The 72,089-nt window shown below is 41.7% G+C and overlaps 2 protein-coding genes across 2 annotated transcripts; both read left to right on the top strand.

The window, feature by feature from the left end:
* Nucleotides 1–20,216: 20,216 nt before the first annotated feature.
* LOC131478692 (testis-specific Y-encoded protein 3-like) lies at nucleotides 20,217–21,067 on the top strand. The gene is made up of 4 exons (XM_058659279.1): nucleotides 20,217–20,419; nucleotides 20,542–20,653; nucleotides 20,748–20,893; nucleotides 20,996–21,067. Exons 1-4 carry the CDS (start codon nucleotides 20,405–20,407, stop codon nucleotides 21,065–21,067), a joined length of 345 nt encoding a protein of 114 aa, XP_058515262.1. The 5' UTR covers nucleotides 20,217–20,404.
* Nucleotides 21,068–28,455: 7,388 nt separating this feature from the next.
* LOC131478774 (testis-specific Y-encoded protein 9-like) lies at nucleotides 28,456–30,422 on the top strand. Its single transcript, XM_058659346.1, has 6 exons — nucleotides 28,456–28,617; nucleotides 28,931–29,012; nucleotides 29,130–29,237; nucleotides 29,327–29,472; nucleotides 29,574–29,655; nucleotides 30,238–30,422. The coding sequence occupies exons 1-6, from the start codon at nucleotides 28,480–28,482 to the stop codon at nucleotides 30,258–30,260; spliced, it is 579 nt and encodes a 192-aa protein (XP_058515329.1). The 5' UTR covers nucleotides 28,456–28,479; the 3' UTR covers nucleotides 30,261–30,422.
* Nucleotides 30,423–72,089: the final 41,667 nt, after the last annotated feature.

The following is a 72,089-nucleotide window of genomic DNA, read 5'->3' as shown; positions in this document are numbered from 1 at the left end:
TGTGGTCTAAAATTATGAAGTTTTATTGGAATTGGATGCAGTGTACTCATGACTCACAATTCCAGATTATTCACAGACTTGAAGGTAGCAAAGGGCAGGGTCAATGCAGGATGAATTCAGGTAAATTTTCATGGATTGGTTAGACGGGAAAATGTTTTCTTCCATAATGGGATGATAGAACAGGTGATTTTTTTCAGCAGGAGCTAGTTCCACTGTGTATGGTGAGTCTGCAAACAGGTTTTCATAAATATCAATACACCTGCTTTATTTGCAGGTCTTCCAATGATGAAACAGGCTGACTTGGTTCAATGGAACTATAATCTGTTCTTGGGACAACACTAATTACCTGTCCTTTTTCAATACTTTCATTCTATTCCTTGTGAGTTAAGCACTCCACTGTGATGAGAAAATTGACTGAGTAGAGGTTGGGCTGGCTGACTAAGTTATAACTTCTTTCTGAGTTCAAATCTCACCATTTTCTTTGTTAAGAATAGGTTCATTCCATCAGAGGTGGAGGAACTCTCTCCTTCATGTGTGGGGTTGTTTGGCACCTCCACATATTGTAGGAGTATCTTCTTGAGGCTTCTTTGATGCTGATTGGAAAATGACAACATGTTACTCTTGGGATAAAGTAGGAGGTGGCATCCTATTTCTCTGTTTCTCAAAGTATAGCACATTATGTACATATTGTTTTGTCATGTGAATACTCAAGAAGTTTACTATAGTGGGAGTGAATATGACTTAATGCATGCCACGTGCTCAGACAGAGGTCACCCCAAAATGTATTGCAAATATTCTAACTTTCAGGTTTTTTCAGTGTCTTGACATTGATGAACACAGTAGTTATGTATCACTTGGTGGTTTGCATCTGTTTTGAAGCTATGCTGTCAGGAGATGCAAATTAATTTTCTTTAATTATTTTCTATTTTATTTTATGAATTGAAGAGATTTGTTAACAACTTGGACACAATGGTTGTATGTTTAATACCTGGAGCTTGTGAATGTTACCATGTAGGCCAAGGGAAGATTTGCAAATTGTGTGTCATAAAAAATGTGTAATGGGAAATGGACGTCAATTATATAGGCAGGTATTAAATATGAATTAAAGAAACACACAAAAAGGAGGAAAGAAGGACAAAGGGAGAGAAAGATACATGACATTAGAAGCAATATGTTGGAGCTAAGCATTGAAGGAGCTGAAAACAAGTAGTATCTGAATCCACAGAAGCAGGAGATATTCACTTTAAGAAACTATTCAGATGAATACTTAGTTTCAGAAAATGTATTTTGAATATGTGGACTCCTCTAATGCAATAAGACAATTATTCGTTCACTCATCGTTCCTCTTTTTTCATCTTTGTTCTCTCTCCACCACAATTAGTTACATTCTTCCTCTCTTTCAGATGGTAATAACAGATTACCCTCAGCCAAAGACCTATCCCAGGACATACCTCTTGCAGTCTTTGTAGCTTGTGGGCAGCTTTACCTTTCTAGGTGCTGAGCATATGTCAACTTATGAAGGCAATGTATATCTTTTTTCATCCCTAGCTGATGATATCAATTTCTCCTTCAGTCGGCTTGATTATGGGTATTTCCCTCATTTACCATGACCATTGAATGAAGACATGACATTCATAGAAATATTCTTACCTTTGTTAATTGTCAGGAAAAGCAAACTAAATAGGCTAAGTGTCTGCAATATGTCATGTTGATAAAATTATGGGAACAGAACTTCGAAATTCTTGGAAGGCCTTGATTACACAAGCTTCATAAATTAACATTCACATTGTACCTCCAACAATACTGCAGAGAAATAGGGAAAATATTTAGAAAATTAAGCATGCATAACAGCAAGGCTGTACAATGTCACTTCATAAAGAACCATTTGTAAGAAAGTTATTCATTGTGTGACTTATCATTTCAAGTCTTCTCAATTTCTAGTTTCCAACTAAGATGGAGAAGAGAAATTTATTGGTGATATATACACTCTTGCTCTGTTACCACTATGAAACATGTTTGGAACCACTGTTCATTTTTTCTTCAGTGTTGGACAGGGCTTTACATTTGGGCTGTACTGCCCCACTTGGAAGAATCATTCACAATTAGTTTCTAGCAAGAATAGGAAAGAAAACATGAGCAGTGCATTGTCTTGTAATCTGAGATGGCCACTCTATCCCTGTTCTAGGTATTGCTGGAATCAAGTGTGGGAGCAAGTCTGAGAAGGCAATGGTGTAGTTGCTGCATATTATCACAATGGTTGGATAGTGCTGAGCTGGAGATATGGCCTTTGGAGTCTGTGATGAAAGCTTCACATGATAGACTGGGACAAACTCAATGGAGGGAGTGGCATAATTACAGGAAAAAACGAGGAATGAATGAATCAGTCTCCACCTACCTACACAAGTGTGCCTCTGAATGCCACAGTAATATTCATACTCTCTATCTCTGCTGCTTTCCTATATTGAGGTCTCCAAGTGTCCCTTTGCCTTCATCCTGTCCTTTCTTATTTTCTTGGATTGTATCTGCTCTGCTTCACATTGGATAACCCTCCATGTGATTAAACAATGTCTTTAATGTACAAACCTGTAGAAAACACAGTTTTCAAAACAAACCCAAGGAGAAAAAAATCCTCTGAGTAGATAAAACCAGAAATGAAAGAAGAAACATAGGCACAAAAGATATGGTTATCAGTGCACGTCCAACAAGGGGGGAAAACATTTAGATTAAACTCATATTTTACTGAAGATTACATCAAGATACAGAGCTGGCAGAAAGCTTTTTTTAAGTTATTTAAACTTTCATTAAAAACACTAAGAAATGCATACAGAACTTCAGGAAAATGAACAATATATCACACTGAAACATAAACAAGAGAAACTATTAGAAATGAAGAACATAATACATCCAATTAAAATTCAGTGAAAAACCTAATAGAAAGTATGAGGCAGAAAAAAATCTTCTCATAATTGAAAGACAAATACTGCAATACCGACGAAGCAGACAAAAATCTAAAAGTCAAAATGAGTCAAGCTAAGAACATATTCAGGAATTTAGGGACACCATCAAAAGACAAAAGATAAAAGTTATGGCAGTTTCAGAAGGCAGAAACAGAGACTGGGACTAAAGATGTACTAGTGCTCCTGACTGTGAAACATCATACCCAAGCTCTCTTCAGCTGAACTTATTGAAAATATACTTAAATATTCAAATACAGAGGCATGTTCACTTAGGAGCAACGCTATTAAGACTCACCATATACCATTTAGGAAACTCCACTTGCCAGATGAAAATGGAATGACATACTGAAGATCTTAAAAGAAAAATATTGTCATCTAGGAATCATTTAATCAAATGCTTTCATTGTTTTTTGAAAAAAAAAAGAAAAATAATTCTGCTACATACAAAAGCTCAGTGACTTTATATTTACTAGACCTGCAGTACAAATATAACTTTAAAAAGATGTGCTAATGAATATATATGGATATGTAGGAAAAAAAGGGAGAAAGTCTAAAATAGCAAATAGATACTGGTAAAATGATGAGTAAAATAGTTACCTATCACTATTAACTCTGAATGCAAATGGATTAAACTAGTCCATTAAATGTCATGGATTAATAGGCTGGCTCACAAAGAAAAAGCAATCTATCTGTTAGCTTCAGCCAACTCTTCTCACCACAAAGATTTGTGGAAACTAAAATTAAAAGGATGATAAAAGGTATTCCAAGATAATGGACAGAAAAAATGACCTGGCATAACCATTTCTATATTAGATGCTATAGATGTCAAAAAAAAAAAAAAAAAGGATTGTAATAGTTGAAAAAGGACACCACATAGCCATCACATGACTCATTCAGCAGGACAAAATAATCAAAACAAATGTACATACACCAAATGCAAAGGAGTCTAGCTCTATAAAATCAATATTAATGATCTTTTTAAAAGATTTATTTATTTTATTGCAAAGTCAGATACACAGAGTGGAGGAGAGACAGAGAGGAAGATTTACTACCCAAATAGCCATCATGGCTGGAGTGTTCCAATCTGAAGCCAGGAGCCAGGAACTTTTTTCCGGATTTCCCATGTGGATGCAGGATCCCAAGGCTTTGGGTCATCCTCAACTGCTTTCCCGTTCCACAATCAGTGATTTGGATAGGAAGTGGAGCTGTTGGGATTAGAATGGGCACCCATATGGGATCCCAGTTCACTCAAGGTGAGGCCCTAAACCATTATGGTATTATGTCAGGCCCCAATATTAATGGATTTTAATGGAGTAATATACCACAATTCAATAATAGTGGAGGACTTCAACTACTATTAACATCAATAGGCAGATCAAAGAGATGGAACTCAGCAAGGAAACAACAGAGCTCATTCACACACCATAGTAAAAGGATTTTCAAGGTATCTGTAGAATTTTTTTATCTTATAAATAGAGAATCCACTCTTTCTTTATTAATGCATGTCACTTTTTCCATGCTTTTTTTTATAATACACACAGAACAAGTCTCACACAATTTTAGAAAATATCAAATTTATATCATGCATCATCAAGATTACTCTGGAGAGAAACTGGAGACCATGAAGCAAAAAAAAAAAAAAAAAAAAAAAAAAAATAGCCAAAAGGCACACAATGATTTTGCAACTAAACAGTGTGCTAATAAATGAGCAAAATGGGTTACAGATGAATCAAAGGGGAAAAAATGCTTGAAATTAAAATTGTATCAACACAAATTGGCAAAAGGAGCTCAAATACCAACAGCATAGCATCCCCAGTGTTGGTGAGAAGAAATAAATGAAATAAGGAAGAATATCCAAATAGGAAAATAATACATATAATCAATGAATCAATGTTAGTACTTTGAAGAAAAAAATAATTTTCTAGCTAATCCAATTAATTAAAGAAATGTGAGGGAAGGTTTGAATCTATAGAATCAGGGATAAAAAAGGAAGCATAATAATGGATAATTCAAACACATATAAAATCAGGAATTGTTATAACAAATTAGAAAACATGTCAACAAATTAGAAAACATAACAAGAACTGAGCAGATTTGGGGGCAGACAAAACTTACCAAAATTGAATTATATTGCATTTAATAATGCAAATAGTCCCATACATAAAATTAAGATTGCATCAGCAAATTAAATCATTCCCAAAATGAGAAAACCAAAGGGCCTGGAGCATTTGATTTTTTTGAAAGATTTATTCATTTTATTACAGCCAGATATACACAGAGGAGGAGAGACAGAGAGGAAGATCTTCTGTCCAATGATTCACTCCCCAAGTGAGCCGCAATGGGCCGATGTGCGCCAATCTGATGCCGGGAACCAGGAACCTTCCCCAGGTCTCCCGCGCGGGTGCAGGGTCCCAATGCATAGGGCCGTCCTCAACTGCTTTCCCAGGCCACAAGTAGGGAGCTGGATGGGAAGTGGAGCTGCCGGGATTAGAACCAGCGCCCATATGGGATCCCGGGGCTTTCAAGGGGAGGACTTTTGATGCTAGGCCACGCCGCCAGGCCCTGGAGCATTTGATTTTAAGACTGAGTTCTAATAAATGTCTCAAAAACTATTCCCCATATCTCCATAAGCTATTCCAAGTAATAATAAGGAAGGCATAGGTTCCACACACTCTTTGTGAAGCCAGTATCACCTCAATACCAAAGCCTAATAAAGACAAAGGAGAAAATAAGAAATGTAGACATAGAGCAATATCCCTGATAAACATAGACACAAATATCTCATTAGGTAATAGTCAATAAGATCCAAAATTACATTAGGCAGATCAATCATTCAGACTATGCAGGATTTTTCCCTGGCCTACTGGGGGGTGGGAGGGAAATGGGGAGGTTCAACATTTGCAAATTAATACTTGTAATACATCACATCAACAAATTAAAAAAAAAATACTTATCTCATTGCATGCAGAGAAGGCATTGTTTAAAACCCAACACTATTTCATGCTATAAACCTTAAGCAAGATAAGCAAAAGAGGAACATTCTAGAATAAAGTCAGCACAAGAAAAAAAAAAGCAATATTAGAATCACACTACAAAGGGAAAAGACTGGGAGCTTTTCAACTAAGGACTAGAACTAGACAAGGGTATCCACATTTACCACTCCTACTCCACATAGCACTGGAATCTCTAGATACAGACTTTAATCAAGATAAAGAATTTTTAAAAGTTCAAATTTGGATTAAAGATGTATTAATGATGCTGACATAAATCATCATACTCAAGCTCTCTTCAGTTGAGCTTCATAATTACAGTCCCTTTTAAAACAACACAGAAGCATCATGCATTCTCTTAAATAAACCTAACCAAAAGGTGGAAGTCCTTACAAGAGCATAACAAAGCATCAACAAAATTTAGAGAAGAAAATACTAAAAGCTGGAGAGAAAGCATGGTGCAGGCAAAGACATGGAAACAACTCAGATGCCCACTAAGGAAGAATGGAAAAATCAACTGTGGTACATTTACTGTAAGCAGTACTTCTTAATTATTAAGAAGAATAAAATCTACCATGTTTGACAGAACATTCTCAAGTAGAAACCATTATATTCAATGAATGTTTCGGTTAAAAGTGAAGAAATAGCATAGTGAGACATTTGAGGAGAACATAAGAGATATTAAGAAGCAATTGAAATACCCAAAAAAGTAAACAGGTTTTCTCAAGCAAAGATATTACAAATAACCGAGACAGTGCATAATTGTTTATGGTAGAATGCAAAGATATTTCAAAATTTTCATGACAAATACAATGAAGATACTCGTTTTGGAGTCAAATTGTTTAGAAAGTCACTCATTCCTTGGACATTTCTGTGAAATTTATGAGCCTTAAGTTTGCCAAAATCCAAGCACAGTATGCATTTTCCGTGAAATTTAAAACCTGCACATAATTAAGAATGTCTCTGTTTGTTGCTTAACTACAGATGGCACCCTTGTCTGTTTCACTAGAAAAAAAAATTATCAGTAGTCACGACAATATGCAAGCTGAAACTGTGAGGTGGCATTACAACAGGCGTACTGAATTCCTAAACAAAACAAAAAAAAAAAGTGACTATCAACTGCTGGCTAGGATATTAAGTCCTGGAGACACTCACACTGTTGCTTACTTTATTAAGATATTACATATTTGAAGAGTGGTCTGAACATGGCTAATAATGTGTTTTGTGTGAAGCAGTGTCTTCACCTTTATGTCTGGATCCAAAAAGTGATGGCAGTGCACAGGAGAAATACATAGACTTATAAGAGCAAAGAAATCAAAACAAAAAGTCAGAATCTAACAAAGCCATAGGAAAAGTTTCCTGTTCAACCATACATCCATAAATCAGAATCTTTGTAAATAAATTTTCTTAGATTCTATTTGTAGACAATAAAGTCATAACTCTCTTTTGGAAACGCCAATATTTGAAAGGCTATATTTGGGATGATGATAAATGTTGAATTTAGAGAGTAAAATTGAATTTGCATTTATACATGTTTTATTTATTTGAATAAGACAGGAAGAGGTAGAAAAATCAAGACAGGAAGACCCAGGAATTGCGATGGCATGAGAAAGGAGAGAAGGGGGGCAAGGAAGAAAGTGGAAGAAAGAGGTAGGATGGGGATATAAGTAGACAGGTAGAGAGAGGAAAACAGAGAGGGAGAGAGAATGAGAGAGCGTGAAAAGAAGAGACATAGAGCTAAAGAAAGATGTAAATATATCTATACATGGAGAGTGGGAAGTAGAGTGAGTTAGAGACTGGACAAAAGAGAATCAGAGACAGGGAGGATAGAGAGTTAAAGAGAGAAATAGAGATAGTTTAAAAAAGGAGAGAAAATTGAGAGGAGAGAGGAAGTGAGAGAGTTAGGTAGAGGGAGAGAGAGAGGAGAGAGAAAGAGTGTAATAATGTAGAAAGTTGAAGAGAGAAAGAGAGTTATATAGACAGAGTTTTAGAGAGAGAGAGGAAAGTGGATAGAGAGAAAAGGAAGAACTAGTGAGAGGAGAAATAGAAATTGTGTGGCAGAAACAGAAATGTAAAGAAAAGCATAGAAAGAGAGATAGCAAGAAAGTGAGTGAGAAGTAGAGACACTTCAGGAGAAAATAGTGATAGGAAGAGAGGTGAGGAAAGAGGAGAAAAATGAGAGATGGAAAATGAAAGATGGAAAGTGAGAGGGAATGTAAGAGTGAGAAAGAAATATGTAGAGAGAGGGAGAGAGAGACCAGACAGGTAAAGAATTGGAGATAGAGCAGAAATACAAAGAGGGGAAAGGCAGAAAGGAAAATAGAGAAGGTTACCAGTGGGAAAGAGAGACAGGCAGCAAGAGGGAGAGATATGAGAGTGAGAAAGAAGAGAGAGGTATATACAGCGAGAGAGAAAAGTAGAAAGAGGAAGAGCGGAGAGAGGTTGAAAGATATGTAGAGAAAATAGAGAGGGAGAGAGGCAGAGTGTGTGAGACAGAGTTAGAGTGAGTTAAGCTGAGGAAGTAGAGCAAAAGGAAGAAAGAGAGATAGAGGAAGTGTAAGTGGTAGAGAGATGGGGAGAAATAGAGAAAGAGAGAGATGGAGAGATAAAGAGGATGAAGGAGAGGGAGAAACTGTAAACAGGGCTAGAGACAAAGGTAAGGAGAGAGGTAGACAATGGGAGAATGAGAGAAATAGAGTAGTAGAGAGTTAGATAGACATCTAGAGAGGGAGAAAAAAGGGAAGTAGAGAGAGAAGTAGAAATGGAGATAGCGAGGTGTGTAAACAGAGGTAACAAGAGAGAGATACATATAGAGAGGGATAGGTACAGGAAGAGAGAGTTTTAGAGAGAGTGAGAGAATAGAGAGTGGCAGAGAGTAAAGTAATAGAGAGAGCTAGAGATTGAGAAAGAGGGATGGATGTAGTGTGAGGGAAAGAAAGATAGAAAGAGGGAACAAGAGCAGTAGTAAGAGTAAAATGTGAGAAAGGTGTAGTGAGAGAAATTATAAGATAGAGATAGATAGGGAGAAAAAGTGTGTGAGAGAATGTAGGGTTCAAGGGCAAAGAAATCACTAAGTCAATAAGATGGTGACTAACAGTCCAGATCATTGATGGGCAAGATGGCAGCCTAGGACAGAGCCCTGGGCATGACCCAGGACAGGAGTCACATAGCTCCAAGGAAATACTGATTGACCAGGGCCATCTCGCTCACCTATCCCTGGCCTATGGCAGGTGGCTTCTGCAGTCATTGTCCTAGTAATTGGCTCCTAGTTTCTCCCCTCCTGGAATTCCCTAAATTCCTGTCCTGAGGCTATCCTTTACTCTATATAAGAAATTGAATTTCCCCAATAAATTGGAACTGCTTAGACAGAACCCCTGTCAGTCTATTTGTCTCACGCGGGCCGGGAGTCTACATGGTGGGCAGCAGGCTCATACCCTTTGGCAACAGAGTACTAAAGGAATCTGTAGGGGAGACTCCACAAGGGAGGAATAAAATGAGAATTAGACAGAGTTAAAAAGAGAAAATTAGAGGGAAGGTGAGAAATAAGGAGAAGAGAAATGGAGAGTAATTGCAGTAGATAGGTAGATAGAGAGGGAGAAGGGGTACGAGGAGAGAGTGAGCAAGGACAGTAGAGAGAGAGACAGAGAGAATAAGTAGTAGAAAGGGAGACTGTATTAGAGAGAGGAGAGAGGTAAAGAGAGGAATACAGAGAACAAGAGAATAAGAGAAAGGAAGAGCAAGTGGTAGGTAAAGCAAAGGCAAAAGAAAACTAGAGAGTAGAAGAGTGACAGGTAGAGATGGCAGAGAGAGATGTAGGTAAATTGAGAGAGGGAGAGATAAAGAGAAGGAGATTGAATACAACAATGGTAGCTAAAGTTAGAAGGAGAGAGATCAAGAGAAGGAGAGAGAAAGAGTGAGGGAGAAAGTTACAATGAAATACAGCTACACAGAGAGGAAGAGAGAGAGTAGAGTGGGAGAAAGAAAGCTAGATAAAGAGAAAGAAAGAGGTAGGGCTAGAGAAAGGTAGGCACAGGGAGAGAGGTATTTAGAGTGTGTAGAAAGTGTGAGAAGAAAGAGGAATAAAGAGAGAATGTGAGAAGAGAGAGAAGCATAGATAGAGTATATGTGTGTTAGAGACAGAGGGAAAAAGGAGAGGGAGGGAGGGAGAAGGGTATACATAGGTAAGGAGAGTGAGAGAAATTTAGAAAGAGAGAGAGCGAATGAGAGGGAGATAGAGAGAATATAGTTAAGAAGAGAGAGTGTGTGTTAGAACGAGAGCAGTAGAGAGAGCAAGAAGGGGTGTAGAGGGAGAGATAGAAAGGTACAGAGAGGATAGAAAGGTACAGAGAGGAAGAAAGAGACCGAGTTAGAGCGAGGTAGAGAGGCAAAGAGAGGAAAGGGGGACAAAGAGCATGGGACAGAGGAGAGAAGTATAAAAAAGGGACAGAGAGAGAGAGCGAGCGCAACTGAGAGAAGTTGAGAGATAATAAGACAATGATTCAGAGAAGGTAAAAGAGAGATTTCAAGAGAGGGAGAGAGACAAGGAGAGGAAGTTTAGAGATTGAGCATGGACAAGAGGAAAGAAGTATAAAGGATGACAGAGAGAGGGAGGATTAGAGTGGGAGAGTTTGAAAGATACTAAGAGAGTGGTGCAGAGAAGGAAAGAGATTTAAAGACAGTAAGAGAGGTAGTGCGGGCAAGATAGAGGAAGGATGTGAGAAGAGAAAGATAGCAAGATAAGGCAAGCGACAGATGGAGAAAGAGGTAGAGAGTGGAAGAGAGAATAAGGATTTGAGAAGGGGAAGAGAGGTAGAGACAGAATGAAAGGTGGGGAAAAGAAAGAAGATTTAGAGAAGAAGTGCATGAGAGGAAAGAAAGATGCAGAGAGAGTGTGTGTGTGTGTGTGTGTGTTTGAGACAGAGAGAGAATGAGAGATAGGGAGTGGTACAGAGAGGAGGAGACAGGTGAAGTGCTGAGTGCAACAGTGGACAAGCAAGCTATTCACAAGGCAGGAACACTTGGGAGTGTGTCTAACCTTGGAACACCAAGTGGCCAACCAAATTCCACAGTGGTATATTTCCTTTGTTCATGCTCCTGGTTAAAAATAACAGGAGAGAGCATCTCTGGCCTCATTACTATCTCTTCTTGTGCTTTCCATGAGCTGTAAATAACAGACCAAACCATGCCAAGACATTGTGTTAATGTCTTCTCTCTCATCTTTTTTTCAGTTTCGCTAAAATAAGAATAATTGTTCTAAAAATTGCTAGACTCACATAAGGAAATAATTAATGAAAACCTTTGTGCAGGGCCTGGCGGCGTGGCCTAGCAGCTAAAGTCCTTTCCTTGAAAGCTCCAGGATCCCATATGGGCGCTGGTTCTAATCTCGGCAGCTCCACTTCCCATCCAGCTCCCTGCTTGTGGCCTGGGAAAGCAGTCGAGGACGGCCCAAGGCATTGGGACCCTGCACCTGCGTGGGAGACCTGCAAGAGGTTTCTGATTCCTGGCATCGGATTGGTGCGCACTGGCCCGTTGCGGCTCACTTGGGGAGTGAAACATTGGATGGAAGATCTTCCTCTCTGTCTCTCCTCCTCTCTGTATCTCCGGCTTTCCAATAATAATAAAATCTTTAAAAAAAAAAAAAAAGAAAACCTTTGTGCAATATATGTGTTCCTTGGGGGTAAAAAAAAGTTCCTGTATTCTCAAATAAAGTGTGTCATCCTGAAACTGTGGATGATGGCCACAGTGTAGAATAGTAACATCATTCATCTGTAAATATTCTTCTTGTTGTCTATTTGATTAATGCTGACAGATAGGTAGAGATGAAAGGAAGTAGAGAGTGAGTGAGAAGGAGAGAGATAGAAAGGGAAGCAGACAGTGAGAGGGAGAGAAAATGTACAGTAGAGGGAAAGGGGGGAGGAAACAAGAGGCTGAGAGAGAGAGAGACTGAAACAGTGCGAGAGAGTGTGGTAGAAAGAGTGACAGTGAAAGCAGGAGAGTGAGAGACAGAGGTAGGGAGAGTGAGAGAATGGAAAAAAGAGTAAGTGAGAGAATTAGAGAAAGGAGAAGAAAGAGAAGAGCAGAGAGATGGAGATCCAGAGATGTAGACAAAGGGACAGAAATAGAGAAAGATAATAGAAATAGAAGGAGAGAGAGTTTGAGAGACAGAGAGATTAGAGGGGTAGAGAAGAAAAAAGAGAGAGGAAGTGAGGAGTAGGGAGAAAACAATGTGAGACATAAATATGTGTAGAGATAGTGAGAGAGATGTGGAGTGAGTGAAACAGACAGAGAGGGAGACAGAAGTAGAGAGAGGGAATTAGATAAAGGGAAAGAAAGAGATAGGGGCAAAGAGAGGAAGAGAGAGATGAAGTTGAGAGATGTAGATAAAGATAGAGAGATGGAGAGAGGGAAGGTAGAGACAAAGGGAAAAGAGAGAAAGAGATGCAGCAAAAGGCAAAGAGTAGTAGCCAGAGAGAGGAAGAGAGAGAGGAAAAAAAAACAGGAAGAGATAAGGGTAGATAAAGATAAGGGTAGATAAGGGTAGGAGAAATAGTGGAAAGACAAATAGAGAAATGAAGAGAGAAGTAGAATTAGAGAGAGAGGTGGAGAGAAAGAGAGAGAAAATGGAAAAAGGAAGGGAGAGGTCGAAAGAGTGGGGTGGTAGGAAGAGGGAGAGTGAGAGACAGAGAGTGGTAAGGAGAGGGAAAGGGAGAAAATGTGGAGAGAGAAATTGAGAGGGATTAATATGCAGAGAGAAGAGAGAAAGAGATCAGAATGGTTGAGGAGTGAGATACAGAAAGGGAGAGACCAAGAGAGAGATAGAGTGATAGAGAAAGAGAGAAAGAGGAAGTGGACAGTGAGAGAGAAAGAGTGAGAGAGCTAAAGAGAGAGAAAAGGTAGAGAGGTCAAACCAAAGAAAGCGGTAGAGATACAGAAAATGAAAGAGAGAGGTGGAGTGAGAGAGAAAGAAAGAAAATTATAAGGAGGGAAAGAGAGAGATGTAGAGACATGGAGAGAAACAAGGAAAAAAGAAGAGAGAGGGTGAAAGAGGTAGAGATAGCGGATATATATATATATATATATATATATATATATATATATATATATAGAGAGAGAGAGAGAGAGAGAGAGAGAGAGAGAACAGACAGAACATATTGGAAGGCAGAGAGAGCAGGAGAGACAGAAAAAAGGTAGAGAGATGAGAAAAAGAGGGCAAATGAGGTGCAGAGAAGGAGAGAGAAGGAGAGAGGGCCTTATAGCAAATTTACACATTCCCAAACCAACTGTGCACTTAAAACAATTGTTAATGGATGTAAAAGGAGACAAATGTTCTTAAACAATAGTAATGACACATTTCCAAATTAAGTTTCATTAATGGATGTATCATCTACACAAAATTTAAGCAAGAAACAACAGAGTTCATTTGTGTTGTGTGTCAAAGAGACCTAACTGTGTAAAGTACACAAAGTATTTCTTCTCACTATCATAAAAGGAAAGAAATGAACAACTCGTAAAACTCTAGAAATTATGTGAAGTAAAGAAACTCAGCAACATGCTACTGAATGAACAAATGGTCACCGGAAATATCAAGTGAAAAAAATCAAACCAAACCTGGATTTGAATAAAGATAACAGCACAGCATGTCAAATAATGAGTTATAGAAAAAGGGATAAAACTTTTTACACATCTAAAAAAGCTTATTGCATTTCTGAATCAGCAAATGACAGAAGAAGCAAATTGTTTTGTTCATGCTGATCAAAGACCTAGTAAAACAAAAAACAACCCAAACAATAATTAGTATGAAGTAGACAATTATTAAAAATAGGTAAATTAAAAGAAAAATTAAATAAGAAGCATAAAAGATCAGCAAAAGAGCTTATTTAAAAAAAACGCATAATATATGGTACTAATCTCTATGGCAAGAAAAGTTTTTGAAGATTCAAATAAATGAAAAAGGAGATAAAGCAATGCATGACACAAGTGTACAAAATTCAAGAGCAATTTGCTAAAACAGTTATATGCCAATATTTTGTAATATTTAGGATAATGATGGATTTTTAAAAATGCATATATTCAGCCATGATGACATGAAAACATAAGTAGATAAATAACTGAAGTATTAACAACAGATACACTAATTAAGATTCTCCCAAAATAAAAGCCTAGATAAAACAGAAGAGTACATTATGCTACTAAAAATTTAAGAAGAATCAATACAGGTTGTTCTTCAAATATTGCAAACAATTCAGAGTGAGAAAATTATCTCAAACAGCTTCTGAGGCCAGATGCACCTTAATCAGAAAGTACAATCAATGAAATAGAGAGAGGGCTATTCCTAATTTGTTGGTTGCAAAAGTCCTCAGCAAAACACTAGCTTATCAAATTCCACAGCTCACCATCAACATCATTCAACCAGAGCACATAAGAATTATGCAGGGATTTTTCAACACAGGGAGACAATAAATGTGACACACACCACAGTCTATTAAAGAATGAACACAATAATAATCTCAGATGACAAAAAAATGCATTTGTAAAAAAAAAATAAACCTGCATTCATGCTCAAAACATTAAGAAAAGTCAGTAATGAGGAAGAGTTCTCAAAGTTAAAGCAAAGTGTTCAGCACTCACAGCCCATTATAATTGCAATATGGAAAAGTTGCCTAAATCTTTTATTTGTTCTTTCTTTTTTTTCTTATAAAAGACTTATATGATTTAATTGAAAATTATTTAACATTTTTTTTTCTTGGAAAGACAGATCAGTAGAAAGAAGGAAATAGAAACAGAAAGATCATCTATCCATCTGGTTCACTCTTCAAGTGGCTGCAGTGACCAGAGTGTGCTTGATCTGAATCCAGCAATCAGCAGCTTCCTACATGTCCCACAGCTACTCAGGGTCCCAAGGTTTTGGGCCATCCTCTATTGCTTTCCCAGCTAGGGGAAGGGAACTAGTGGGAATTAGAGAAGCTAGGACAGGAGCTGGTGCTCATGGATTCCAGGTGATGCAAGGCAAGATATTTAGCCAATAAGCTGCAATGCCAGGCCCAAATCTCTTTCTTCTGCTGATCTTCAGAACAAACAAAACACAAGATGTTACAAAGAACAAAATTGGGCCCAGTGCTGTGGAGTAGTGGTTAAAGTCCTCACCTTAAATGTACCGGGATCCCATGTGGATGCCAGATCTAATCATGGCAACCCTGCTTCCCATCCACCTCTCTGCTTGTGGCCTAGGAATGCAGTCAAGAATGGCCCAAAACCTTGGGTTCCTGCATCCGCATGGAAGATCTGGAGGAAGTTACTGACTCCTGGCTTTGGATAGGTGCAGCACCACCCATTGCGATTACTTGGGGAGTGAATCATCAGACAGAAGATCTTCCTCTTTGTCTCTCCTCCTTTCTGTATATCTGACATTTCAATAAAAATAAAATACATCTTAATAAAAAGAACAAAACAATTCTTATACAATGAGAATTTAGTGGAGACATAACACCAAACTTCATGATATCTTACAAGTAGTGGTTATCAAAACTCCATGGAATTGACACAAAAATACACATTAATATTCATGTACCACAAAGAGGAATGCCAGACTATAAAATATATCAGTCAACTAGTAGTGGCAAGCAAACTGAAATCAGTCCAGAGAGAAATAACAGATTTATCAGCAAAATTGAGGTGCAAATTAGATTGTGTGTGCAAAATAGAAGATAATTACCTCAATCCTATACTGCAGGAATCTAAATCTATGTTCTGACAACCCACAAGTGCCAAAAGAAAGCCTTAGCAAAGCCTATAAAGACCTATGTATGGCCAAAGGGTTTTTATAAAAGAAATGAAGAAGAATTGAAAAATTTAAGGGTATTCTTCTGGCAAGGCAACAGGCTTCTAAACCCCTGCACTGCAGCTCAACCATACACTGATGAACCATAAAACCAACTCCCTCTGGAAGAATGGATATGTAGATCAGATGAGCAGACAAGGATGAGGACGTATGAAATAAATAGAAGCAAGATTGCATGCATGCTCCACAATATATCAGCTTCTGCATGAAATGACAGTTACATGATTCAAAATAGTGACTGCAGGGAAACTCAGTATTAAGTGAATAAAGAGGGTCATATGAATGACAAAATAAAAAACAGAGGCAAAAGAAAAAGATGATTGAGCTGAATAATAAAAGTTAAATAAAATTAGAGGCAGAGGAGGAAAAGGATGGTGAAAGGAAAGAGCAGGAGAAGGATGAAGAAGAAGAAGGAAAGGAAAAGAAAAAAATCTCAGTAGATACTGAGTCACAAATCGTGAAGTCAGTTGATTAACTAGGGGATTAAGTGAATTAAGAGTAGAATATTTCAGAGAAAAAGATTTAGGTGTGGTTGAGAAGAATATCACTTTAAGACACTAATGTCAACAATATCAAAGAGGAAAATTAATAGTATCAAAGATCTGAGTGAAATATAGGACAACACTACATGGTGATCTCAGAGTTCACTGCTACTGAAGGCAGTCCAATTCCCTGTGGTTTCCTTGGTAGTTGGGATGTAGTTCTTGGTGCCTGTACTGGTAGTCCTTGGTGAGGAGCTGGAATTCTCCAGGGCTGGGATAAAGGCTTCTTTCTGTCCACCTGCTCCACTTTGGGGCACCCCCTGCTCTGTGCATATTACCTCCTGTTAAGAGGTTTTCAGGATTGCTGTTGATTCCCACATATGTCTTTGAAGTTTTACTATTGTCTAACGCTGATTCGAGTCTGTTCTCTATGAATTACCAGTTATGTTCATGATAGGTTATACTTCATATCTTCCTCACACAATCAAGGAAATGGAGGCTTTCTTTGCTCTCCTTTCCCATTTCCAAGTAGCATAGGGTCTTAAAAGGTATATTAGGTTTTACAATTCTTTAATGTAGATCAAAAACAGTCTGACTCACATTGATTATTGGTTGATAGGTTAATCACAGTATCTTATTGCATGAAATACAGTCTGTTTAGGGTTGGAATAACTTTACTTTACAGGTACTGTTTTTCAGGTTGATATCATTTCATCTTAAATTAAGGCAAACATGTGGTATCTAACCTTTTGGGATTGGCATGATGGTTTCCAGTTGGGCCCATTTGGCCACCAAGAACTGCATTTTGTTTTTTGTTTTTTTTAATAGCTGACTAGTATTCCATGGAATAAATTAACCATAGCATTCTTCTCCAGTCTCCTGTTGATGGGCATTTTGGTTGCATTCAACTTTTGCAATTATTGATTGTGCTGCAATGAGCATAGGGGTGCATGTCGGTTTCTTGTGTAGCAGGTGTTTTGGATATATTCTAGGAGTGCTATTGCTGGATCATATGGTATGCAGATTTTCAGTAGTTTGAGTGTTCACCATGCAGATTTCCATAGAAGCTGTACAAGCTTGCATTCCCACCAGCTATACAGGAAGCTTCCCTTTTCCCCATATCCTCACAGCAAGGGTTGTTGGTGGTTTGTTGTATGTGAGTCATTCTTACTGGCATTACATGATACTCGTTATCTTCATTTGGATTTCCCTTATTGCCAGGGAACTTCACATTTTTTCATATGTTTGTTTGTCATTTGGGTTTGTTCCTTTGTGAAATGTCTGCCCATTTCCCTTGCCCATTTCTTAAGTGGTTTGTCTGTTTTGGATTTCATCAAACGAAGAAGCCTCTGTTCAGCAAGGGAAACAAAGTAAAAAAGCAACCCACAGATTGGGAGAAGATCTTTGCACATTACGTAGGTGAAAGGGGGCTAATCTCCCAAATACACAAAGATATCTAGAACAACCAACACACTGCTGCTTTCCTTAAAAGTCCTGAAAGTAGATCTATGTGTTCCAGAATTTAAGGTACATCACATCTCTTACAGCTCATCAAGAGGTTCTATCCAACCCAAGGACCGTGCTAAGCTGGACACTGTGTCCACCACAATGTTAACACATGTCATCTGAAACCCTGCAATATTTCTCAAGTAATGTTAGCAGAGAAAGCTCTTGAATACAAGAATCACAAAGTGGCTGCTATACGGGCTCAGTCACAAGCATGCCCTAGGTGCCTTGTGGGAGACATGACTGTTCTAATACCATACAGCTCTCTGCTCATGCCTCTGGGCAAACTGAGCCCAGTACTTAGAAACCTACCACCCAACTGACAGGCCCAGATGTAACTGGAGACACCCCGATTCTGCCAGCAAGTACTTGGTAGACTGCCAGTTGGGAAGCAAACCAGGAGCAAACAAAACATTGTGGGATCTCTCTTTCACCCGTAATCATTTCTGAGTGTGCAAACATATGACTTTGCTTCTGCGTTTTATTTACCCTCACTCTGTATAGGTGTGCTTTCACATGATCAACCTAAACAGTCTAAAAGAATAAAAACACAATTTGCATAGAGGAGATTTATCGTTGTTTTAATAGCCATGGAATTTCTTCACGTTTCATGAACCAAGCCCACTACATATGTTGCTAGTGGGGTTATTATTATTGCTATTATTATTATTTCTTCCATCCAGGACTTAATACAAACGTAATACTTTCGTGGCTTTTGAGATATTTAACTTGTAGTGAAACCACACTGTGATACAGATAGTGCAGAATGTCAAGTGAGAAGGCTCAGGTTCCTTCAGCATCAGGGCACCCCAGGCTGCCACTGAAACCCTCGAACTCCCAGTACCTATGAAACTGTGTCACATAATACAATGTAATTAATGAATAAATTTTAAAAAAATAAAGTAATTGTGATTATGAAGGTTCTAATTTCAAAAAAAAAAAAGTGCTAAAAATTAGTTGCATGAAAAAGTTAGGATCAGGCCCGGAAGGTGGCAAGAATCCTTGATTTCCCAAAGAGCTTGTCTACACCACAGGCCCAGTAAGCCCGAATAGAATTCCTAAGGACAGGGGATCTAGCAACCAACGGTATGGAAGGGCAGGGGACCCACCAAAGCCACACAGGACACATCATCAGAGCAATCATACGTTAGGCCCCTCTGGGCGCCTGTCCTTCCACATGCTTTTCTTCTGGCTGACCCACAACGGCTACCTCAGCATGCCTGCACCAGAAACATCGCCCACAAGCAGGGCTGAACCCAGGCAGCCCCGTGAAGGGCAGGAGGGCTGCTGTCTGCCCCTTTCACCCGCAGCCTGCATCCCTGGTAAAAGGCCAAGCTGGGCACACCCCGGAAAGGCTCCCTCCCTGAGCACGGGGAGCCCGGGCGCGGCTCAGGTGGACACGCTTGCTTTCCTGCTCACACACCGGACTTCCCCGGAGAACTCAGCACGCTGTGGGTGGGTCGGGGATCAACTCCACGCACTGCGTCGCCCCACCCCGCGTCAGCGCCGAGATCCCTGCGCATGCGCCTGGTGTTTGCACGTCGCCACTTCCGGGAGACAGTGAGGGCCCTCGGCTGACCCAGGCGGTGTTCAGGCAGGGAGAAGTCGGGACCTTGTCCACAGGCTCGGTTCAGGATGGCAGCGGCTGCGCACCCGGGCCCGGGGTCCACTGAGGTGGAGTATGGCGGTGGTGGGGGGCGGGAAGGAAGGGCCTAGAGGGGCTTTAGGACATAGGCCCTACAAGGATCCTCCTCGAGGGAAAGGCCCCAGGACCTGCGCAGTGACCACTGCCGTCAGGTGACAGGCGGCTTGTGTCCACTGCTGTGACAAGGTGCTCCGTGTCCGTTCTGAGGAGGCCCCCCAGGAAAGTGAGGCCCGTGGGTGAGGGAGACAGCCCGGCCCCGCTGGGCGACAGCAGCAGCAACATGGCTGCTGTGTACTTTGAAGTGGTGGGGTAGTAGCTGAGCGGGAGGTGGGAGGAGCGTGCTGGAGGGAGGCGAGCAGTCGAGGAGAGGGAGGAGCAGGAGCTCCTAGCAGCCTGTGTTGCACACCAGGAAAGGCGGCATGAGAACCAGCTGGCCCCACCAGCGCTTGGGTCAAGGGCCCTCCTGCCTGTGCTGGAGCAACTGGCAGCACTCCAAATGGACATGCAACCTGTCAACAGTGAAGCAGCAAGGGCTCATGAGAGGCTAAGGAAGAATATGATGCTGAGGCGCAAGGTTCTGCAGGAACGCAGAGCGATGATCATTCAGGAAATGCCTGGCTTCTGGGCCAGAGTTGTATCCTTTTATCTGCTGTGTCACAGTGGAGAGTGTAGGCATGCACAGTGTGAGCCTTGTGGAGATGCTCCAGTGTGAAAAAGTCGCCATTGCCAGGAAAACGGACTTTCTGCCATGGGTCATTTAAATGCGCCCTATATCGGACTGGGAAGGTATGCTGAGTCTTTTGCATAGCACCGAAGATGGTAATCAGGAATCTGCACCCTTGACAGCTGGTCAGAGCATTGCTCTTACCTCGTTGCCACAGACATGTTGTCCCTATAATCTTAAAGCTCCTTCACATAGGCATTTTGTGAATCATCCACAGATGTCAGCCATGGTACGTGACAAGGATCAGGGCATCCTTAGCTAAATGATCAACTTACAGGTGAGCCCAGGGATCCTCAGGCTGGTGTGCGGTACAAAGTACAGTGAGAAACATGACCCACCTCAGAAACTGAGCGAGAACATATCAGGAAACTTTGCATGGGCTCCCTGTTGTCTCTGCAGGTAGATGAACTGGAGTCTCCTGGTAATTACTGCAAGATCATGTTATTCTTTGGGATCCACCCCTACTTCTCTAATAATGTGATTGTTAAGGAATATCTGACCAACAGCCATGGTGAGAAGTTTCTCAGAGACTTAAGTGTTGGACATGGGGTTCAAGTCCTGGCCAGTGTGATCTCACCCCCTTCTACATTCTTTTTTTCCTGTAGGATACACCGCATATCATTCCACTCCAGTTAAGTGGCGTCGCAAGTATAGATGTGAGGCCCACAGAAGCAGGTACTATAACAACAGTCTCAATATCTTCAGCTGGCTTACAGACCACACTGTGGCAGATTCTGACTGGATTGCCGATGTGGGTGTTCACATGTGTTCTCACAAGTCAGTTTGGTGAGTTTCTGGGCGTTGGAGAAATGTTGACCCAGCGGTGAGCTGACTTGTCCCTGTCTCCTGTCAGATCATCTGCAAGGACGTTTGGCTCAACCCCTTGCCCTATTACTTGGGCTCCAAGTATTTGGAGATGGCGTGAAGGCTGTTGAGGAGCCCAGGAGTTGTGGATGAGGAGCTTGTTGTTAGACACACGGTAACTTATTTCCCAGAGAGAGGAGCTGTGATTAGAGGAAGAAAGGGTTTGACATACACAGGTCCTCCAGGGCCATCCTGGTCCCCATTTCTCCAATGGCTCTGTTCACTTCACAGAATATTACTGGAGATATATGTTAGAGAACATATAATGACTGGCGACATACACACCCACTGAGAAACCAGGTAATCTGGATAGTTTGCTTCACTATTATGGATGCATCATTGCTGCTCCACCCATGGTGTCATTTCCAAAACACCCTGTTGTGTGTTTGTGCCAGTATGTAACCTGTCACTGTCACTGTTTCCACAAGTACCCATGGGCATTTATGGCACACACTGGCAGTTAACACCGACCATTGATCGAGGTTATGGTAATGTATGTCTGTCTGCTTCCTTGTGGTGATTTCCACATCTCAGGTAATACAGGCAATTACTCTGCATGAGAAAAAACAAACTTAGTGTGATGTGGAGCTGTAATGGAAGGTCACCCATGAGGAGAGCAGAGCTGCTTATGCAGACCCTGGAAGATTTGAAACATGTTTAGTGTTGTTTTGAGAAAATGCTTCTCTGTACATATTTGTGTCTTTCAGAGCACTTCAAGAATTAGGATTAAATGGGTTAGAAGTGTGTTCATCTGGAAAACATTCTGGAGAAGAATGACATCATTGTCTCAGAAACAGAACACATGAAAGAACATATAGAAGTGATAATGATACATGAACACAGCTTTGTATGTCAACCCCCAATAGTGCTGAAGAAAAAATAAATATTGTGACTTGTTATGTTTATGCTTCATGGTTTTGATTTCAGATTCAGGGAGGAAACCCTGATCGACATCAGTTTTGTTTTGCTTTCCTTTTAAATTAATAAACAGTTTTTGATGATGTTCAGTATGATAAAAGCAGTGCTTATGTACATATGGACCACTGATTAGGGTGGGAAGGGTCTAGAAAAAAGGAAAAGTGGGTGAGAAAAATGTTTACATTTGTCCTTTTGCCTATTTCTTTCTGCATTTGGGCGGAATGGGGAGAAGAAGGGAGAGAACTGTCCCCAGTGGCTTTAGAGCATCAGCACCTAAATGGGGATGAGGGAATGGGGCCGCTAGATGTCATCCCAGAGTCCCTGATGTGGAGCATATAGCAAGGGTTTGAGCAGTTCTGAGATGTTGATTTCACTGCTTTAAGGTTGAGGAAATCCTTCCAAGGTCCACTGACTGACATAGTCCACCTTGGAGGCTCCATATGACCAGATTCTTGTGGTGAAAGCTTGGCCAGCAGGGTTGTTCTGCCCTCTGCCATCTATCATGATAATAGACATCTTCGTCCAGCCTTGATGATCTGCCATGTGCCCTGGGGACATCTTGGTGTGTCATCCACTTCACAGGCTTCATCAACCGATTCCCAATTACGACCTGTGTATTCCACAAGCAGAACGTAAGTCTTGCGATTTTACCCTAAGGCTGAAATCTTGAGTCTCATGGTCCAAGTGCAAAGTCTACCCAAAGAAAACTCATCAGAGTTGATCCTGTGCTTGATTCTCGTGTGTACCAGTTAGTGCAAGGCTCTGCTCAGTCTGTCACCCACATGATGCTACACACATGATATAATTCATTCTACACACATGCTGGTGCTTGATGAAGGTCCCCAGGTACACCTTGTCCATTAACTAATGGTTCTTCCTGACCAGCCCAACCCTGCACACCACGCATCTGGCCCTCACATACAAAACGGGAACTGAAGCCTAGTCAGAACCCGGACAGCCCCTCCCAGCCCAGCCCAGCCAGTCTTTGGCACCTGCACATGCTGATTAGTGCAGCCGACTGGTCCAGTCTGTCCTAAGCCCATTTGACTTTTATACACATCAATGGAACCTGGTACCTGGCTGGGTCTTACAGATCCTGCCATGCAGTCAGTACAGGTGCTGGCAGGTGCTGCTGCCTATCCATGATGTCCATCCAGCATGTCCACCCACAGCTCTGGTTCTCATGGTCACTTACTGCAACGCTTGCATCCATATCCTTCCTTTATAAGTTTCTCCAGGGAATACTTCCTTTAGGCTCTTGGACGTGAGGCTTCAATCACACACACACACACACACACACACACACACACACACACAATTATTGACAATTGGCCATTGCTCATGAGTGCAGAGGAACTGAAAAATCAAGAATCCCTGAGATTCAAACTAAGGTGATACACACAACTAAATGTTATATCTCCTTCTTAATAGCTATGTCTTGTGTTTTAACCAAAATTACTCAGGAACAGAGTGAGGTTGGCAGTATGAGAGAGAGAGCGAGAGAGAGAGAGAGAGAGAGAGAGAGAACTGCAAGAGAGAAGCGGAACAAAAGAGGCTTGAAAAGATACCTAGATTAGAGATTTAGAATGACCACCAAGTCAGTGAATTAAATATAGGATTGATTGTTTTAAGACTAGTTGAAAAAGAGTAAAACAAAAGACAATGTCCAATAGTGGGGACAAACATTGTGAAATAGCGATGTCATGCATAAACATGCAGAAAAAGTACTTTGTGCAACACCCTGGTGGATAAAGTGCTTGGCTTGCAATCAGGGTTCTGATATGGGCACAGGTTCTAACTCTGCTTCCCATCCAGTTCCCTGCTTGTGGCCAGGGAAAGCAGTCAAGGATGGACACATGGCTATGGGACCCTGAACCCACATAGGAGATCCAGAAGAAGCTCCACATTGCTGGCTAAGGATCCACTCAGCAGCCTTTGTGGTCTCTCAGGGAGGGATTCAGTTGATGGAAGATCTTCCTCTCTGTCTCTACTCATCTCTGGATATCTGACATTCCAATAAAAACAAATAAATCATTTTTCAGCTTCTTTTAAGATGTATTTATTCATTTTTTATTACAAAGTCAGATATACACAGTGGAGGAGAGACAGAGAAGAAGATCTTCTGTCCAATGATTCACTCCCCAAGTGAGCACAATGGCTGCTGCTGTGCTGATCCACAGCCAGGAGCCAGGAACTTCTTCCAGGTCCCCCACACATGTGAGCAGAGTCCCAAGGCTTTGGGCCATCCTTGACTGCTTTCCCAGGCCACAGGCAGGGAGCCTGATGGAAAGTGGAGCTTTTTTTTTTTAAAGATTTATTTTATTTTTATTACAAAGTCAGATATACTGAGAGGAGGAGAGACAGAGAGGAAGAGGACCTGCCAGGATTAGAATCAGCAGCCATATGGGATCAAGGCGAGGACCTTAGCCACTAGGCCATGCTGCCGAGCCCGAGAGTGGAGCTTTCTATGTGGGTTGCCATATGGGATCCTGTCACATTCATGGTGAGGACTTTAGGTGTCCAAAAACAAATAAATCTTTAAAAAGATTTAGGAAGAGAAATTACAAATGTCATTCGATGAGTATATTACAGGCAATCCTGAAGTTGAAGGAAAAAGTATTTGATAATCTACTCAATGATATCATAAAAAATTCCCCAGATATTATAGGAACCCTAGAACTAGCCTAATAATTCCAGAGGTTCAATATTTGCAAAACTAAAAAAAAAAACATGTTATCAAGGCACACACTGGTAAAACTTTCAAACACTAAAGACAAGAAGGAAACAATGCAAACACAGTAGGAGGGAAATGCAGTATGCATATAAAGTAAGAAATGCAAAATTAAAAATAAGCCTCAATCAGGAGCCATCTTCTCAGAAGAATGAGGTCAAAATACAGTGTGAATGTATATTCAAGATCTTACAAGAAAAAACATATCAAAAATGATGTATCCACTAGAATTTTCCTTTAATGGTGATGGGAAAACAAAGTATCCACATAAACACAACCCTCAGAATTCACCACAACCAAGCTTGAATGTAAATACACTAATTGGACTAACCAGAGGATTAAATTCAGGTGAGTGTTAAAAAACTGTATAACCCTCCAAGATCCCAACACAAAAGTCTTCACAAAGGTGCACATAGACTGAAAAGCTACAAAAGAGCTAAACACGATGTCCTATTTTGATGGGGAAAAGCAGCTTTGTTTAAAACTCAGCGATGGAGAATCAGTATATACACATACCTAAGATGATATCCTGAAGCACACAGCAACATGTTATAAATAAAAAGGCAGAGACAGATCCCAGGAGAGTAACAATGGGTGACTTTCACACCCTGCTCCTACTGAGGGACAAATAAGTAAGAGAGAACATCAGTAAAGGTAGATGGGTAACTAGTCAGCAGAACAGAACTCTGCCAGACTTCTTTTATGATGCAACACTACTTTGATTCCAATACCAAATCTATGACATAGCAAAAGCTATAAATCCATGTTTCCCATGAACAGGCACACAAACTCTCTAACAACGGATTATGGCATCAAATACAAAACCTTAATAAATAATTACACACCATATTCAAATCACCGTCATCCAACAATGGCAAAGCTATTTCACCATTTCTAATTCAATAAGTGTAAAGAGATAGATACATACATACATACATACATACATAGATTGATGGAAGGAGAAACAAAGATGTAAGGTCAATTGAGCAGATTCAGACAGGCATCAGGTACAAACTGACACTCCAGCAAGATAAAGACAAAAAAAACATTTTTTTTTTACAAAATAGTTATACAAGAAACTCTACTCAAAATATAGTGGATACACATCAAAACCAATTGCCAATTGCCATTCTTATTGTATTGTGAAAAGCTCTGTCTCCTCTCTGATATGAAACAAGCCAAGGATGTCAACATTTGCCAAACTGACAGGAAGGAGAAAAAAACAAATTCATGGCACCATAAAGAAAAAGAGGAAGTCAAATTAGTCATTTGTGCAGATGACATGATGTTTCAAATGGAACAATGCAGAGGCAAATTTCATCACTTCCATGGCTGCAAACCATGCGAACCACTACCAATGCCACGTGTTCCTCCTTCCCTAATCTGATTCTCAGGCATCACAATGGGCCCACTTTTGCATCCCACGCACATTCAAGCTGGCAGTTCTCACAGTTGCAATAACACCCAAACCTTGTTAGCCAGGAAGGAAAAACAAACCTTGTTAGCCAGGAAGGAAAAACAAACCAACCCACTGCCTTCCCTGGCCTGATGCTATTGAAACACATTTCTTATAGAGTGCTTACCTACTGCTTTCCTTTAAAGATCTGCTTGGCTTCTATGTCCTCAAGAACATAAGGCATCGGCTGCAACTCATCAAGAGCTTCTTCAAAAGCCCATGGTCTGTACTGATCTGGAAACATATTTGTGTTTTCAGGATGTATTTCTTTGTATTGGAAAGGCAGATTTAAAGAGACAAGCGGAGACAGAAAAAGATCTTCCATCTGCCAATTCACTTGCCACGTGGTCGTAACGGCTGGAGCTGAGCTGACTGAATGTCACTAGCCTGGAGCCTCAGCTTGGTCTCCCACATGGGTGCAGCCCACATTGGGCTGTCGTCAGCTGGTAACCCAGGCCACAAGCTGGGGGCTAGATGTGAAATGGAGCAGCCAGGATACAATGGCATCCAAATGGATTCCTGATGAATGCAAGGTAAGGATTTAGCCACTAGGCTCGGGAACGGCCCATGGACACGTGATTTGTGACCCCTCTGTATCGACACCTGACATTTGAAAATTTGGGTTATTTCCCAAGCAACAGGAGTGAGAAACTGAATACAAGAACCGAAATATGGCTGCTATTTTGGCCCACTCACTGACATCCCCTATGAGTCTGCCTGGAGACAAGCCTGCTTCAATACAACCACCCTCGCTCTAATGCTGTAGGAAACTGTCTCCACAGGGCACAGTACCTTGGACCCTGCCCTCCAGTTGAGAGGCCCAGACAGAACTCCAGAATCCTACATTCTGCCAGCATGTACCTGTTACACAAGCGGTGTGTAACTGACCAGGCACAAACAAAACATGTTGAGATGTCTTTAACTCAGATTCATGCATTAGTGTTCTTTGATGTGTGTGCACTTGTATACATTGAAGCCCCTGGCTTCTGTTAGGCAGAGCTCCAGCCATTGTGGTGGCTTGGGGAGTGACCTTTCAGAGGCAAGACCTTCCTCTCTGTTTCTCCTCCTTTCTGCTTATCTGCATTTCTGATAAAAATTTAAAAACAAATTAAAAGGAGAGGGAAAAAAAAAAAAGAAACGAAAAGGAAAGAAAGCTTCGAGCTTGGATTCTCTGTTAACATTGAGTTGCCTGCAATGTGAGGATCAGGCCCGGAAGGTGGCAAGAATCCTTGATTTCCCAAAGAGCTTGTCTACACCACAGGCCCAGTAAGCCCGAATAGAATTCCTAAGGACAGGGGATCTAGCAACCAACGGTATGGAAGGGCAGGGGACCCACCAAAGCCACACAGGACACATCATCAGAGCAATCATACGTTAGGCCCCTCTGGGCGCCTGTCCTTCCACATGCTTTTCTTCTGGCTGACCCACAACGGCTACCTCAGCACGCCTGCACCAGAAACATCGCCCACAAGCAGGGCTGAAACCAGGCAGGCTCGTGAAGGGCAGGAGGGCTGCTGTCTGCCCCTTTCACCCGCAGCCTGCATCCCTGGTAAAAGGCCAAGCTGGGCACACCCCGGAAAGGCTCCCTCCCTGAGCACGGGGAGCCCGGGCGCGGCTCAGGTGGACACACTTGCTTTCGTGCTCACACACCGGACTTCCCCGGAGAGCTCAGCACGCTGGGGGCGGGTCGGGGATCAACTCCACGCACTGCGTCGCCCCACCCCGCGTCAGCGCCGAGATCTCTGCGCATGCGCCTGGTGTTAGCACATCGCCACTTCCGGGAGACAGTGAGGGCCCTCGGCTGACCCAGGCGGTGTTCAGGCAGGGAGAAGTCGGGACCTTGTCCACAGGCTCGGTTCAGGATGGCAGCGGCTGCGCACCCGGGCCCGGGGTCCACTGAGGTGGAGTATGGCGGTGGTGGGGGGCGGGAAGGAAGGGCCTAGAGGGGCTTTAGGACATAGGCCCTACAAGGATCCTCCTCGAGGGAAAGGCCCCAGGACCTGCGCAGTGACCACTGCCGTCAGGTGACAGGCGGCTTGTGTCCACTGCTGTGACAAGGTGCTCCGTGTCCGTTCTGAGGAGGCCCCCCAGGAAAGTGAGGCCCGTGGGTGAGGGAGACAGCCCGGCCCCGCTGGGCGACAGCAGCAGCAACATGGCTGCTGTGTACTTTGAAGTGGTGGGGTAGTAGCTGAGCGGGAGGTGGGAGGAGCGTGCTGGAGGGAGGCGAGCAGTCGAGGAGAGGGAGGAGCAGGAGCTCCTAGCAGCCTGTGTTGCACACCAGGAAAGGCGGCATGAGAACCAGCTGGCCCCACCAGCGCTTGGGTCAAGGGCCCTCCTGCCTGTGCTGGAGCAACTGGCAGCACTCCAAATGGACATGCAACCTGTCAACAGTGAAGCAGCAAGGGCTCATGAGAGGCTAAGGAAGAATATGATGCTGAGGCGCAAGGTTCTGCAGGAACGCAGAGCGATGATCATTCAGGAAATGCCTGGCTTCTGGGCCAGAGTTGTATCCTTTTATCTGCTGTGTCACAGTGGAGAGTGTAGGCATGCACAGTGTGAGCCTTGTGGAAATGTAGTGATGTGAAAATCCCAGATATTAGGAAAGTGCACTTCTTTTGTCAGGACTTTTAATTCTGTGCTTGAGAGGACTGGAAAGGCATGTTGACTTTGTGATAGGCACTGAGAGTTTTAGAATAAATGCGGAGAAAGATTACAGAATGATGGAAGGAATTCTCTACACACTAAAACAGTAATGCACACACAGACAACATGCTCATTCAGAAAGTTTTTACAATCTTAAAGCTCCTTCACATAGGCAGTTTGTGAATCATCCACAGATGTCTGCCATGGTCCGTGACAAAGATGAAGACATCCTTAGCTACATGATCAATTTACAGGTGAGTTCAGGGATTCTCTGCTGGTGTGCTATAAAAGACACTGTGAGGTAATTGATCTTTTCAGATCATGACTATGAAATTTTGGGAAACATTAGCATTCTGTCTTTATCTATGCAGGTAGAAAAACTGGGGAATCCCAGTGAATGCCACAAGATCATGTTATTCTTTGGGATCAACCCCTACTTCTCCAATAAAGTGATTGTTAAGGAATATCTGACCAACAACCATGGTGAGAAGTTTCTCAGAGATTGAGTGTTGGACATGAGGTTCAAGTCCTGGCCAGTGTGATCTCACTCTCTGTCTGTTCTCTTCCAGTAGGATATGCAGCATATCATTCCACTCCAATTAAGTGGCTGCACAATTACAGACATGAGGCGCGCAGCATTAGACATTATAACAACAGTCTCAGTATCTTCAACTGGCTTGCAGACCACACCTTTGTGGGTTCTACCAGGATTGCTGAGGTGGGTGCTCAGTTGAGGAGATCAGAAGTCATTTTGGTGAATTCCTAGTCATGAAGTAATGGAAACCTGCAGTACACTAACTTGTTCCTATCTCCTGCCAGATCATCTGCAAGGACATTTGGCTCAACCCCTTACCATACTACTATGGGGCCCAACATTCCAGAGACAGCATGGAGAAGGCTGGTGAGTAGCTGAGGAGTTGAGGCTGAAGAATTTGTCATAAATCCAAACAGAGGAGTTAAAATTAAAGGATTAAAGGGTTTGACATAACAGGTCCTTCGGGCCGTCGAGGTCCTCATTTCTCTATCTTCTCTATTATCTTGAAACAGTTACTGCAGACATTTGATAAGGAAAGCCAGAGCTGAGGACAATAACACACAGTGATAAACTAGGTAATAGGGCTGAATATGGCTGTTTAGGTTCACTTTGCTGCATTCATGGAAACCAGGCCACCCAGGCTATCATCTCCACAGCATCAAGTTGTATTTTTGTTTCAGCATGAGCTATTTGTCACTGTTTCTGCAAATAGTCATGACCTGTCCCTTAAAAGTGCCTGTTGAATTTAGATTTCTATAGCATTTATCTCTTATTTTCTGGGGCTAATTAAATGTCTGAGTTAATATAGACAGTTGATCTATGGTGGGAGCAGTAATGTACCGTTCTCTCACATGAGGACTGTAGAGCTTCTTATGCATGCCCTTGAGCAGGTGAAACAAGTTTGGTGTTTTGGGAAATGGCATGGCCTTATGTATTTGTGTCTTTCAGAGGACTTCAAGATTTTGGATTGAATGTGTTGGAAATGTATTCATCTGAAAAATACTCTAAAGAGGAATATGCATCATTGTCACAACAAACTTTCGAAAGAAAATACAGAGGTGATAAAGATACTTGCACACAGTTATATTAACTCAGTATAGCACTGAGGAAGCAATAAATACTGTGAACTGTGTTTGTCTGTTCCTCATTTTTTGTATTTCTGATTCTGGTAAGAAAATATGATAATTTCCATGTTGGATCTTTATTTTCTTTTTTCAGCATTTAAAGGTTTCTGAAGATGCTTACAAATGGGAAAGGAATACATTCACGCTCATGCAGACACTGATCAGGTGGGAAGGGTCGCCCAATAGAGAAAAGTGCATGAGCCAGTTGTTTCCATTTTTTTCTTGTATCTAGCGTGAAGTTGGGATAAGGTTGTTCCCTTTGGCTGAAGCACATCAGTATCTATGTTGCTGTGGCTGTCCCTGGATGTCATCCTAGAGTCCCTGATATGGAGCATGTTCCAAGGGTACTGCCTAAATGTTTTCCACAGTTCTGAGATACTGTTGGTTTCATTGCTCCAAGGTTGAGGAAATCCTTCAAGAGCCCATTGAGTGACATAATCCAGCTTACAGGCGCCACGTGTCCCAGACACTTGCTGTCAAGCTTGGCCAGGCGAGTTGTTCAGTTTCTTCTGCCTTCCCTCACCTGCCATTCTACTAGATGTCCTGGCAGACATCAATGATCTTTACTGTCGGCTTTGTGCTGCTGAGCATGGTGTCCACTTCACAGGCCATAGGAACCGAGGAGGTCCAGCTTTTGCACATGCTTTTAATGATCAGAAGCAGATCTTGTGATTTTCCCCATGGTTAAGAGTTTTTTTATTCTGATGTTCATGATATGTGTGTATGCGCATGTGTGTGCTTTTATATATATTTAGAATTTTTAGAGCATATTGGTCCAGTTGTCCTGTATCCCTCTTGACTTACACCACATCAATGAGTTATAGAGCCCAGATTGTCCTATGACATCAATATCCAGGCCAAATTTAGGCCGGTAGGTGTTACTGCCTGTGTAGCAATTCACGAGTGAAACCCTGCACCTCATGCTCCCTGCACCTCATGCTCCCTGCAGGGAACTGCAACTCCCAAGAGGGGAGTTCATAGTTTCCCTGGTACATGCACTCCCAGGAATGGATCCTGCACTTTCCAAGTACTTGCAGTTGTAGCTTGGAAGGTCTTGTCCCCATCTCTGACACTTGCAAGCAGATGCTGTGGCAAAGGCCATCCTGTCTGCACTTACTTTTGCTCACATATTCCCCAGTGGATATGGTAATTTAGCTCAGCCTGTCTCTCCACCTAACTCAGCTCATAAGCAAGACAGGGAGTTTTGTAGACCTGTGCAGCCTGGTCTTCCATCATTCCCCGGTTTTATGCTCAACATTGAATTGTTGGTGTAGCAGGGGTGCCCCCTCAGTCCCACTATCAAGCAGGCCCCACCACACTGCCTGTCTCTTAGGTATGCTAATATGATGTCTGGCATGGCCCATTTTGATGGCTGCTACAGACAGTGTTGGCATATACTTGCCTCCATTTCTGGCACAATGTGAACTGTCTGGTCTTGCTGCCGCACTCTGTGCCACAAACTGCCACTGAGTGCTATGAACTGGCTGAACTTTGCCTATGATAGATTTGGCTTACTTGTATACCAGCAGGTACTTTAACCTGGTGTCATCCTGTTTATCCCTTATACTTGCACTCATCTGCAGGGACTGCTTCCTGACAGAGGACTCAGTCAAGCTCCTATATCATTTACAGGTATCATGTACTTCAGTGGATCCTTTGCCCAGCCTTTCTTTGCTCATCTGCTGTCCAAGCAGGTACAGTGGCCTTGTCTGAATATCCTATGCATTGTTAGTAGTTAGTAGTTACGTGCTATTGCCCAGTCTCTCCTGATTGACCCATAGACCCCTCTGTCTCTCTCATGAGCACTTGTGGTTTTTGAAGCCTAGGCAGTTCTGGCACACTCTGGATCCATATACAGGATGCCAAAGGATGGTTCAGACATTCCCAACCCAGTTCACTGCCTCTGTTTCAGCTGTCAAGCAAGTGGGAACTGCATGCAAGTGGGAACTGCAGCACAGAGGGGCATCCTCTTAATTCAGTGATCAGGCCTGCTTCAGTCCAAAATTTTGGCACCTGCTGATGCTTGTTCTGAATCTGCCCAAAATAAGCCATATTTCAGATTGAGCTTTGTAATTGGATGCATGGTCTAGCAGGTTCTGGCATGTGACAGTGGCAAAAGTGCTTATGGTGGGCAAACATGAGGGCTGGTGATGAAATTTTAGGTTTTCTGATTTACAGCTTTATGTCCACTGCAGACATGAGTAACTAGAGTTCATCTCTTTCTGTGTTGTGCCAGTTACTTGTTCCTTTTTCCTCTCTGTAAGTGTGGCAGAAGTAGATAGCCTTGGCTTATTTCTGGGCTGAGAGAAAGTTCTGTTTTGACAATTTAATTTGATATGACTGTGGGTTTAATATGTCCTTTACAATTTTGAGAGAAATTCTCTTATTCCTAATCAGTAAAGATTTGTGTGTGTATATATATATAATATCTATCTATCTATGTATCTATCTATCTATCTATATCTATCTAGCTATCTATATCTATATGTAATTAATACATATTAATTACATTGCATTATATATATTATTAATTACATTGCATATATATGCAATATATAAATTACATTGCATTATATATATATTATTAATTACATATATATATTAATTACATTGCATTATGTGACACAGTTTCATAGGCTCTGGGATTCCCCCAGTCCCTTCCTGTACCCTTCCCACATGGTGGTTTCCTCCACCTTGTTGCTGTATTGCAATTCAGATTCAGTCAAGATTCATTCATTGCAAGCATATGCCAAGCATAGGGTCCAGCATCTTATTGTCCAGTTAAATTCAGCGATTTCTCGGGGAGACCATCTCTGGTCTGAAGGAAGAGCTGGCAGAATATCATACCAATCAATTAAAAGCCCCAACATAACATCAACAATTTACAGCATTATGGAATTAATTGACATGGTATTGAGTAACCAATATGTTAAAGAATACAAGTTCTTAACCACATCCTGTGACTACTTCATTGTCATTTCAATTTTAGTTTATATACAACCGGGTTCTATACACCTTAAAATGGCAATTGGGTACTTATTCTACTGTCTCATGTCTCTGTCTCTCATGTCTACTCTAACAACGAATATGTCAACAACTGAGGTGCAGAACAGTTTTAGGAGGGGTGTGCAGAGAAATCTTCAAGACCTTAGTGAGGAGTAACTAATCTTTGTGGTGTTCTGCCAGGGAAACCTCCAAAAGGAAACTGCTGTTTCTGTATACAAATTTACTAATTTCTACAGTTTGTTTATTTTTTAAAGATTTATTTTATTTTTACTACAAAGTCAGATATACAGAAAGGAGGAGAAACAGAGGAAGATCTTCTGTCCGGTAATTCACTCCCCAAGTGACCTCAATGGCCGGTACTGCACTGATCCGAAGCCGGGAACCAGGAACCTCTTCCGGGTCTCCCACGTGGGTGAAGGGTCCCAAAGCTTTGGGCCGTCCTTGACTGCTTTCCCAGGCCACAAGCAGGGAGCTGGATGGGAAGTGGAGCTGCCGGGATTAGAACCGGTGCCCATACGGGATCCCAGCGCATTCAAGGCAAGGCTTTTAGCCGCTAGGCCATGCCGCCAGGCCCTGTAGTTTGTTTATTATTCAGCAATTCTAGTAAAATGTTGTGGTCTCTGGTAGTAGTCTTTTGGTGGTCTCCATTCCCTTGTAGAGATAATTGACTATTAACTTTGATGTTAATAGTTGTTTGCTGAATTTCTGTCTAGCAATTCTACTAAACTCTGTTTTGGACTCTAGTGGTAGTCTGTATTCTGTATGCCCTTGTGTAGGTAATTGTTTCATGTGCATCCAGTGTTCTCCTGGCTTACTCTTTTCTGCCTTTATCAGCCTGATTTCCATTTGTTGCAGAATGATTTTTGCATTCAATGTCCATTGCTGAAGAAGAATTTGGAAATCAGCCTTTATTGTGGAAACTGCTTGTCCATTTACATCCATTAGCAATCACCTTAAATAAGCATGTAGCCTAACGTGGTTATATGCAGTTGGTATAGGTGCTTCTCAGTATTGAATTATTTCACTGTTCACTGTGAGTTATACTTTATCATCACTTTTAATATTTCTTGTGATAGAATCTAATTTGTTGAATATTAGAATGCATAAAGCTTCTCCTCATTCTTTCTGTTGGCAGGGATTTTTCACCCATCACTTCACTCTAATGTTTTGGTGAGTGTGTTGTTTTTGACAGGAAATGTTGTGCCCTGCTGTTTGATAAGTTTAGCAAAAGTATGTCATCTAACTTGAGACTTCAGAGGTCATTTGCCTGTGGAATTGTTATCAAAAGGTGGCATTCTGATGTTGCCAGTATTCCTATAATGTTTTCATTGTGTATGTTTTTGTATTTACTTTGCACTTTTCTCGGGGAGTTTTGCTTTTCACTTTCTTCCACTGTATTGATGGCTGTTCTTCGTTGTTGAGACATACTTGATTAGACATTGTTAGTACTTGAATGAATAATGGTAAATTCTTCAAAGTATGATTTGTTTTGGAAATTTTGCTCTTTTTTCACTTATCAGTCCTCATTTACATGAGACAGCATTGCAGATGCAGTTTTCTACATTGGTCATTTATTTCTATCAGGAGTTCTGTGTACATCTACCTTGATGTCCTTTTTATTCTGCAGAATAGGGACGTTTCTACGGTTATGTAGGCCTTCTTACACATGCTCTCGGCCCCTTCAATAGTTATAACTTATGAATGTCTGGTTCCTTGTAAAAACCTATAAATCTCCCATACAAATATCAGATTTGTTTTTAAATATAGCTTTTCTTCTCTCTTGTCAGAGATGTATCTTCTAAGCTGAATATTCTTTTATTTTGCATGACCAAACATGTTGTTGATGCTATCTAGTGTTTTATAATAGTAAAGTGAACTGTTTGTTTTTAGCCTTTTCAAGCATTTTCCCCATCTCTGTCTTTGATATCACTGTATAGAATATGTTTGTTCCTTTTGAAAGTCCTAAGGTGTTCCTTTGTATCTTACAGCTCTGCATTTGATTTGAGGCATCTTGTAAGCACTTACTGGTTTTCCAGTGATAGTTTTAATTTTCAAGAACATGGTACATAGTAGTAATGTTCCATAATTTTTGGTTGAATCACTATGCTTACTCAAATGGGGAATGAGGGAAAATAGCCATACACAACACAGATCTACAGGGAGTCATCAAGACACACTACCAACAGCTATATACAAGCAAACTGCACTCATTAGAAACAGCTCTGGATGATTTAGGCATGGATAAATGCAATAAAAGGAACAAATTTATACAAATGGGAAAGGAGGAAGTCAATCCGTGTGTTTGTAGGAGACATGTTTTTGTGTTTACACAGGAACAATAATCCTCTTTTGAGAGACTGTGGAACACATAAGAGAGTTTGGCAAATTGTAGGACACAGAATCAAATCACACACACACCCAAATAGTTGCTCATTCTTACACATGAAACCCATGGCTGAGAAAGAACATAAACAATAAGGTATACTCAGAATAGTTACAAAAATTAAATGGCTTGTAATAAATTTAGCCAAGGATTTGAGGAATCCATAAAATTAATGAGATTGAATGTTGAAGAAAGGAGTAAGAGAAACACCAAATCATTTTAAAAAGAACTGTCATTTACATGTATCACTAGAAATTATTTCCTTAAAATTTTGTTGTTGCATGAAATAATTTAGACATCAGAAACATCCCATGGAAGACAACAATTGACAATCTTCTGGTTCAGTCCCAAGTGGTCACAACAGGCAGAGCTAAGCCAATTCAAAGCCGGGATCCAGGATCTTCTTCCAGGTCTTCCACATTGGTGATGGCCCAAAGGACTTTGGCCATCCTAGACTGCTTTCCCAGGACGCAAGCAGGGAGCTGGAAGGAAAGTGCAGTAGCCAGTATACAAACTGGCACCCCTAAAGCATCTTGGTAAATGCCAAGTTGATGACTTTAGTCAGAAGACTACAGTGAGGGTTTATGATAGTTTCAAATCTGTGTATTTTAACACAGCTGTCAGGGTTCAGTTTAACAGGTGTTGCAAGTATTTTAATGAGCAAGAATACAGTGAGATCTATGTGTGGAAAAGTTAGAAATGTCTACCTTTACAAAGCACTGGATTATAGCTTCTTAGAAACTTAGAATTATACATTTCTTCAGAAAATATATATGCCATCTGGACTTCAGAGAAGATCAAGAGTGAAAATAGGACATAAGAAAGTAGAAATAAACTAAAAATGGCTGCTAATATGTCTCATACAAATGAAAAGTATAAAGCATGTTTCTGACAAAAGGTGTTTGCTCTACCAATGATCAAAACAAATGAAGGCAAAAACCTTGATTGGAGCAAAAATGCCATACATTTTTTTTTTTTTAAATGTCAAAGAATGTCAAAATGTGGAAAATGTCAAAAAAGCAAAAAAAGCTATAAGATATTGAATATATATTCCTTATAACCAGAAATTTCAGATTCTTTTGTGATATTGCAATAGATGTGTTAGGATACCTCTTATTATTTTCTTACATTTGAAAGGAAGATTTATATAGAGAAGGAGCTACAGAGGAAGACCTCCCATGTTCTGATTCACTCCCCCATATGTTCACAATGTGTTACTGGCATTGAACTGATCCTACATCAGGAGCCAGGGACGTGCTCTGGGTCTCCTTGTATTGCCAGGGCCAAGGGTCTGGGCTGTACTCTGTTTCTTTCCCAGTGTGTGACAATGGACGTGTACTGGAAGTGTAGTAGCTGGGGCATGAAGATTTAGCTTGTTGAGTCATGGTGCTGTCCTCTTAGCATTTTCCTTAAAAAATTACTTTTTATTGTAAAGGCAGATATACAAATAAGAGGAGAGTTAGAGAAAAAAGATCTTGCATCTGATAGTTCTCTCTTTAAAAGGTTGCAATGGCCGGAGCTGAACCTATCTGAAATCAGGAGCCAGGAGATTTTTCCTTCTTCTCTCATGCAGATACGGGGCTCCAAGGCTTTGGCCCATGCTCGACTACTTTCACAGGCCACAAACAAAGAGCTGGATATGAATTGCGGCTGCCAGGATTACAACTGGTGCCTGTATGGGATCCTGGGGCATTCAAGATGAGGGTTTTAGCCAATAGGCTAGTGCACAGCACCCTGCCTTTTTTTTCTTTTTTTTTTTTTAAAGATTTATTTATTTTTATTACAAAGTCAGGTATACAGAGAGCAGGAGAGACAGAGAGGAAGATCTTCCATCCGATGTTTCACTCCCCAAGTGACTGCAACGGGCCGGTACTGCGCCGATCCGAAGCCGGGAACCAGAAACCTCTTCTGGGTCTCCCACACGGGTGCAGTGTCCCAATGCTTTGGGCCATCCTCGACTGCTTTCCCAGGCCACAAGCAGGGAGCTGGATGGGAAGTAGAGCTGCCGGGATTAGAACCGGCGCCCATATGGGATCCCGGGGCGTTCAAGGAGAGGACTTTAACTGCTAGGCTGTACCGCCGGGCCCACCCCGCCTTTTCTTAATTGTGCTTCTCTCACAAATACATTTTGTCTGGATTTTTGAAGTTAATTATAACCTGTTATGATATCATGAAAGTATTTGGAGACCTCTACTGTTTCCTTACTAATGGTTTGTCCCTCTACACCAGATTGTAAGATCTATGCCATTGTATATGATAGAGAGCTAAAAAAAATGCATTGAACAGACAATTAAACCTTAGTCCTTCAGTTGCAATGAGTTTGAAACATTGTTGATGCAGTCACCGGATTTGGCCTCTTCATGGATAATTTATATCAAATGTTTGCTCACTGGTTTGATCTGGACTATGGCTATTCTGATCCAGCTTGCTGGTGAAGTGTGCTGGTTGACAACAGGAGCCATATATAGTATTTGGACCTCTATGATCTGAGTCAAAATGCTACATGGAATTCTGGACACATGTCTTCAACCTGGCTTCACTCGGGATGTTACAGACATTTGTGAGTAAAAGATTAAGTGTTTACTATGCACTATTTTTTCTCTCCCACACTTCATACTAAGTGAACATTTGAGTTGCTCTGTCTCGAATTCACATTACTATCATTACCTAGAATTTTTTTTCTTAAGTTAGAACATTTTAAAATACTTTACTTCTCTTCATTTTCATCTGTCTAAACCATTTCTATCCTTCAGTGCATCTCAGGTTTTTGCAACTGTAACTTACCTGTCTTTTATTAATTTTTATTAATTTTTATTATAATGTCAGATTTAGAGAGAGAAGAGCAGACTGGAATATCATCTATCCATTGATTCACTGCCCAGTGGCCACAAGGACTGGAAGTAAGTGGATCCTAAGTTAGAAGAAAGGAGCTTCTCTTACTGGTGCAGGGTCTCAAGGCTTTTGGCCTATCCTCAGCTGCTTTTCCAGGTCATAGGCAGGGAATTGGATGAGAAATGGAGTAGCCAGCACACAAACCAGCACCCATATGTTATCCTGCCATTGGCAAGGCTAGGACTTTAGCCAGAAAATATTGTGTTGGGCCATAATATGATGATTTTAGAATCCTTCTTTTGAACAAAATTTCTCTTAAAATAGCTCCTTTGGGGGAAATACTCACTCCCTGTGAAATCTAAGAACACATATATAGCTCATACTCTTTGGGAATGAATTTAACAGGATCCTGATGACACATTAGCATCATGTCTTTATATATTCTAAAATTTTCAAGGAACAATCTTCATGGATACATGATAGCTCGGACAAATTTCATTCCATCAATCCATGCTGTTTTCATATTTCAATCTGCATCTGTGATTCTCTGAAGTTCTAAAATAATAAGCCCACAAATTTCTGCAGGTACATAGAGCTGAGCACACTGGCTCCCTGGTGGGGAGGGACCTAAAGCAAGCTTTCAGGACAGCCCCATCCTGGAAATTATTATTTCTTTTGGATCCACACAGGTGATTGTAGCTGGGCCACATGGCTGCCTTGGGGGAAAGGGACTTGAGGCAGACCTTAAGGACACCCTGCTTGTAATCTTTTCTAACTGGTGAAGGATATATAGGTAGGCACATAGGCTTCCTGCAGGGGAGGGATGCTCACTGGGCTTCCAGGACCACTCCATCCTGAAAGCTAACTGTTTTGACCTGCTTGGATACCTATAGCCACGCCATGTGTCTGCCTTAGGGAGGGGTGCTCAAGGAAGACCTTCAGGACCGCTTGCTTGAAGGCTTTTGTAAAGACCACATGGTAGGAATTACAGCTGAGGAACTTCCATAGGTAAGTCTACAATATGTTTTACTTAAGTAGGAAACTGAAAATTAATTAGTTTTATTTTATTTGTTTTAATAATAAAATGTAAAAAGCAATAAATAATGAAAAGCAAAGTAATTAAAAGGGAAAAACCAGAGTAGGAGGAGTAGGAGGAGTAGGTCTGATAGAAGAATATGTGGTGACAATGTAAATTCCCTCTTATGGACATAATAATCTCTGGTTTACTCAAGTACTGTGGATGGGTCAGGACTTACTAGAGAGATAAGGGAGTACCCAAGCTGGTTTGGGGTTCCCACTGTAAGTATGAGAGTAGGACTGGGGATAGCAGGCTTACCTGGACATTGCTATAGCCTGCACTGGCGCAGGTGTGCACTGAGAGTATGGAGTAACAGATTGAAATTGACTTGAGCATTCATTGGTATTTGTGAAAGCATGGTTGGGTATAGAATAGGCCAGGTTGGGTATTTACTCCTGTTGAAATATGTGAATGCTGTGTCTGGACGTGGGACCAGGTATTACTGGTCTGCAATACTCAACAAGAACCAGAATTGGTGTGGCCAGTTGAGCATGGCCACTGTTCCTCCCAGGGCAGGAGGTAGACAAAGTCAAACTGGGTCAAGACCCACTGGTGCGCATGAGAACTTCCACTGGGAGGAGGTTCGATGGAGCAGCTTGGGAAGCTCCTTCACTGGGACACAGTCCCTCCAGGTGAGCACAAGGAGCAGCCCAGATAATACCCAGTTATAGTACTTGACAGCATAAATATGAGTTATATCAGAAGAGAGATCAGTCTGGACCAGCACATAACACCAATTGACAGATCTGAGAATCAGACCAATCCGCAGGAGGGTTGAAATTGGGCCACAACACCTGGCAGATCACATTAGGACTAGGACAGCAATTAGGCTGTGTTGGGATAGCCTATAGCACCCACCAACAGGAGCTGGAACAGGGGGGAAGACTAGAATAAACCAGGTTGATCAATAAGATTGTGGATACTGAGGTGAGGTGAGCTGAGTCATGTTAGCCTGGGCCCAGAAGTGCTGGCTTCATGAGTCCCAAGGAAGGGGGATCTGAGAGGGCTTGAGTTGCCTGGTCTGAATCCTGAGGCTAACCTGTAAGGTGGGTGTCAGGTTTGTGAAGCCCAGGGAGAGTGGATCAGGTTATGCTTAGTATGCCTGGCCTGGGTACTTACCGTTGCCCGTAAGAAAATATCCTACATAATAGAAAAGGCAGAACAGTTGACAAAGGACATTTGTAAAAGGAGAATAATATGACTTATTTGATTCTGTACCACAAGAACAGAATTTAACTTGATAACTACTCCAAAGAAACCAAGACAGCTAAGAACCTCACTAAATGGAGCCCATGGACATTGGGAGGATGACATCATTCTGGGATCACTGAAACTTTCAGCATTTCAGAACTATCCAAAACAATTGAACCGAACCCTTGGAATATGTGCACATTAAGAGTCTGGGCTGTTATGAGTTGGAGGACCCTTATCCCTGGGTACTTAGACATGTGGAAAGTCAGAAGTGGTTTCCCCTTTTGTCTCTGGCCTTGACCTAGAAATATAAGAAGAAATAGGAAATTTGGAAGCAGTGAGTTCACCCAATTTTCCCTAAGCCTCGATTCTTCTTACCCTGATCAATCATGTGTGTAATCATTCTAAAAAATGAAATGTATAATTAAAGAAATTAATAAAAAAGCCCAACAGTGACTGATTTTATATTATACTAGGCACTTAAAATAATTTTAAAACTTCAGTGAGATTTATATATTTTATGTTTGCCACATAGTTTATTGATAAAACAAATATATTTCTTGGTTTATCTGGTTCTCTGTAACTTTGCCACATGTAGAACACCTCAACATTCCCACAGCTACCAAGTTTCTTGTTTTTAATAAATGTTCTCTTTGCTAATCTAAGTCTGCTCCTTTAAACATAACCTGATTTCCCCAAAGTCATCCCATTTTAGTGCTTGTAGCTGTGTAGCTCGTTGACACATTCATTAGAGCAGACAGTGAGGAAGTATTAAAGAATACAGATTTATTTAAACATTCTTGCTTTGGCTGGCAATGTTAAATAAGCATATTATCATGTGTGGGATTGAGACCAATCTCTTGCTAACCCACAGAGAGACAGCAAAATTGATTTTGGATTGCGGAGTGTTTTGGCAGTAATATCTGAGATATTCATGCAAGTTATTTGTACACTCTTTGTTCTGTTCTTAGTTTTACGGCATTCTCTAATTCTCTCTCTCGATGCAAGCTGTCACTTATTTATTGTGCATACACTAACAATATCAGCAGCTGTTAATACATCAGCCACATTTTTTTTCACATCTGAACTAAGGCTATCCCCACTTCTCTTCCATTTTACAAACACTCCCACTAGCCAATCTGTTTATGGAGCATGTGTTCCCTATTTTCATACCAAGTCATTAGCCAGAGTGATTAGGTTCACAAGACAACCTCAACAGCTGGTTTCTTTTTTTTTTTTTTTAAAGATTTATTTTTATTACAAAGTCAGATATACAGAGAGCAGGAGAGACAGAGAGGAAGATCTTCCCTCCGATGTTTCACTCCCCAAGTGAGTCGCAATGGCCGGTGCGCGCCGATCCGATGCCGGGAACCTGGAACCTCTTCCGGGTCTCCCACGTGGGTGCAGGGTCCCAAAGCTTTGGGCCGTCCTCGACTGCTTTCCCAGGCCACAAGCAGGGAGCTGGATGGGAAGGGGAGCTGCCGGGATTAGAACCGGTGCCCATATGGGATCCGGGGCTTTCAAGGAGAGGACTTTAGCCGTTAGGCGACGCCGCTGGGCCCAACGGCTGGTTTCTAATATGGTGTTTGCGAACAAGCTGTTGAGCCATCTTCCACTGCCGGTCAGAATATATTATTAGGAGGCTAAATAGAGCTGTTGGAACTGGACATGGAATAATGAATGTCTTAATCCCAACTGTGGTTCAAAAGCCAGCGCACAATAAACGTTGGCTTCTTGGACTCTTCAGAAACAGTCTAAAAGCTGAGTGTACATTGAGAGGATTTAGTTTGCATCTTTGTGAGAATTTGAAAGGATTGTGTAATGATTGCCTTAAATGCACACACCTTGTACAGAGAAGCTCAGAGAGAGAACACACTGGTGTCATGTATCAAATGTGTCAGATTGTAAACACTGGCACATGGAGTTAGGCCTGACTGTGACTAAGAGCGGGAACTATGTGGCATGCAGCATCTGATCTGTACAAATCAAACCTAAACCAAACCTGGCTCTTCTCAAAAAGAAAATGGTCAGGTGGAAACAACAGGCACCCCACTCCTTTGTAAGATTAAAATAGTCGGGCGCGGCATGGCCTAGGGGCTAAAGTCCTCTCCTTGAACGCCCCAGGATCCCATATGGGCGCCGGTTCTAATCCCGCCAGCTCCGCTTCCCATCCAGCTCCCTGCTTGTGGCCTTGGAAAGCAGTCGAGGATGGCCCAAAGCTTTGGGACACTGCATCCCCGTGGGAGACCTGGAAGAGGTTTCTGGTTCCCGGCATCGGATCGCCGCGCACCGGCCCGTTGCAGTCACTTGGGGAGTGAATCCTCGGATGGAAGATCTTCCTCTCTGTCTCTCCTCCTCTCTGTATATCTGACTTTGTAATAAAAATTAAAAATAAATCTTTAAAAAAAAAAGATTAAAATAGTCTACCATTTGGGAATGCCAAGGCTTTATTGATCAGGTCCTAGCTGCCTGGGCCAGAAAAATCATGTCACTCATGCCATATTCCCCATGCATGCTCTAATAACCTGTGCCTGACATTACTATGAGGCAGTTGTTATCAGAAACACAACTGGCATGTCAGGACAACTGTACACAAAGCACTATTCACACTCCCACAGAGCTGAAAGAAAGCTGACCAGCATAGTCTTTGAGGATGTTCATTAGAATAACTGAAGGGCAGATGGCTACCTCATGCCACCATGAATGCACCAACAGAAATGTTTGTTTTTCCTAAATGAGTCATGCTTCCTCCATTCTTTAAGGCAACAGGTGAATTCATTCATTCTTAGAGGAAACATATAATCCTTATACAGCAAGGTCAGAGACTCAGTGAATTGCCATCTCTTGCTGTGGCATTCTATAGCCAGATGGTGCATTTATGAAGTATTAACTATTAACTTCATAATATTAATGTAACTTCTGTGGACGGAGTGCATTCATGCCATAGAACCTTTTCTGCATTTTCAGTTTATGTTGTCCTGAAATTGCTTAGCTTTCTTAAAATGAGAAATGTGCTGTCATGTGTTCCAACAATTTTCTCTATATTCTTTCATATACATTTCTTGTTCATAGGCACAGACAGCAAATAGGTATTTCTGTGCAAAATATACAACAATACACTGATGAGATATTGTGTAGAGGACTTGTTAGTATCAAAAGCATTATTAACATGAGTATTGTTAAGACAGATTTATACATACTATTAATAATATATTAAAGCAATTTTATATCTACTTTCACTCTTTTTTATTCTTATTCTTCTTTGTACATTTTTGTAGGCATACAGCTTCTCCACTCCCCTTCTCTTTTCTGTTTTCCATTATGCCTTCCCCGTTGTTATTTGTATTTTACAATGTAGTCCTTCAGTTGCTATCCTGAGTCTAGGCCTCTGCTCCTTATATGTGTAATGATTTTGTAGGTATAAACAATGATAAAGTCTAGTCCCTTCTTGCCAAGGTCTATTTAACAGTTTCATTGAGGACTTTGTGTTATTCAGGAGTAGAGATTTATACTCCAGAAGCTCTTTAGTTTACGGTACTCTAGTCTCTATTACACTAATCATTTAGGAGACTGTACGAGTATGCTGGTTTTCATTTGTATGATTTTTGCTTTGTGTTTTGTATGAATGTTGTCTTCTATCAGACACAACATATGATTCTTGTCCTTTTTAGATTAACTGCCCATGATGATATCCAGTTTGTGCCACTTGGTTGCAAAGGGTACAATTTCATTTTTTTTTTTGTTTCTTGAGTAGTATTCCAGAGAGTAGATGTATCATGGTTCCTTTTCCCAATTCTCTTTCTAAGTTTTCCAGTGATGTGTTATTGTGTTGCGCTGCTGTGAAAATAGGCATATATGTTGTGATCTCATTTGTAGCAGTCTGTTTTTTGGTATATCCCCATGAGTATGATTTTGATACATTTGAAAGATGAATTTTCAGTTATCTGAGCACTCTGCATTCTGTCTGCCATAGTGAATGCACAAGTCTACAATTGTACCAACAGTAGAACAGCATAACTATTATCTCCCTATCCTTGTCAATAGATCCAGATCTTACTAGAAGGATTCTAAGTGCAGGTTAATATCACTGGATTTAGAGGGAACTCAATCTTTTTTTTTATTAAATAAAGCAAACATTTATTAAATTGTGATAAAAATATCCCATCAAATTACAAAACCTGAGTAAGAAAAACAAACGGCAGATGCTTAACTGTAGTTGGCATTCAAATGAAATTTGCGTTCCCAAAATATTATACAGTAATTAGAAAATACCAGCCAAAGTAATATTAGGATACTTTTACATGCAATCTCAACAAATTTGAACAGAACCAAATTTTAACAAAGGTAAATTTTACAGTGAAACATAGCAGTAGATTAAGGATCTTAACATGTTTGTTTTACTGTTTTTATGGTTTTACTGTTTTTACTGTTTTTATGTTTTTTAATTTGTATTTTCCTGATAGCTCTGGAGCATGATCAAGATTTATTTGTTATGTCTACTTGACATTTCAATTACTCTAGTGAAAATATTTGAAAGAAAAAAAAAATAAAGAAAACCTGACTCACCCATTGCCATTTCTTTACAAGGCTATTCTCATTGTGTTTCTGGATCTCTTTTTAAATTCTGGATGTGAGTCCCCTATCAGTTGTGTACTTTGAAAATTCCAACCAGCTGATTGCCACTTTATTTAACTCACACTTTCCTGTGCTATAAAGAAGCTTCTTAGTTTGATGTCATACCTCTTTTTTTTTCCTTGACTGCCTGCACTTTGTTGACTTTTCTAGATCACCTTTACCTACATTCATACAGATTGCTTTCTGTATATTCCTGTATCACTTTGATGGTTGCTGAGTATAGAAGCTGTTATTTGTTCAAATTAGACTTGATCTTTCTATATGGTGCAAGATGCAATATGATTTAGTGCTTCCACTTGGGGCTATCCATCTGTCCAACACTTCTTGGAGAGACTCTGATCATTTGGCTCTACAGATATAGTCTCATCTCTGCTGTTTATAATCTGCTCAAAGCTTTTACAATTCATTTAAAAGAGTGAGACTTTTTAAAACTCTGTGTGTGTGTGTGTGTGTGTGTGTGTGTGTGTGTGTGTGTGTGTGTGTTTTGTAGAGCTGTTTTGATTTCCACTGCCATTCAGATTGCCCACAGTTCTGGAAATATTACTTCAAAAATTTGACTTATTCATCAGGACTGTTTTTGATATTCATGTCCTCTTGTGATGCCAGAATTTTTTTTTATATTATTTCTCCAATGCAGTGAAACTGCTAATATTATTTCAGGGAAAATTTTATTTAAAAAAGTACGTGCAATAATCCCCACAGCCAGGGTTTGCAGGAGTAAAGGCAGGTGCCACGTTGGATGCAGGCCTGCATTTGTGTCTTTGTTCAGGTCTGGGCAGGAGGTAGAGCAAGATGAGGAGGAACAAGAGAAGAAGGAGGAAGAAGACTGAAATTCCCAGTGGCCCACACAGAGCATGAGACTTCCCTCATTGCCAGCCTGGGGACGTGCCTTGTTTCCCATGGTGGGGCCCCTCCACACCCCTCACTGCCCACCCCTGGGAAATAGGGAAGGGCCTGCTGTCTCCAGAGGCAATGGGAACACACTGTGTGACTATGAAATGACACAGAGCTTGAAGGATGCAATCTCCACAGGAGATTGCTTTGGCTCAGGTGGTGCTCACATTGTTTGTGAGGTGCACGTGTGTGCAAGGTGGGATTAGGGGTTGTGCCTGCAATAGCAGCAGCAGCCCTAGGCGGTCACGGGGCTGTCTGTGGCAGGCCCTCTCTGTGGCAGGCCAAGTGGGATGGGACCCAGGCAGTGCTCCTGTGCTGGTCATGGGTGGAGCAGTCACGGCTTAGACAGTGATAAGGTAGAATGCCTCCGCTCAACCCAAGTGGTGAGGACAGGCTCTGCCACACAGACACAGGATGAATGTGGGGTCATGTGCATGGGGCTGAATTGCTCCATCAATCTGAAATCCCAAGGAAAGCCACGGAGGCAGCAAGCTAAAGGCTTAGAGAAGCCTGTGTTAATAGGAGCATGTGTGCAGCAAATGTGGTGGCTGACCCACAGGGCATATGTGGGTCCAGGGCCCTCTCCAGCAGGCCTATGGCAAGGTGCAAGGGTAGGACCCGGTAAAGAATGGAGCAAGAAAAAAATGCCATGCATCTCAGGAGGGCAGCATTCCTGAATGTGCGCTTAACACTTCCCACAGGGTGACTTGTAGGAATGTGTTGGCGACATGTTACTTTGCCTCCCAGGTAACTAGTACTTGAGACTTTGCTGTTGATTAGCCACATCTTCTCTACATAGGGCCTTATCTTGTACATCACGATTTTATATTCTTGGTGGGACTTTGTACTCTTAATTAACAAGCATTATCTCTTCAGTTTCTTTCTTCATTTACATTCATTTTCTCAATATCAATACAAACTTAGCTCAGTCAACCAATATTCATGTAAATATTGCTTACTTATATATTTTTGGGAAATTTTGTTTCTCCCCTAAGATTGTTGATATATTAGCTCTAATTCATCACCTTTGTCTCAGAACAAATCAATACTAAAATTAAGTATTATATTTAATTATTATAAATTGATTTATGCAATGTATGATTGAAAATACTTCCAGGTAGTCCAACAGTTTCCACTTCTCTTGTAAAGTTTTTAATAAGTTTATATTTTGGCCTTGTAAAAGTTATATTTGTACTCTTGTAAGATGGTCTTTAAAGTCTCATATTTCACTAATCACAGAAAAAAAGGCATATAAGAGAGGGGCCCAGCACAGTGGCCTAGCAGCTAAAGTCCTCACCTTGAACATGTCGGGATCCCATATAGGTGTTGGTTTCCAGCAGCTCCACTTCCCATCCAGCTCCCTGCTTGTGGCCTGGGAAATCAGTCGAGGATGGCCCAAGGCTTTGGGACCCTTCACCCACGTTGCAACCACTTGGGGAATGAATCATCAGTCAAAAGATCTTCCTCTCTGTCTCTCCTCCTCTCTGTATATCTCACTTTGTAACAAAAATAAATTTTTAATTAAAAAGAAATATGAGAATAATTACTGTCATGCTAAAAGATTATTTGAATTGATCAAACATAAGTCTTGCTAGGCAGTTAAGATTTCAAAAAAGAAAAAACACATTTAAGGTTATTGTTTATGCTGGTATTTAAGACATCATTGCCCATAATCAGATATCAGTGTTCTTTATACCCTTCTCCATAATTATGGACTGTTGTGCAATTACACCAACAGTGAATAATCCGAACATTCCACACATGGAGATTACCTACACCAAAAGAAATCAGGGTATGGAAGGATTATTTGTAATCCCATAGATTTTCCAACTCAATTCATATGAGCTAAGGCAAAGAACCCAGACATTTCTCACACTGACTCTATGGAAACCGTATGATACCAATACACTGCGGAACACTACACAGCCATGAAAAATAAAGGTCCTGAGTGGCCCTGGCCCTAGGTAGCTGGCCTCCCCACTGCGGCAACTGCCATGGTTGGAAGGGCGGTAGAGATCCCTGAGTGCAGGGAGCCAACGGGCTTTTTGCCTGCTTCAGGCCGAGCTGGCGACCAGGCTCAGGCCATACTTACTGCGCAAAAAGGCCATCCTCAGGGCCATCCTAGCTTTCTGGCACAAAGCCATATGCATTCTGCTGGCATGTGGCTTGGCATGATGAGTTGTGGGGTGGGATTGGGAGCAGGAGGCTATGCGATGCTGGCGCTGCTGGCAGAGGAGGGTAGGGATGCTGGATATTGTGTGTCAGTGTGTCAGTGTGTGTGTGTGTGTGTGTGTGTGTGTGTGAGAGAGAGAGAGAGAGAGAGAGAGAGAGAAAGACAGAAAGTGAGAGTGATGGGATTGTTGGGAAATGTGGGAAGTTACAGGATGACAACACAGTCTTTCAGAGTGTAGGTGCTGTCCAAGGCCTTGACTGGATGAGTCACCTGCACTGTGGCAGGGAGTATGAAAACAGGCCACTGGGTAGGCACTTACCACCCAGAGAAATCCAGCCAGCCAGTAGTGTGAATCACATGTGTGTTGGGCTGTGCATGGTGTGGGGCTGAGCAGCCTGCACCATAGGTGCTTTCGGCTAGCCTCAGCTCCACTCAGCTCGGGCAGCACCCTGTGAGCATGGGTAGGCCCTGGAGTGCTGAGGCAGACCTGCAGGACCCTGCCAACAAACTGTGTGCAGGCCTGTGGTAGGCCAGACCTGCAGAAGGGAACGTGACAGTGTTCTGCTGGGTCTCCCATGGTGTGGTGTAGCCAGAAGCACACTGCTGCCAGACTGCCGAGGTGGCACCGAAAAAGCAGCTCCTGGCAAGTGCAGGTTCAGGCTGTGGGCCACAGCAGAGCATCAGCATTTGTCCGGAGTGGAATGTACAACCCCTGTAATTCTGAACATGGCTGCTGGTGCTGTACCTCGTGGGAGGGGAGGGCGGGCACCAGAGGCTTGGTGAGCTGAGGTCCAGGCTGTTTGGTAGCACACGGGGCTGTGGAAAGGAAGGCAGTGTGACGCCTGCTGCAGGCTCCATGTTCAGTAGTGCCTCAGGTGTCTCCTTGACCCCGGGCGGATTACACACCACCTGAGCTGAGGACTCTCATAAATGAGCAGGATCAAGACATGCTGTGCTACGTGGTTGGTTTGGAGGTGGGGATCCTGGGAGGTGTGTGCTGTTGGTGCAGGTGTTGCTGTTGGTAAGAGAGGGTCATGGAGCTGGACGTTTGTTGGGTGGGGCGGGGGTTGTGGCGACAGGAGATGGATGTGCCTCTTGGCACAGTGGGCCCACCATGCTCCCTTTGGCAGGTCAAGGAGCTCAGCTGTGGTCAGGGGCACTGCAAATATGCTTTTGCTTCTGGCAGAACCCCTACTTCCGCAATGATGAGATCTGCAAGGATTACTGTTGGAGCGTGCGTGGGAGGGGAGCCATAGATCGTGGAATCGATTCGGTTGGTTTACTGCCCAGCCTTGGGTGCTTGTAGAGATCCCATTCCCACAGGATACAGGGCTGTACATTCCAGCGCGATCCAGTGGCTCTGTGACTGTGACTGTGATCCACCCGCCTACAGTCCGGGCTCCTGCCCACCCAGCTCTTGGTTTGGCTGACGGACCATGCTTCCCCAGGCACGAACAGCATTGCCAAGGTGAGGCCACCCCTCACAAGCATCAGCTCACTTGACTCAAAAGCCTTTGCTGGCCTCAGGAAGCTGGCCGCCAGAGGATATTGAGGGCCATGGGCCTAGTGCCACTGAGGTGGGCTGGTGATGTGTGAGTAGAGTGGATAAGATGCCTGCCGGGAGGCTAAAGTGACCTTAGCATCTCCCAGCTGACCTGCCATTCTCTCCCACTCTTTATCAGATCATCTACGATGACCTGTTCCCCAATCCCCTGCTGTACTATCCCAGAGAGGATGTCAGTTTCATGGGAAATGTGTCAGAGCTGGGTTGAATAGCGCAGGGACTGGAGCATAAGCACCCCTTCGGGCTGGAGGCTGGCAAGCTGGTACAGTAGGGCAGTAGGCCTCCAGCAGGTGTGAGATGTCCCCTCACCTGAGTCCCACGTCGGGGCCCTGCATGTGTACCCCAGGGCCCACTGCTTCAAGGCTCCATAATCCTGATATCAAAATGAAAGCCAAAGAGGCACCAATGCAGGGTGGTTGCTGCCTAACATGAGGGAAAGCCTGCCTCTATGGACATGTCCAGCCCATGTGTTGGCTGGTCTGCAGTGCATGTGTGGGTTTAAGACTCCCTCTAGGCATCTGATTCAGTTCCCTGTGAACCATGGAGCATGGCAAATAGGCCATGCCTCCCAGGCAGTCCAGCATTCCTGAATGTGCCATTACCACCCTTATCTTGGAACCTCACCCTAAATCTCTCCATCCTCCTGTGCTGTGGTAATCCCGTGTTCTCCCAGAACACATGTAGGCACTGATCGTGAAAATACTTTCTCTGAGAATAAAAACTGCTGGGCCAGGCCAAGGAGTATTCTTTCCTTCAGCTGCTGGCAAAGTTCCCTTAGGCCACCGTCATTAAAACTATTCTTCTTTCTGAGTCCTTTTGTTTCTCAAGTAGGCACTGCTCCTCCTTTAGCAGTACTCAATGCCATGTGATTTGTGGCCGTGTGAGTTTTGAAGGTGGAAGGATGCCATGCGTAGTTCAACTGGGATTGTACAGAATTTGTAGCTTTCTCTTGGGAGTAAAGACATCATCATTGTACAATCAATATACAGTGTAAGCTTTTTTGATTTTTGTGTGACTTTTAAAAATTTCCTTCCTTTCTGTTTTTGGTAAATTAGGTGGAGCTTACAAGTTCTTTCTTGGACATGGTGCTACTTGTATATACAAAGTTTACTAATTTCAATCGATGGCTTTTCTATGTAGTGCTTATATACTAGTATCTCCTGTGTGCTCTGGTATTATTATTTTTATAATAATTTCTTATGTTTTTGACAATCTTTACACAGTTAACCAGGGTTAAATGTTCAAGGGCTACAGGAAAGCGCGTAAGACCATCATTTCCATATTGTTTCCTTCATGTTTAAATGGGGGTATTTAGGGTAAAGGCCCACCCAATTTCCCACCCTCCCCAGGTCCCGGATATAGGGCATGCTCTGAGATACTTGCTCAAGTGGTTTTGATAGTTCACCAGTTATGAATCGCTGCCAAGCTTGCCAATCTAAGTACTATGAGGTCTTTGAAGAATCCACTGGTTGCCATAGTTCATCATAGAGTCTCCATTTTTCAGTATTTTGCTGCCAACATATAGCTGAGATGGTTGATTGACCTGATCTGTCTTCTGACTTTTCTTGGTTAGGGTTCTAAGTCTAGCATTTCGAATGGGGAGATCTCCAAAGAAACTTTGTCTGAGGTGTTCTCTGACCAGATTCTTGTATGTACTAGCAAGTGCAGGGCCTGGCACAGTCTATCGTCCTGATCAGCTGGTGGTTGCAATCGCTGGGTTTGTTCTGTTTTCAGCCCTGACTTCCACTGGAACCAGTGGGTGTTGCAGTCCAGCCTGGTTCTGCCCAGCACATACTGGGCCCTCACATAAACCAGTAGGAGCTGCAGCCTAGTTGGAGTGACCCACAATAACCCCACCAGGCCTGCCCCCTACCCTGGTTTGCCAGTATGTGTAGCCGACTATTCCAGTCTGTCCCATACCCCATTCGGCTCTCGTACATGTGTATGGGTATTAAAGCTTTGTTCCCTCTAACCAGCTCAACTATGCAGCCCACAGAGATGCTGTTGGGTGTCTGTCTAGCCACCCCGGCCCTTGTCCTAGTTTTCATGCCCTCCTGTGGAAGTGGTAACCCAAGAGGAAGGAGACCAGTATTTCCATCCTAGGCCTCTCACACTCCCAGACTGTGCACTCTCCAGGTAGTTCTGTGGTTTGACTTGACAGAATTAGCCGCCAGTGCCAGCTTAGGCTAGCTGATGCTGTGGCTAACCCCAAACAACCCTCACCCACTCTAATATTTTTTGCACTAGTAGGAATAATCAGCCCAGCCTGGCTTTTCCCTGATCTAGTCCACATGAGGCGCACAGGTGTTGTAGCCCTGCTTAGTCTGGTCAGCCACCTTTCTAGCTCACACTCTCCAGTGGGAGCAGCTGTCCAGCAAGGTAGCCCCCCATATTCCTCCTGCTTGCTCTGCTCACTCCATTCCTGGTTCTCACGCGTGCTGGTTGGGCACTGCAGTCACATCCAGTACAGGCAATCTCACCTTGGCATTCCGTATTTTGCGCTAGTTTTTGTTGCGACCGAACCTGGCTTGACCCACACTGTTCTGGTGCTCGGATTTGCCAGTGGATGATGTGAACTGATTGAGCCTTGTCTGCCCCCAACCCATGCCAAATGTATGCCAGTGGGAAACTTTCCATGGCCCGTTCTGGGCTGTTTCTTATCATGTTTCTTGCACTTACCTGCAGTGTCTGTGTCCTGCCAGAGGAGTTGCCCGGGCTCCTCCATCAGATCTTCTCCAATGCCAAATTTTGAGCATACCAGGGGGTTCATGAGCCAGCCCTATTCAGTTCACCTGCTGTCCTAGCAGGAACAGTGGCTTTTCCTGACTGGCCTTCAACCCAAACTGCTACTTGCTGTTGGATGTTTCAGCCCAGCCATGGCTCATCCATATCCACATACGACTCACATATGGCTCACTAGGGGTTGAAACCTTGCCTAGTCTATCGCACATCTACCCTGGTCCTCCAGGACACCAGAGGGTGTTGGAGTCTGGCCTGGCTCGGTGCATCCAATCCCAGTCCACACTTGTGCCAAGGGAGGCTACTACTGTTTCTGGATCAGAACGCAGCCCCAATTCCAGCCCGCGCACTCCTTGATGGGAACCTCAACCCAGCTAGGATTGTCCCCTTAGCTCTCCAATTGGGCCTGTTTCCAGCCATAGATCACGCGCATGCCAGTAGTTGCTCTGACTCAGCTTGGCTCAGCCCCTCACCTGTACCAACCTCTGCCTTACATACTGTGGCTTAGCATTCCTGGTTCACGCTGACCAGTAGGTACATGAGCCTAACTCGGCATGACCCATGCTCCATCCTGGCTTCTATTTTTACTTTTGGGCTAAGGTTTGCTCAGTCCTGCCCAGTCCATCCTGTTCCATTACCAATTGACACATTAGCCAGCTGTTGGAGCTACTTTTCCCAGCTTGTCCAACCCCCAGGTCTGGACCACATGTTCACCAGTGGGAGCTATGACTCGCCAAGGGAGTTTCCCAAGTTCTCCCACTTAATCCACTCCCAGACCCAGTTCTCATACATGCCATTGGGTTTAGGCCAGGTTCTGGCGAATTCTGGCCTTCCATTTGGCCTTGTATGAGCCGGTGAAAGTTGCAGCCCGGCCTATCCCACACCCTATTCAGGAAGCACATTTGGGTGCTGCTGCCTTGACCAGTCTAGACTGTTGTGGGTTCCTTTAGCTGTGATTGATGGCAGGCTCCTTGTCCATACCTAGTTCAATCCATCACCACCCCAACTTCTGAGCTAACTAGTGGGGCTAGAATTTCCACAGGGTTTGGCCCACAAATACCTCACAGAATCTACCCCCAGATATGGTTCTCAAGTACTAGTTAATGTAATGGCCCTGGTTAATGTGACCAGTCTCCTGATCCATCATCATGTCAGGTAATAGGATATGATACTGAAGGACAAGCCCCGAGCCATAGCTTTTGCATTGACTGGTATTTGGTGGTCAGCATTGTTCAGTGATTACAGGCTCTACAAAGGAAGAGTTACTGTCTTTACAATTAATTCACATTCTAGAACCACAGTGGTTTCAGCCTGGAGCTACCTAAGCAGCGATTGAAAGAACCAAAACCCCAGAGGTCCAGGCCAGATGGGCAGCAGCCAGAGCCTGGCACCAACTGGTGCACTGGCCACCCGGGGACAGCTCACCATGTGCACATGGTGGCTGTCGTCTGGGATCCAGGCAGGAGACACCCCATCCTGAGACCCACCAGTAGCCGGGAGGCTGCTGGAAGTTTAAACTCCCAGGCCCAAGGTCGCGTTCCTCCCCAACCCCAATTCATTGCCCAATGAGAGCAGTGGGTGGGCCCCGAACCTGCCCAGTCACAGAGACCTCGCCCCTCGGTGTACTCACCCGGAAGTGAGCAGCCCCCGGAGCCCAGGCAGGCCCAGGGACAGCTCACCATGTGCATATGGTGGCTGTCGCCTGGGAACCGGGCATGAGACGCCTCATACTGAGACCCACCAGCTGCCTGGAGGCTGCTGAAAGTTTAAACTCCCAAGCCCAAGGTTGTGCCCCTCCCAATCCTGCTCTGGTATTAGTCTCTTGTTATTCTGTATTCCCTTTTTTAGATAATTATTTACTAACTTTGGGATAGTTTACTATCCAGGAATTATATGAAAGTCTCCTATGGGCTCTGGTAGTAGTCTCCTGAAAGTTTGTATTCCATTCTGTAGGTAACTCTTTGATGCACTTCCAGTTCTCTCCTGACTTTCTCTTTTCCATTGTGTAATTATCATAATTTCTACTTCTTATAGACTGTCTCAGCTTAAAATATTTAAGATTATATTTAATCTAGGAGTGGCTGTATACATTTTTGTTGGTTCAGGATCCTAGTGTAAATCCATGGGTACTTTTTCACATTCAGTATGTTGCTAGGCTGTGAGTGCTGAATGCATTGCTTTAACATCTTGATCAGGGCCCGGCAGCATGGCCTAGTGGCCAAAGATCTCACCTTGAACTTGCCTGGTTCCAATATGGGCGCCGGTTCTGTTCCCAGCAGCTTCACTTCCCATCCAGCTACCTGTTTGTGGCCTGGGAAAGCAGTCAAGGATGCCCCAAAGCCTTGGGACCCTGAACCCATATAGGAGACCTGAAAGAGGTTCCTGGGTCCTGCCTTCGGATTGGCTCAGCACTGGCTGAGTGAATCATTGGATGGAAGATCTTCCTCTCTGTCTCTCCTCCTCTGTATATCTGACTTTGAAATGAAAATAAAATTTTAAAATATTCAAAAAATCATTTAATATTTCATGTATATTCCTTATGGAATATACCTAGTCTCCCTAGTGATACAGGTGCTTGGTTTTGGATCAATAGATATTATTCTGATATCTCTCCGTGTCATTGAACAAGTGACCTGCTGTTCAAAAATGCAGGTTGAAATTCTAACAAATAACTTAAAACATAAGTGTCAGTCCATGGCATGAGTGAGTACCTACCAGTCAATTTGCTAAAGAGACACCCACAGGTGACTTAAATCCCTGTTGTGCAGAGCTGTCACTATGTATTGTTTGAAAAATATGAAGCCAAATCTTTTTTGTAAGGATATATTTTATTATCTGAAATCACTTTCCCCTCCTCAATGCACATAGAAGATGTTTTCATGAAAGAACTAGTACAGTCTGTCATACAGAAGGACAGAAAGATCACCAAACATATTTGACAAATGGCTACACAGTTACCACTCCCACTCAGCCTTAAAACCTTGTGCTCATGGATAAGGACTAACATCTGCAATAAAATGATCTTAAAGCATAGATAAGTGTTAAAATGATCTCACAGATAGTCAAATATTCAGCTCCCAAAACCTTGTGGATTTCTCAACTCTAAATCATCAGCACAGCATGCAAATGTACCTCCAACTCCTTCCAAATTTAACTGATGTTATCTCATTCTTACAAATTATTTTTATAGAGTAATCCATACATTCATGTATGCCATTTGTACCTATACTCTTATAAGAATGCAAATTTTAACTGTCAGTAAATGAAACAACATAAGCTCAATGATCATATATTGCATGTTTTTGGGTACATACTGAATTGATACTGAACCAATCACAGAAAATTTTGTGAATGTTATAGGGTGTCACAAATTTTGCCAAATGTCATTGTTGATGCAGAAATATTAAAGACAGTCACAGAAATTGAAACATCAATTAAGCAGGAACAGAATATTGGAATAAAATTCAAGAAAATATGTGAAATCAAATCCAGCTGTAGCATTTCACACATATGTGCTTAATTTGTTTCACTAAATACAAGATATTGGAGTGAGACACAGACAAACATAGGAACAAACACACAGAGAAAGAAACTGTATCGATACTTATTATTTTCAAAGCACCCACAAAGGAATTGAACTCTGTATTTCTCATTAAGATGACAAGACAAACCCTTCTGAGTTTCAGCTAAGGCCAGGATGAATGTAAACACCACAGTCCATCTGATGCTGCTGCTTCTGAGAGGCTCCTTTTCAGGATGTTGCATCAGATATGGGGACAAGCTCGCCATCAGGTGTCCTAATGAGGATTGTGTGCATGCCAGGTAGATTTGACAATCGGTTACAAACATAGCCAATGGTGTTAGTTATTTAAAACAGCTTGAGTTATAGTTCATATGATATTATGATATTATTATGCGCAATTAATTCCCGCAACCTGATTCTTTACCATGAGCTGAAAATACCAGAGGCAAGGCGGCATCTTAGGAGGTTATTCCAGTGGGGCAGGAACAGGGGTGGGCATGTTGTGGAGGTGAGGAGGAAAAGGGGAAGGAGGGAGAGGAAGCTGGAAGGAGAAGAGAGAGAGAGAGAGAGAGAGAACTGCACCTGGGGGCCTTTTTGTCTCCAAGGTGTGGGGGGTGGGGATTGAGAGGGATTGAGGGTAGGCCTTAGGGGATTGGCTCCTGCAGGTGAATGCTTCGGGATGATTGGTGAGTGGGCATGGTTGGGGAAGAGGCTGAAAGATTGAGGGTGGGATTATCAGGTGGAATGCTGGGTTCCATCTGATTGGTGGATGGCTAGGCTGGCACGAAATTCATGGCTGTGAGGAAGAAGGAATGGTGCCCAGTCCAGGTTGGGATATTCGAATACCTCCTTACCAATGGGAATCTCTAAAGTGAAATTTGAGGAAAGACTGCTATTTAAAGAATGGGCAAAGGTCCAAATGCAGCCTTTCACAAAGAAAAGATCATATACAGCTGTCTTGCCAAACAATACTCAAGGGATTCCCACAGCTGTAACAGACCAATCACATGGCATAGCCTCATAGAGCTCAGGACACCTGGATCAAATCAGCAGACAATATTTTCACTGTAAAAGATTTATATTGTATTTGATGTTATTTTTTTGCGTGAAGCATTGATGTATTTGCCATTTGCAGTAAGAACATCACAGTTAATTCCCTCAAATGTCATTGACTGTGACTCATCCACTGCTGCTCGTCATCAAATAGCTGACCACAAAACCAGCAAGTAAATTTGAATTTTGGTATTTCCACAGGCAAGGAAGCTGCCATGGGCTGCTTGTTTTTGTGCACTTGTTTTTATCTTCCATTTCTTCTGCCTTTTATCTTCCTTAATGTCTTTGAGAGACTGGAAAGTCACACCTGGGGGATGAACTGTGATACCTAACTGAAACCTAGTTCCCTCTGACAATTGACTTTGAGGACATTGCCTTTGTACACCTGTACTACCTTTATCACATTTTTCACATCCTGGGAGTCAGCATAGGATGATTTAACACAACAACTTGCTAGTTGTGATGGAGATGTTTAACTAGCTGATCTCTTTTGAATGCTATCAGTTGAAGTATTCTTGCACCCTGAGGATGTAGAGGCTGTTTGAGCCAGTGACTAGGCTAATCCTGGATCTCATTTCTCTTCCTCCTTGAGTTGAGTGGTCTGCGTTCTTTTGTCTTTATGGAGAGTGTTCTGGGGAGTGTGTTCCTTTGATTTCTCAATGTGTGCCTTGCTTTCTGCCTAAGATGGGGTGCAGATTTCTTATATGTGAAGTTACAGTTAGTACCCTTCCTCCTCTGTCTAGGTCTATGGCCAGTCTCATGACTCCTGTTTATGTAAAAGAACAATTGTTCTCTTTGTGACATTCTTGCTGTAGAATTCTAATTTAAGACCAAAGAACAAGGGGACATTACTTGCAAATACTAATCCATTCAGGCATTGTTTTTTACTGTGGAGTTGGCTTTTAACTCAATGGAAACTTGAAGGTTAATTAATCTCAACAATAATGTCTTACAAAAGGACCTTTTATTATTCATACTGTCTTGTCTGTCCCCATTGACCATAAGCTAATGTAGGTACCTGTATTTAGGGTTTCATTCTTTGCTTGATCTGTAGATTCTCCTTTTCTTTGTGGTACAAAGTTGAGTTGTAAAATAAGAATTGTAGTAGGAACTTCTATTGTTTTTAGGTGAAACAAATGGCAGATTTTTCCTTAGAAACACCCACTTGACCATGATGTGAAATGTCTGAGCCAGAATTTGACAGTTTCTGTAGAAACAAAGCAGACAGCTTTCCCGTGTTGTCCATTATGATTATGTAATCATAGTCGTCCATTTTTTTCCTCTTTATACCTCATCCATGCACTTTTTTTTGGGTTCCAAACTTGGCTGGAGCTGGACTCTGGCAGGTTTGGGTACGCTGGACTCTGGCATAAGCAAACTGTATCTCTGAAAAGACCTTCTATGTGTAGATTGTTTCTCTACTGATTGCACTGGACTAACACAGCCTAGGTTCTTCCAATGTCTGTTAGATGGACCTGAATGTGTGTGTGTTGCAGAATCCATTTTCCTTTCTTCAGTTGAAACATTCATGTCATTTACATGCCCACATTCAAAGTTGCTCCCCATATGAGATTCCAAAGAAATATTTTTCTGAAACCCAAACAGATTTACAACATGTTTCCATGTTTGTGTGGCAGCCCTCATGTCTCTTGCTTTATCTGAAGAGTTCCCAGGGACTACTTCTGCTGGTGACTGAATCTTCAAAATTGTTACCTGGTCAGTGCATTTTTCTGGTGAGGTTGACACTGCCAGGTCAAGAATCTTGTTTCTAAACTGAGTGTGCTTCCTTGGCAACATCTGGGTATTTTATATGTTTATTATTCATTTCATTTATTTGGTAGTCCTTTGATTTAAATAATAGCATGCTTCTGGGCACGCTGTCTTTGCATGAATGGGGAGCAGAGTTTGGTTCATAGAAAACAGAAAGTTTCACATGAGAATAGGAACATGACCTCCAAATATCTCACCTTTCCATTCTCTGGTGTCCCAGTTATACTGTCGAGAAAAAAATAGTCAAATGCAGTAAATGTAGGAAGATATGTTGTTGGGGTTCAATGAATCTGAACAAGAATCCAAGGCGATTAAGAGATTTTATTGTTTAGGTTAAGGGACAACTTCTTGCCATAAGCAAGAAGCACCCCGAATGAAATACTGGTAGGGTTTTTATAGTTAAAGAATCAAAAAGATATGTGACAGTGGGCAAGTATGTGATTGGGGCTAGCAGTGACATAAAACAGAAAGCATGTTACAGGAATTTGCAACATATAGGCTTGTGGATCACGATCATATCACTTCAATGCAGACAGGAATAAAACAGCATGCTTGAAGGTAGCTTTCTTTCCCTCAAATCAAAAATCTCCAAGATTATCCCTATCTCCTGCCTGTATCCTGGTCTTTCAGGAAACAGGAGCTTTGCTGTAGCATCATGCAAGTGTCTCTTTGGAGATTCCAGATTTCTAGGAGTATAGTCACATTTACAATTAATCCTTACGTATGTTTTTGCAAAAATGACACTAGATTTTATTGGCCTCCATAACTTTATGACACATCTCAATGCGATCTTTGTTTCAACATTTCTTTAGTTTTATCTGAAAGGCAATTTACGTGAGCAGAAGACAGGGGCATGTGTTCCCCTTGCTCATTCATTCATAATACAGCTACAATGAGGAGCTGCACTGATCCACGTCTCGGAGTTAAGGGCTTCACCTAGGCTCCCAACTGGCTGTCATTGCAAAAAGACATGGGCCATCTTCACTGTATTGCTGGCTCTAACCAGAGAGCTGGATTGGAAATGGAACATCTGGGGCATGAATTCCTTGTCATGCTGGCACATTATTGTGTAGGATTAGCCAACAAAGCCCCCAGCCTGGAACCTTAATTTATGATCTAAAACAAGTTTTCTTTCATGTTCACATTTTTTTTTTTTTGGAATGAATATGTGCACATACCATCAGAATTGTTCAAGGTGCTGCTATGAGATCCTTTCATATTTGATTTTGTATAATTTTCTTAAAATGCAAAGGAATTAGGCTAACGCAGGTAGAATGCAGTGACTTTGAAGGATAATCCTTCATCTGCAAATGCTGGTAGTTCAGGTGGGAATTCTATGTGTCCCAGATGCTCCCCTTCAGAATGGCTTCCTACTTATGTGCTGGGAAAGCAGCAGGCAATGACCCACATCCTTGTGTTCCTTCATCCAGATGGGAGACTGGGAGAAGTTCCTAGGTCCCGGCCTCAGATCAGCTCCACTCTGGCCAATCCAACCATTTAGTGTGTGAACCAACAGCTGGAAAATCTCTTTCTTTGTCCCTTTCTCTTTTTAGTCCACCTGTCTAATAAGCATAAACCCTTAAAAATTAATGGCATATACAGCAAAGACATACAAGCAGTCACTCACAAAACCTTCAGACAGGTATGCATATTTTTCCTTATCAAAATACATTAAACCAAAGTAAACTGATTTTATGTTTCCCAAAAGTATGATTCTAAGAATCCAATCATACTTCTATTACTCCAAGATATTTTCAAAAGTTCTTCACCTTAAACAGCAGCAGACGTACCAACCAGGGACTGCATGAAAATCTCTATATGAAAAGCCTGCAAAATAGAGGCAGCCTCAGCAACAGCTTCAAATATCTGCTGCTTCACACACAGTCATTAGACTCTCAACAACGCAATGCTAACCCAGCACCTCTGCTATTATGTAGAAAACTCACAGCTATTTGTAATAGAGACATACAGTAGGAGACAAAGAGACAAATTAGCTTCTTTTCCAACCACAGGCCTCTTATCTGACTGGCCTAAAACAGCAAGTCATTCATTTACAGACCTCGTACAAGATACCTACTACATATAACTGACTGACAAGGTTATGCAATTTCTTGGGGTCTGTATGATTAGGGCATTTGTACAGGTTCATAATATGACTTCGGTCAGATTTTGTCATGAAGAATACTCAATTTAAAATGAAATGACACAAAGCAAGCTAGTCACTTGTGCTTGTTTTTAAGTCCTCAAATGTAAGAGAAAAAAAAAAAAAACTATGGAACAACATGGTTTTCCATCCTTTCTTCCTAATATGGATGGCATTTGGTATTACTGCAAAGTCTAATATTCTGAGACAAACAAGTGCCCCACCCGTCAATGTGCTACTTTTAAAAGATGGTTCAAATCCAGGATAAATTTAGATGTGAGAGTGTCTAAATATGGCTAAGTAGAACACAACTGTACTAACACAAGATTTTCAGAGACATAAATAGCATAGAGATAAATGGAGAGTGCAGGAGATACTCAAAGAGTAATTTTCAGCAGAGTATGAGAGAACAGTGGAAGCCCCCAAGAAACACACAGCAGACACTGTAAATGCTACTTTCAATCACCGGCCATGCCACAGCCCTGTCCTACTTCAAGTAAGAACAAATGTGCCATAAGTCATGAAATCCAGCTGAGCAGAAAGAGAGATAGGCAGGGGGTGTAGTGTGAATTGTTTCCAAAATTGATGACAGTAGCAGGACTGCACCATGAACTCTGGATCAATGCAAGTGCTACAATAAGAAATGATCTAGCTGTGTTGCCATGGGAAGAGGCAAAATCCTGATTTTTCTATGTTATGGGGCACACAAACTGCTTCAGAGTAGACATTATGTTGACAATGACTATGATCAGGCTGCAGACACCGGTGCACTTCTCACAGGTTGCAGGATTCACTGTTAGTGTGGAAAGGTCTAATCAGGGCTCCTCAGTCACTACTACCCACAGCTGGTATCTGCTGGGAAGATTCACATACATGTCTCTACCATGAAAGATATTCCAACATAAAACATTGCCATGCCAGTTCCAATGGCTGTGCATCCAGATCTGGCTAAAACAGGCATCTCTGCTAGTCTCTGAAATTGCTGCTGGCTCAGGAGGTGAGAAGAGATTAAGCAACCTGTTACTGTGGGAATCTTCCTGTCAAGCACTCTGGGAATTCAGTGACTGTCGTTATGGTATAGTGTGGATTGCTGTCTCGTGAGGCGCACAGAGGTGCAGTCTGATAGACGTTGCTATGAGACTGAAGCACCAATCTTTACAGGTATTGGAACACTGTGCTCTAAGTTGGGATTGATGTCCTGGATGGAGTAGTATCCCACAGATTCACACACTATTTGAGGACTGTATCTACAGAGCTGAGAAAAAACATGCAATAAAACAAAATCTTTCAGGTTCACCCAGGACATCATTTCTTCTGGCTGTATCATTTCCCTAAAGGAACTCCGTAATATTTCAGTATAAGATGCAGGGGAAGGGCCCGGCGGCGTGGCCTAGCGGCTAAAGTCCTCGCCTTGAAAGCCCCGGGATCCCATATGGGCGCCGGTTCTAATCCCGGCAGCTCCACTTCCCATCCAACTCCCTGCTTGTGGCCTAGGAAAGCAGTCGAGGACGGCACAATGCATTGGGACACTGCACCCGCGTGGGAGACCCGGAAGAGGTTCCAGGTTCCCGGCTTCGGATCGGCGCGCATCGGCCCGTTGCGGCTCACTTGGGGAGTGAATCATCGGACGGAAGATCTTCCTCTCTGTCTCTCCTCTGTATATATCTGGCTGTAATAAAATGAATAAATCTTTAAAAAAAAAAAAAAAAAAAGATGCAGGGGAAAAGAGACTTACCATATGCCTGAAAATACATCCAAAGTTAATAAAAACAGAAGCAAATGCAAGTATTAACATCATACAAAGAGGAATCAAATGTTATTCCTTGAATGGATCTCTTTAAGAGTAAATTGGGCCCGGCAGCGTGGCCTAGCGGCTAAAGTCCTCGCCTTGAACATGCCGGGATCCCATATGAGCGCAGGTTCTTATCCCGGCAGCTCCACTTCCCATTCAGCTCCCTGCTTGTGGCCTGGGAAAGCAGTCGAGGACGGCCCAAAGCTTTGGGACCCTGCACCCGTGTGGGAGACCTGGAAGAGGTTCCTGGTTCCCGGCATCGGATTGGCGCACACCGGCCCGTTGCGGCTCACTTGGGGAGTGAAACATCGGACGGAAGATCTTCCTCTCTGTCTGCTCCTCTCTGTATATCCGGCTTTCCAATAACAATAAAATCTTAAAAAAAGAGTAAACAAATAGAAATATTAGGAAGGAATTATTGAACATGTAACAAAAATCCAAAATACCAAAATTTAGACTCTTAAAGATACAGGAAAATTTCAGTGCTATGAGATAGTTCTTAGGAAAAAGCTCATTCAGCACTACAAATATATTGCGGTTCTGTATATGTATATATTTGCAGTACATTTTAAAGAAAAATGGGGCCCAGCGCATGGCCTAGAGGCTAAACTCCTCGCCCTGAATGTACCAGGATCGCATATGGGTGCTGGTTCTAGTCCCAGCAGCTCCACTTCCAACCCAGCTCCCTGCTTGTGGCCTGGAAAAGCAGTCGAGGACGGCCCAAATACTGGGGACCCTGAACCCATGTGGGAGACCTGGAAGAGGTTCCTGATTCCCGGCATCGGATTGGCTCAGCACCAGCCATTGCAGCTACTTGGGGAGCGAATCATCGGATGGAAGATCTTCCTCTCTGTCTCCCCTCCTCTCTGTATATCTGACTGTCCAACAGAAATAAAATATATCTTTAAAAAAAGGAGACATGGAGCTTATGTAATGGGACCTTAGCTAATGGAGTTCCTATGGGTGAAGAGACAATGGATGAGAAATCCTACTCATTTAAATACAAACACAAAACCTCATATTTTAAAGAAAGATAAGGTATGCAAGTACAAACACACAACAAAGTAACTTCTGCAATACTAGGGAAGAATGCCATAGGACATGTCATATTAAAATTTTCACTACTGAACTCAGAGTACCAATTATAAAAGGTGGACAAGAGAAGTGTCTAATAACTATCCTCTGGAAACTCCAACCAGCATGCTGACTTTTCATCTGAAACCATACAAATGAGCAGCATGGTGGAAATAAAAGACACAAATAACCATCAGGAATAAAATGTTGAGGAAAATTGCTACCTTTTAATTTATTTATTGTTATTTTTGAAACAGATCCACAGAGGACAGGAAAGACAGTAAAACACAAGTAAAAGCTAGTAAAATAATGTGTAAAACACAACATGCTTTCAAAAGAACATGATAATGATAACAAGAAAAAGATTAAGCAAGTGTGGTAAAGGAGGATAGTTCCTCAATGGAATCAGGGTAAAAAAGAGATTCACATTGGAAAACAGGAGAAATGAGTGGGAAAAATTTGGTCCTGGCACAGGCTTGGACCAGTTGAATGCACAGGCAGGGAGCTGCTGGAAATTTGGGTTATATGTTGACTAAAGGGCTAGCGATCATGCAGTCAAGGAAGCCCTGGTTGGGTACAGAGAAGCGTGGGTTTAGAAGTCAGCCAAGCCTGGTAGTACACAGGTAAATGTGGATAGTTAAAGAGGAATCAGAGGCAGTTGTTACAATGGGGTGGGAAGAACAGACAAGCAGGCCATTAGGAAGTACACAATGGGTTTGAAGCCAAGCTCTATCCGGATGTAATCACGTTAATCAAGAGGTTGAAATGGAGTAGGAAAAATGAAATGCTTGGAAATGTGGCAGATGATATTTGGAGGCAGCCACAAGTAAGGAGAAAAGTGAGTGGTGAGCTGACACAGCAAGCCTAACTACCTGGCTTTTCAGCTAGCTAATTGTGCCACAAACAGGAACCAGGAACAGGAACCTGTACAAGGCCTAGGAGGTGGAGGTCCTGGCAGACCACAGAGCAGCCCACACAGGGAAATTTTGGGGAAATTTATTTCTTCCCATAAGATTTATTGACATATTAGCTCTAATTCATCACCTTTGTCTCAGAATAAATCAATATTAAAATTAAGTATTATTTTTAATTATTAAAATTATTTATGCAACGTATAATATAAATTAATTTCATGCACCCCAACAGTTTCCACTTCTCTTGTAAAGTTTTTAATAAGTTTACATTTTGGCCTTGTTTAAAGTATACTTGCACTCTTGTAAGATGGTCTTTATAGTTTCATATATCAATAATCAAGGAAAAATGTTATATGAGAATGACTATTGTCATCTTAAGAGATTAGTTAATTCATTCAAGCATAGAAATCTTGCTAGGCACTGAAAAATCAGTTCTGCAATTAAGATACAAATTTATATATATAAAACATACCCAGTGTTTTTATTTATGCTGGCATTTAATTAATCTCTTTCCTATATTCAGATTTGAGCACTCTTTATACCACTCCAGAATTGTGGACTAGTTTGCATTCCCAACCACAATGAATAATCCAACTATTCTACTTATGTGAATTACCTACAGAAAATGAAATCAGGACATGGAAGGCTTATTCATAATCCCAGGTAATTTGCAACTGAATTCATATGAGCTAAGGACAGAGATCCCAGGAGTCCCATAAAAGTTGACTACATGAAAACAATGTGGTACTTACCCACTACAGAATACTACAGTCATATAAAATAATGTCATCTGGGACTGGAGTAGCAAGGAAGCAGACTAATCCTTTGACTGTAGTGCTGGCATCCCATATGATCATCAGGGGTCTAGTTCTGGCTGCTCCATTTCCAAAGTAGCTCTCTGATTTTGGCCTGAGAAAACAGCAAAGCATGGCCTTAGTGCTTGGGTCCTTGTCCCCATGCTGGCAACCTGTAAGAAGTCTCTGATTCCAGTATATGTGTATCACTTCTGACCTGACTCTCGCATATGGTTTCCAGTACAGTGCCCAAATGTGAGGAGGAGATCACCAATCCCCTATTCGGAGCATTTTAGCACAAGACTTCTGTTGTAGGAACTGGACTCAACATAAAAGAACTCAAACACCCCTGCTTCTTCTTTTGTCTCTCCTTCCAACACAAAAGGGGTTCTGAAATATTTGTTGTGGAACTGGTACTCGAGGGCAGGCTTAATGTATCCCTACAAGGTCTGAGAGCAAGAACTGCACAGAACAACAAATCCCAGACTTGGACTAGGAAATCTCGTGTGGACTTGATTTACATTACTTTTCCCAGTCTGGTCCACATTACTTTTCCGAATCTGGCATAGAATCATTGAAACACACTCAACATGCACGTCACAGAATTTATTGTATTAGGTTGGGTTAACAACGCTGTTCCCAACTTGCACTTGAGGTCTGTATCTTCCTTCAGTGTTGAGTCAGACATGGTTGTATATTCCATACCAGAATTTTGAGGGTTTTTATACATCTCCAACAGATTCAATTCTAAATGAAAAGGTCTCTGAAACACACAAATTCATATGGACACATATGATCTCAGAACAACACTAAATGCATATCAAAATGGAAAGGATCTGCATAGAAAGCTACCCAAGCCTCATGTGTGACCCTTCATTAGTGCTCTCACAAGAGATTAAAATCTGTTTTCCCTTATTCCACAGCAATTGTGAGTATTCACTGAAAGAATACATGGCCCAAGAAAACTAAAATAAAATGATATATTTTATTGCAACCTGAACTTTCAGTGCCTGTAAGGGCCAAGACACGACCTACATATTCGTGGATATTTCTGAAATCAGTGATGAAAGTAACTTAACGTAAAACAAAAACATAACTTGCTGGTCTGAGGCCTACAGATGGGCATGACCTTAATGGCCAGGAATATGTCTATTAAAGTGAAGTGACACTCCAAGCTTGTTTTGTATCTGAGTGGGTGGCCACAAAGCATGCCTACATGTGTGTATACACACACACAGCCATTAGCCATTTTGTATCATATTCCTCCAAAAATAAGTTTCACTCTGATACTATGGCTGACCTGAGTTTTGTGAATCCCTTTTGTCTCCACTAAGCCTCAGGTACACCATTTGGGAAATAAGGGACCATGTCCCTACACACAAGCTCTTACCCAAGGTGACAGGCTGCTCATCACCTTTCTCCATTCCATCTTCAGATACCTGAGTCCCAAGGTAATATGGCAGGGGTTTGAGCCAAATATCCTTGTAGATTATCTGTTAGGAAAAAGGAGAAATCAGCTCACTGTTAAGTGGACAAGGAACTTACCACACGCACTTAGAACAGTTATGCCCCATTTCTTTACGGGACCGGGACTCAAGAAAATAATTTCTGTCTTCCTCCACTAAGCACCCACATTGGCAATCCAGTCAGAACCTGCCACAGTGTGGTCCGCAAGCCAGCTGAAGATACTGAGATTTTTTATACTATCTAACACATATGAATCTCATGAGTATAATCCCTATACCACTTAACTGGAGTGGAATGATAGTGTATTCTACAGGAAGAGAGGAATGTAGCAGGGGTGATTCACACTGGCCAGGGTTTGAACCCCATGTAAAACACTTTAGTGTCTGAGAAAATTTTCGCCATGGCTCTTGGTCAGATATTCCTTAACAATCACTTTATTAGAGAAATAAGTGTTAATCCTGAAGAACAACATGATCTTGTAGCAATTATAAGCATGCTCAAGTTGTTCTGCCTACAAGGAAAACAGGGATAATGCCTATATTTGCCCATATTTTTACATTCATTTTGTTAAACTAGGTATGTACTTCAAGGTGCCTTGTACAGCACAGGAGCCTGAGGACCAATGGACTCTGTAAGTAGATCATGTAGGAAAGGATATTCTTGGCTGAAATGTGTGGATGATTCACAAGCTGCCTAATAAAGGCACTTTCAGCCTGTAGAAAAAATAAAAGTGTGTATATAAAAATGATTTGAACATCTGTGACCAGTGTGGACTTATGGTTAGCTCCATTGATACATCAAAGTATCAACATGCCTCCCAGGTTTATCTGGGGCAGATTTCAACGACTCATGGTGGAAATGACAATTTTTTCATACTGGTGCATTTCCACGAGGCTCACCCCATAAACACCTACACTCTCCATTGAGACACAGCAGATATTACCTCAGTTATTTGTCTATTTGTGATTTGATGTCACCATGACTGAATATATCTGTATTTTTAGAAATCCATCTTTTTTTCAAGATATTACAAAATAGCCATATAACTGTTTTAACAAGTTGATTTTTTCTGCACTTGTATTATGCATTGTTCTGTCTTTTTCATTTGATTTGAATCTTCAACAACTTTTCATAATGTCTGGGCTTAGAATCTTGTATTTTTTTTTAAAGCTAAGTTCTATAAATTACTGCTTATTTATGCTTATTATTTGATATATCTTTTAATTTACCCAATTTTAATAATTGTTTACTTCATACTAATTATTAGTTTGAATGCTGTTTTTCGCTAGGTCTTTGATCAGCATCAATAAACCATTTTTTTTGATGCTTTTATGATTTGTACTGTAGTAATGCATTAAGAGTTTTTTCCCCTTTTGCTATAAATCATTACTTGACAAGTTGTGCTGTTACCTTCATTTAAATCCACGTTTCTTTTGATTCCTCTCTTTAGATTCTCTCTAATTCTCTCTTGCTCCCTGTCTCTACATCTCTCTCTGTCCTTTGTCCCCCCCTCCTCTCTCTACCAATCTCCTCTTTTTCTTTTCTGCTCTTTCTACCTTTCTCCATTCTCTCTTTCTGTTTCCTTCTCTATCTTCATCTCTCTACCTCTGTCTCTTCCTCTCTTCCTCTCCTACCATTTCTCTCTTCAACTTCCTCCCACCCCCTTTCTCTCCCTTCTCATTCCTTCACTCATCCTGGTTCTCTACTTTTCTTCTTTTTGACATTTCTTCTTCTTCCTGCCTATCTACCTGATATTAAAATAAATAAAATATGTATAAATACAAATTCAATTTATCATCATCCCAAATTTATCCTTTAAAATGTTGCCTTTACAAAAGGTATGATGTTGTAGTTTTTTCTATGTTTCCCAGTGTACACATTTTAATTTCCTCATGCCATTGCTTTCAATAAACAGAATCTAAGAAAAATTGTTAATACACATTCTGGCTTATAGATAGATGTATAGTTGAATATAAACTGTTAAGTTTTCCTATTTTTTTTTGTTATTTTCTGTTTTTCTTTTTTATTTAAATTATTTTGCTTTACTTGCTTTTACAAGCCTATGTATTTCTCCTGTGAATTGTACATCATGTTTTACACCCAAACCTAAAGGTGGAGTCACTGCTACACATGATACACATTTTCAACTATTCTCATACCACTATTCAGTGATGTAATGTCTTAATAAAATTAACATCAATATGAGTGCCTACAGTTCCTAGCCACCATTTGATACTGTCAGTTTTTTCTTCTTTAGAATTCAGCACACCTGCTAAAATGCCACCTCACAGTTTCAGCTTGCACATGTCCTTGACTACTGTTCTTCTAGTGAAACAGACAAGGGTGCCATCTGTAGTTAAGCAATGAACACAGTGACATTCTCAGTTATATGCAGGTTTTAAATTTCATGGAAAATGTATAATGTGTTTGGATCTTGGGAAATTCAAGGCTCATAAATTTCACAGAAAACACCAAGAAATGTATTCATTGCTAGACACTTTTATTCCAAAATTAGCATCTTAATTCTGATTGTCATGAAAGTTTTGAAATTTGTTTTTCTTTCTGCCTTAAACAATTATACACTAAGTAATTGGCAGCCTCTCTGCTTTGGAAAGCCTATTTGCATATTTGCATATTTGTATTTCTTCTTACCATTTCTTATGTTCTACTCAAATGTCTCACTATGCTATTTCTTCATATTTTACCAAACTATTTACTGAACATAATGATCTCTAGTTGAGAATATTCTGTTACACATATTAGAATTTTATTCTTCTTTATTGTTGAGAAATATTCCTGAAAACAAATGTACTGCAGTTGAGTTTCCATTCTTTCTCACTGGGCATCTGAAATGTTTGCATGTTTTTGCCTGGATCATGGTATCTCTCCAGTTTTTAGTATTTTTTTCTCTTTATTTTGTTGATAATTTGTCATGTTCTTATAAGGACTTCAACATTTTTTTATGTTTGTTCAAGAGAAATCAATATACTTCTGTGTTGTTTTAAGGGTACTGTATTTATGAAGTGTTTCTCATGCAAGGAGATGCCTGTATATACTAGTCCCATTGATTTATATCCATTAATTTTATTGTGCTATTCTGCCAAATTTACTTAGGAGTTCCAATTTTCTCCATATTGTGTCATTTACTATGCCTATGCACAAGTGTATTTTATGTTAATGGAGATTTTTTAATTCCTTGTTTCCAATTTGATTTTTTAAACTTTCTTTATCTGGACTAAACTCTGTGTCTATAAATTCCAGTACTGTGTGGAGTAGGAGTTGAGAAAGAACACATTCTCGTCTAGTTCTTAGTGGAAAAGCTTCCACTCTTAACCACTTCCTGTGATTACTTCATTGACATTTCGATTTTAGTTTATATACAACCAGCTTCTATACACCTTAAAATGGCAATAGGTTACCTTACCTACCTAGTAAGGTATATATGATTCCACGCTAACCATTTCCTTTCTGATTCTAAGCTTTTCTTGTTGTTCTCTACCTGTTCTAGTTTTTTGTTGTTGCTGCTGTTGTTGTTGTTGTTTTGTTTGTTTTGAGGGGTTTGGAGCGACCCCAATGGTCATTGCAAGAGAGGGTGGGGATCCAAAGTTCGAACAAAGTAAGGACCAGAGAAAGCTCCTCTCTCTAGCCCCGAAGGAAGTTTACCGTTCTTCTCTTTCTGCGGACTGCTCAGGGCTTCTGGTTGTTGTTCCGATGACCTTGGATCCTGTGAGGAAAGATTTGGGCTTCTTGCATCCCATGTGGGAAATCCAGATGGGAGTGGGTGACGTCAGAATGCTCGGCCTCAGAAGGCACTTCAATTCCCTGTGGTTTCTTTGGCAATTGGGATGTAGTCCTTGGTGCCTGCACTGATAGTCCTTGGTGAGGATCTGGGAGTCTTCAAGTGTTGGGATACAAACATCCTCCTGCCCACCTGCTCTACTCTGGCGTCCCCCCCGCTCTGTGCATATGACCTCCTGTTAAGAGGTTGTCAGGATTGCTCTTGATTTCCCCACCACACGTTTTTGATTTTACTATTGACTAATGCTGATTCAATCTGTTGTCTATGAGTTACCTGTTATGTTCCAATAGGTTATATTTCATATCTTCCTCACACATTCCAAGGAGACAGAAGAGTTCTGAACTCTCCCACCCCCTTTTCGAGTAGGTTAGGGTCTTAAAGGTATATTAGGTTTTACAATTATTTGATGTAGACCATAAGCAGTCACATTGATTGTATGTTCATTGGTTATATCAGAATAAGATATTGCTGAGATACAGGCTGTCTGGGGTTGGAATAATATTTCAGTTACAGGTACTCATTTTCAGATTGACATCATTTTATCTTAAATTAAGGGAAATATGTGCTGTCAGATTTGGGGTTGGCTCATTTCCCTTAGCATAATGGTTTCCAGTTGGGTCCATTTGGCCACCAAGAACTGCATTTTGGTTTTTTTTTTTTTAATAGCTGAGTAGTATTCCATGGAGTAAATGAACCATAGCATTCTTATCCAATCTCCTGTTGATGAGCATTTTGGCTACTTCCAAGTTTTTGCAATTATTGATTGTGCTGCAATGAACATAGGGGTGTATGTTGGTTTCTCATGTAACATGTATTTTGGATATATTCCTAGGAGTGCTATTGCTGGATCAT

Source organism: Ochotona princeps, chromosome Y (assembly GCF_030435755.1).
Source record: "Ochotona princeps isolate mOchPri1 chromosome Y, mOchPri1.hap1, whole genome shotgun sequence".
Taxonomy (NCBI): Eukaryota; Metazoa; Chordata; class Mammalia; order Lagomorpha; family Ochotonidae; genus Ochotona; species Ochotona princeps.
Note: the sequence above shows the minus strand (reverse complement) of the source record. Positions and strands in the feature narration are given on the sequence as shown.

Coding starts and splice junctions, on each gene's coding strand:
- LOC131478774 (XM_058659346.1), top strand. CDS start 28,480: ATGGACATGCAACCTGTCAACAGTGAAGCAGCAAGGGCTCATGAGAGG. Junction 29,013..29,129: donor CATGATCAATTTACAGGTGA/GTTCAGGGATTC, acceptor CTATGCAGGTAG/AAAAACTGGGGAATCCCAGT. Junction 29,238..29,326: donor ATATCTGACCAACAACCATG/GTGAGAAGTTTC, acceptor CTCTTCCAGTAG/GATATGCAGCATATCATTCC.
- LOC131478692 (XM_058659279.1), top strand. Junction 20,654..20,747: donor ATATCTGACCAACAGCCATG/GTGAGAAGTTTC, acceptor TTTTTCCTGTAG/GATACACCGCATATCATTCC. Junction 20,894..20,995: donor ATTCTGACTGGATTGCCGAT/GTGGGTGTTCAC, acceptor GTCTCCTGTCAG/ATCATCTGCAAGGACGTTTG.